At 36.9% G+C, this 60,863-nt stretch overlaps 4 protein-coding genes, 1 long non-coding RNA gene and 1 other non-coding gene across 16 annotated transcripts; 3 read left to right on the plus strand and 3 right to left on the minus strand.

Moving 5' to 3' along the window:
- Positions 1-5,592: 5,592 nt before the first annotated feature.
- Positions 5,593-6,122, plus strand: LOC103976791 (uncharacterized). Its single transcript, XM_009392116.3, has one exon. It carries the CDS (start codon positions 5,771-5,773, stop codon positions 5,981-5,983), a length of 213 nt encoding a protein of 70 aa, XP_009390391.2. The 5' UTR covers positions 5,593-5,770; the 3' UTR covers positions 5,984-6,122.
- Positions 6,123-10,915: 4,793 nt separating this feature from the next.
- Positions 10,916-20,204, minus strand: LOC103976790 (uncharacterized). The gene is made up of 14 exons (XM_009392114.3): positions 19,983-20,204; positions 18,717-18,790; positions 18,486-18,566; positions 18,254-18,329; positions 16,423-16,493; positions 15,525-15,626; positions 13,187-13,276; positions 13,022-13,096; positions 12,881-12,913; positions 12,717-12,797; positions 12,216-12,278; positions 12,050-12,133; positions 11,916-11,957; positions 10,916-11,338 (listed from the first exon to the last, which is right to left on the minus strand). The coding sequence occupies exons 1-14, from the start codon at positions 20,017-20,019 to the stop codon at positions 11,096-11,098; spliced, it is 1,152 nt and encodes a 383-aa protein (XP_009390389.2). The 5' UTR covers positions 20,020-20,204; the 3' UTR covers positions 10,916-11,095.
- A 5,703-nt stretch (positions 20,205-25,907) lies between these two features.
- Positions 25,908-25,980, minus strand: TRNAA-AGC (transfer RNA alanine (anticodon AGC)). The gene has a single exon. It is a non-coding gene; the product is annotated as a tRNA-Ala (tRNA).
- A 1,252-nt stretch (positions 25,981-27,232) lies between these two features.
- Positions 27,233-49,438, plus strand: LOC135584719 (beta-galactosidase 15-like). 10 transcript variants are annotated; one of them, XM_009392110.3, is made up of 19 exons: positions 27,236-27,522; positions 28,514-28,609; positions 28,705-28,817; positions 33,075-33,141; positions 34,117-34,209; positions 35,631-35,774; positions 35,970-36,058; positions 36,775-36,880; positions 37,599-37,686; positions 37,853-37,977; positions 39,155-39,352; positions 41,622-41,854; positions 42,622-42,737; positions 42,932-43,029; positions 45,652-45,762; positions 47,494-47,604; positions 48,223-48,431; positions 48,743-49,091; positions 49,182-49,438. In XM_009392110.3, exons 1-19 carry the CDS (start codon positions 27,337-27,339, stop codon positions 49,314-49,316), a joined length of 2,667 nt encoding a protein of 888 aa, XP_009390385.2. In that variant the 5' UTR covers positions 27,236-27,336; the 3' UTR covers positions 49,317-49,438. The 10 variants fall into 10 exon arrangements, 9 of the variants coding, with proteins under 9 accessions (XP_064994598.1, XP_009390385.2, XP_009390386.2 ...); XM_009392111.3 differs by having other exon boundaries at positions 27,236-27,466; XM_065138520.1 differs by having other exon boundaries at positions 27,474-27,522; positions 28,514-28,604.
- Positions 49,439-50,395: 957 nt separating this feature from the next.
- LOC135631476 (uncharacterized) lies at positions 50,396-53,216 on the minus strand. 2 transcript variants are annotated; one of them, XM_065139187.1, is made up of 5 exons: positions 52,956-53,216; positions 51,426-51,584; positions 51,141-51,215; positions 50,869-51,042; positions 50,396-50,675 (listed from the first exon to the last, which is right to left on the minus strand). In XM_065139187.1, the coding sequence occupies exons 1-5, from the start codon at positions 52,959-52,961 to the stop codon at positions 50,628-50,630; spliced, it is 462 nt and encodes a 153-aa protein (XP_064995259.1). In that variant the 5' UTR covers positions 52,962-53,216; the 3' UTR covers positions 50,396-50,627. The 2 variants fall into 2 exon arrangements, with proteins under 2 accessions (XP_064995259.1, XP_064995258.1); XM_065139186.1 differs by having other exon boundaries at positions 51,141-51,584; positions 52,956-53,213.
- A 1,317-nt stretch (positions 53,217-54,533) lies between these two features.
- Positions 54,534-59,873, plus strand: LOC108952132 (uncharacterized). The gene is made up of 5 exons (XR_010494445.1): positions 54,534-56,075; positions 56,772-57,876; positions 58,020-58,460; positions 58,551-58,627; positions 58,819-59,873. It is a non-coding gene; the product is annotated as an uncharacterized LOC108952132 (long non-coding RNA).
- The last annotated feature ends 990 nt before the right edge of the window (positions 59,874-60,863 follow it).

The following is a 60,863-nucleotide window of genomic DNA, read 5'->3' on the forward strand; positions in this document are numbered from 1 at the left end:
TAGAATGATGGGTGACCCATTTGCTGTTTGGATTAGTTAGGAATATAGGCCTGTTGGCTTGGAGGCCTTTTGTTTCCTCTCACCTCCTCATGGTGTTACTGACTTGGAGACTACACAAAAGGCCACTCATGGTACTGTTCTTAAAGCTTAAGCAACATTATTTTTCCATTTTCAAAAATATATTTTTTTTTACAGATTTGATACCATAATTCTGGTTCAGCTTTTTGGCTGGTAGGGTAGGCATGATATGATGGTCATGCCAAGTCCCACTTGCTGCTGAAGAAGGAAAAAGAGTCTCATCTTCTTTCTGCCAGCAGCACTCAGCAGTCAGCATTTGCTTGTTACCATTTGCTTTTTCTGCTCATTCATTTTTCTTGAGAAATGGAGATGAAGAGAACAAATCTTTTTGCAGCATGAGTCTGCATTTTCTTCAACCCAACTCACTTCCTGAAGAAAAAGAAAAAACCAATGTGAGCACAAACCAAACCTACAAGGTTCAATATTAAATATTTTATTTTTATGATTCAAACCTTGATTGAATGTTCATGTTGCAAAAGAACACCTTTGCCATAATACCAAGATTGAACCCCTAGCACAACAGATTGCTGATGACTTGACACAAGTTTTACAACACAGTTGACTACTAAGAGAATGCATTACAATCTCTGATCTGTCTGGTGCTAAATTAAGTGCCAGACACTGACAACTATGGTTTGATCCTTTGCTGCTTATACTGCTCTAATTGCTTGTGGATCCCAGAAGTCCTGATTCAGCAACCGGTCCAACTTCAAGAGGATGACACAACGATTTAGAGATTAGTAGGAGGAAGGCTTGTAGCTGGAAACTCTAGCATCTGATTCAGAGGTGTCACCACTGAAGGCTTTAATATTGAAGAGGTTGATTCAAATACTTGTGGAGGTACTGCCCGAGTATTTGAAATTGGACATTCTTCAGATGGTTTTAACATCCCCTCCATTACTCCAGCAAAAACAGACTTGAGCTCACTTAGGAAACTAGCAGACCAATAAGTTGAGACTTGAAACCTAATGACATCATGAAGACAGCAACAGTTCAAAATAAATTCAAGCCTAAAGCCATCAGTTCAATTATTTTTCACCACTGAAAAAAAAAATGCACTCTTCCAACATCAATTTTAGATTTACTTCACCATAGTCATGATATTTTCTGTTGATTTCCAGTCTCGGGAAATTATGCTTTTAATCTTTGGTAGAAGCAGGTACGGTTGTAAATTGCCATCTTTCCTTCAGCATGAAATTACTGCACCAGTGACCTACTTTCATTCTAAAACCAGGATCCACTCAACAAATAAAGCAAAAGGATGAATACTTTGAATTCAGAATGATCGTGGAAACTTTCACTGAGTGTCATAAATGCTAATAAATCAGCCATTGATCATGTAAAAGATCAATCAACCTATAAGAAAATCACAGAAGTTAAGAGTTTAAGCTTGTGCAATAAAAAATACTTTGAATTTTATCTCCCTTGTTACTGTAAATAATAGAAAAAAAGACTCAACGTGGATAATTATTAATCTCAAGACGACAAAAATCTGATGATGCATGTATCTAGTTATATACAATCATATCTATCTATGACTTGGTTTCCTGTAACGGCATAATAAGTTTTAGAAGAGGACTTAGTGGTCAATCAAATAAAAAATGTTAGATTTGGTTCAGTGGTTCAATAAATGTTTTAGACTAATTACAGATTACCCCCCCCTATAGTTAGACCTCTTTAGTATCCCGATCCCTGGATTTCAAAAATTTACATTGAAATCCTTATAATTAAGAAAGTAAAATATTTAACCCAATTTGCTCTCACGCAATCGGTTTTACTTATTGAAAATATAGTACGTGCATGAATGACACAAAAACGATAGACAACAAAATAATTTCAACAGTGGTAGCGGACTAATTACAGATTACCCCTATAGTTAAACCTCCTTAGTATCTTGATCCCTAGACTTGAAAAATTCATATTGAAATCCTTATAATTATGAGAGTAAAACATTTAACCTCATTTACCCTAACGTCGTCGACTTTATCAATAGAAGATACAGCACGTGATAACACGTATATAAATGACGCTGCACCACTCTGCCTCACCTACCACCTCTTCCTCCTCTAACGTCGACACAGATGCAGAGCAGCACCGAAGGAGAAAGAGGAGATAGAACGATGGGACACCGATGCAGATGTCTCACCTCCCTCCTCTTCCTCCTCCAACGTCGATGCAGATGCCTCACCGCTCTGCCTCCTCTTCCTCCTCCTCGTTGATGTTTGGATCGACATCGGCAAGGCCAACCATCACATCGTTGTCACTGGCCACCACCACAATAGCCACCCACGATGCCACTATCCGCTACCACCATTGAAATTAGCTTTTTTGCTATCATTTTCATGTCATTCATGATCTTCCGTTAGTAAAATCGACGATGTTAAGGTAAATAGGGTTAAATGTTTCACTTTCATAACTATAAAGATTTCAATATAATTTTTTAAAGTCTACGGATCGAGATGCTAAAGAGGTCTAACTATAGGGGATAATCTATAATTATCTCGCCACCACCGATGAAATTACTTTTTAATACATCGATTTTGTGCCATTGATGCACATGCTATTACGTGTTGTATCTACCGACGACATTAGGATAAATAGGGTTAAATGTTTCACTTTCATAACTATATGGATTTTAATATAAATTTTTTAAGTCTAAAGACCGGAATGCTAAAGAGGTCTAACTACATAGAGTAATATATAATTCGCCCGTAGGTTTCTTTTGGGGTAAGGCATTTTCTGGATTAACAATTGTGGTTTATTTTTCAATTAATAAAATGTTTAAACTAATGTATTTTTCTTGTACAAGAGCCTCATCACAAATATATTTTGTGAACAACAAGACAAACTTCACCATTCATCTTTGTAGTTGTCTCACAAGATCAAACTCTATTTTTCGTAAAGGCATCAACAAATTCTGAAAAAAAAAAGTTTTCAACATATTTTGAAAAGAAGGTTTTGCTTTTATTGTTTCAATTCTGAGCACAAGAGTTATTTGCTCATTGCTTTTATTCATAGCTTCTACTGCTCGGCATTATTACTTTCTAATATGATTTTCTAAAGAGCAAATCAGCATCTTGGATGTTTTTATAGAATCACAAATTTAGAAACTGGAATACTAAACCAAGGCAACAAAAAAATTGCCAAAACAATATCTGAATGATAATCGAAAGACCTTAAGATGGTAGTCATTTCCATATCAATGACTAGAAATCAAAAAATATGGGAGCATATATCCTGTAGTTACGATCTTTCATCACTTAAAGTCCCCTTTTAGTAGGCAAAGAATTTAGACTTAAGATATCAAAATTTCAATTCTTTATCAGTACAGGCTTTCTTCAGTCAATTTAATGAGAGAAGTAGGAAATAGTATCAGACATACTAACAATAAAGCCATCTCCTTCCTCTTACAAATATGGAATGAGCAGTCTAACACCTGCAGTTTCGAAGTTACATTCTTGCTTCTTATAATTCTGAAGACCACAAAGGGAAAAAAAAAATCTTCCTTCATACTTACTAGGTCTTTCTTAATTATTGACATAACTAGCATAAGAATGACAGATATGTTCCAAGAAATCACCTCAGATTTCTGTACCCTCTTTGAGATGACATGAAAAATTTCATTGCCAAGAAATTGACTAACTCAAGATTTTTGTAATGAAGTTAGACATACAACTTAAGCCTTAAGCAGGAATATCATTCATTTAAGTAGATGGTATATAGTTCCTCGAAGTTTTGATTGATTCACTGAGAGTGTAACCATCATACAAAAGGCCCAAAGCCCTTGCTCAAGAAATGCTATTCAATTAACCTGGTGTGACGAATAACATCAATGTGCTTATACAGAGATCAATCTGATTCAAAATCTGGAACATGCCAACCCAATTCTTCTCTTATCCTGTTATTTCGTCCAATTTGTCCTAAGTCATAAATGAGTAAAATATGTGACTTTTGATGCCATTAATCCATAAGCAATGACATTTCCTTTACCAGTAACTCCATAATATCAAGCCCAAATTTTCCATCAATCTCTGCTTGTAAAAATTGAACTGATATACTCAAACAAGAATGTCAACCTGCTTCTGTTGTATACCATAAATTAGTGCAAATGGTGGGCTAAAGGAGGTATTACTTGATAATGGTGTACAATATGTGGAGATTATGGAATCAGCTAAACAATATAGTCATTTTGTTAGCAATCTTAATATCATAATTGCAAGTAGGTTCTGCATTAAAAAGAAAAGATCCGCTAATAAGTCTGTCGGAACCCCTTTTGAGAAAAATTTTTTTGAATTGTCTGGGTATTACATGAAAGAAACAAGTGATACATGCTAGCGAGTGTTCACAATATGTGAAAAGTCATGGGCTTAGTTGAATAATCTAGTTTGTGGACCAGCAAACTCAATCTTTCTGCTGCAAATAAATTTGCATCAAAAGAATGATATGAAACTACATGTCAGGCTTCTTAATGAGAAAGATACGAAAGAAAAATGAGTACTCCTTAACAAGGTCTGCCGTACCGAAACGTACCGCCCGTACCGGGTGGTACGTACTGTTCCGACAGGTTATCGGTACGCGGATCGTCCGGTACCACTACAGTGCTATAATAGTATACTGTAGCACTTCTACCGTGCAAAAATAAAAATATATTCGGTACGCCAGGGCGTACCGCTCGGTATACCGGTACCATACCGTACCGAGTCCGGGTCGAAACGCTAGTATGGTACGGTACAACGAACTTTGCTCCTTAATAAGTAATGTGTGTCGATAATTATAAAAATAGATATATGATGTTACATAAATAAAACTTACATGTGCAGAAGGATTATGAGATGAAGCAGTGGATGTTACTAGCAAGACTAAAACAGGTGGTACTCGAATGATTCAAGACAGAGGATACCTGGCCAATTTTGGAGAGAACGTCTCCTTCCACCTCCTTGAGCTTGACTTTGTGCTACCCTTCCTGCAAAAGCCTGATGGAGATGGGAAGCCCCATATCGAACGAGACCTATGAAATCAATTTTAACAATGGTTTCACCAAATTAAAGGCTTAAAATTAAGCTGAATACTGCTTGTCTTCATCTATGTTTTCTCAAGGTTTCAAACATCCATTCGTACATGCAGATTCTAATAGTAACTCATATCATTCTTCTTTTGTCGAATGAAGTCAATTACTGACATTATAATGAAGTAAAGATTCAAAAATTCAAATGAGTGTTATTAAATACTTCGGTGTTGCTTGAAAGAACATGAAACGTAGATTGATAAATGACTGCCGACATCCTTCGATTAGATTGATCGGATGCTCATCACGAAAGCCGAAGAGGATGAGCTCCACCACAGGATGTGGACAAGCAAACATCATTGTCACATGGCTCCGTCCTCGCCTTGTCCTCTCAGCGTCGATAAGTCGAAAATCAAACGGAAAGGACAGAGGAAAGAAGGATACGTTACAGTGCTACAGCCACTGACGCACGCTTCTGCCGCCACCTGTAGCGGAAGCCAGTAGAGCACGTTGTTCTCGACAACCGCCCAACCACTACCTGGCGTAGTGCCCCTCTCCATCTCCCTTACTTTCTCCTCCCCTTTCGCTTGCTCCTTCCTCTCCTCCGAGGCCTTCTTCCCTACAGACACAGTGGTGTGAGATAGATTAATAAGGAGAGAGAGAGAGAGAGACAGAGAGAGAGAGAGGATGGCGGATTGGGGGCCGGTGGTGATAGCCGTGGTGCTGTTCGTGCTGCTGTCGCCGGGGCTGCTGTTCCAGATACCAGGGAAGAGCGGGAGGGTGGTGGAGTTCGGCAACTTCCACACCAGCGGCATCTCCATACTCGTCCACGCCATCATCTATTTCGGCCTCATCACCATCTTCCTCATCGCCATCGGCGTCCACATCTACACCGGCTAAAGCAACGATTTTTAACCTATATATGTGTAATATGTTGGATCAGACCAGTGAGTTTATTTATGCTTCCATGTTTAATCTGACATCGTCTCAGAAGTTTATTTCTCAGCTATTGTGAGATATTATTTGGCTTTGGTGTGTATATATTAGCCTGCTTATCTCTTACCACCATATCCAGTAGAGATTCTTATCTCTGCCATGCTATGGTCTTTCTACGTCGAGGCATTTCTTACCAAAAAAGATGCAAATAACACAGATCTATCATTCCAACGAGAAGGAATAAAAGTGTTAAGGACATTTCTCAAAGATTTTTTCTTTTTTTCTAAAAAGAAATAGGAAAATAGAACTTAGTATCCGATGCTAGCAATGTCAAGCAATGTCAGAAGAACAAAATTTGAGCTATTAATTACGTCAGTTTAGCAAATACTTGGAATAAAGAGCTCTACCTCAAGGAAAAGAGAAGTAGACTCGTCGATTCCTCTCGTCATCGTAGCAGCTCGCGTGCGTTCTGAAACAAGAAAAGAGACGGATGATAAGCCAGCAAACGAGCTGCAATTAGAAGCAGCCTCCCCCGGTAGCCAAGACGACAACAGTGCGGTATCATATGATCCCTCAAAGATCACTTTGTTGTCATCAAGTGTTGGAAAGATTGACTAGCCATTGTAAAAACTCGAAGAAATCAAAGAGTTGTGACTTGGTTTCATCTACATCAACAAAGCATATTTGGATGGATCGATCGGACAAAGGGATAAGAATGAGTTCGGTACCTCAGTTGATAGTCATTGTGATCGGGCCATGGCGTGGAAGTCTTGCAGCACTCTTGGCATGACTATGCTGGAGGTTGCATCCACATGGCGGTAGTGTCGGTTCATGTCACAAATAATCTTATATTTCCGACAAGCTGAGCTTGAGACATCGTTCATGTCTCAGTCCTAAAGGTTGGATTCCGTTGACCATGGCTATCAATCCACTAGCTGAAGTGGGATTGGAAGTCGATGCTTTGGGACAAAGAAAAATGACTTGACCCACTTCCATTAAGAAAACTAGATAATGTCTCCAAGGAACAATAAGGAAGAACAAGATTTATATTGGCGCTTGCCTGCAATAACCAAGTGGCATGGTGATCGGTAGGAACAGCCTCGTTTTTCTGATTCCTGCAAAATATCTGAGAAGTATTAGAATTAGTTCGAAATAATCCAAACATTTGGGAGGCGAAGTGGAAGGCCTTATCATCGTAAAAAAGATTCAACCTTTACACATCAAAAGCAAATTCAATGGACATATTTCTCTCGGTCATCAAGATTAAAAAGTGTAGCAAATAGCTCGTAGTTATCTTATCGGACTACAATAAATGGTGGAAACTTTTTCATGACAAAGAAACATGATACTAGAAGTATCAAGACAACCTCCTGCGATATATCAAGCAATAAAGCAAATAAAAAGCAAGAGTGGATAAAGTTTTGGAATGATTCTCAGGTTATTCACTTGTCTTGGGGCAAAAGGATCATTGGTCTGTCCAAAATTAAAAAGATGTGGTCCTTCTCTTTACTGAATTATTCTACAGGAAACGGACATCAATCTTATCAGTTGGGGATCCTCACTTAAATCTTTGGGACCCAGGATAAATAAGATTCACCAATAATGAAGCAAAGTAGATGAATGATTAGCAGAAGATATCCTCGTTAAAGCAATAATACTCAAAACTAAAGCAAATTAGATGACTGATTAGCAGAAGATATCCTCGTTAAAGCAGTTATAATCAAAACTACCAAACATATGGATACAGATGGTCACAATAATATCAGTATAGGTAGCACAACACATAAAAGTGAGACAAGCAAGTTGTAGTGCCTTCCAATCGCTTTCCAAGAACATAGAGCACTTGCTGTCACTCAGCAACCAATTCAACAAAGTTTGCAACATTATCGTGCAACAAAATCATGTACACTTCAGCTAAAATATGACTCCTCCATCTGCTATAGGAACTGCATATTCTTCTTCGGTAGTAGATATTTTACCCTTCCTCTTCTTTTGCATAATATATTTTAATCAGGAAAGATATGGTGTATCTGACTGTCCACCTTATCAGGAACTTCTTACAACACAGATGCTATTATAAATAGTGCTACAGAAGATACAAGCAACCAAGCGAAGAGCTTAGTTAGAATACCTTCAAAAAGAAAGAAAAATTAGTGCTTAATCAGGAAATGGAGTCTGGCCGCAAGCGTAGAGTGTCCAAAGGTAAGTTCATATCCTTCTATAGAGCACCAAGGCCCTCAGTGCAATATGCTAATAAGATCATCCCTACTCCAACTACCCCAACTGCCTCGCTGGGTTACCTCGTGCAAGATCAGTCTGTCATGCCATCAACCAAGCCAAAGGCTTCTTCCTTGGTCAAAAAGGAAGGAATAGGCAACTCGGGCAGCTATAATGATGCAGCCAACAATATAGATACCATCAGTGAGGTAGATAGGAAAGCTGCAAACTTCATTGCCTATGTTCAAGAACGATTCAAGCTCGAGCGAATTGATGAGGACTGGGGGAACTATTAGTAGGTGCAACAAAGAAGGTTCACTGCAACTGGATGTAATTATCAGGTAGCTCATTCGACTTGTTTTACTACTGATGGTCCTACTAGAAGTAATAAGATGATGCTGCAAGCAGTAGCTGTGAGGGAAAACAATAGGCTCTGTTTACATTTGTTACAGCTGAGTTGCCTGAAACAGAGTGAAATTTCATGTAACCTTATTGCATAATAACATCTTGTATATTTTGAGTAATCATTCTCTCCCACTGTGAATGATCATCATAGAAGGTAGGACTCAGATCTGGCTTGTGTCAGACTCTACTAGTATGTAAAATATCCTTCCTTCCGTTTCTTTAAGCCGCACAATAGTTGATAGATGGAAGGCAAAGGACATGTTCAATATACAGGCTGATTCTTGACAGACCATATACAGTGGTTATCAAAAGACAACTACACAAGATTGGACAGAGTCTAGAGATAAGTATCCATTTTGTTCTGGTGGACCAAACAAAGAATTCCAACTTTTCCTAAGCATGCTTTGGCTACAGAATTGTGTTAACTGTTTCTTGTCAAGATGGGTTGAGATGGATGACAAAAAGGAGCTCCAGGTTTTCCAAAATTTCATAATTTATACCATAAAAATAAAATTTTGACAGTGGATGAGCAAATGTTGATTAAAAGAAAGCAATTGAACATAAACTTATATGTGTACATGTATCTTCACCTGAACATTATATATGCACACACAAAAAAGAAAAGAAGTAACATTTTTAACATGAGCAGTATTTTTAAACTTGAATATTTTTCTCTGCAATCGTGGAGACTAAAGTGTAAAAGAAAAACATAAGAGGCCCTCTCTTCCCTTAATTTTACTTGGCTAGGATCTTATCACCATCTTTAGGGGGTGGTATCAGGATGACAGCCTTGAATCTTCCATGAAAACTAATGATGAATACTTCCTATCTTGAAAGTCAATGCAGTGTTCGGCCTTCTCTTGTTTTACATATCGATTATATAATTCACATATAATAGCTAGGGCTCAGAAGCATTGGGGTCAAGAACTTCCTAGATTTCACAAAAAACAGGAGGTTAAAAAGAATCCTCTCTGCATCTACATACTCTAATTAAGAAAATTTTACGATAGTTCACAACCTTCTAAGAATCGAAACTGTAATATTATGTTACCACGAAGAAGGAAATGTCGCAAATGTTAAACCTCCCCTAGAATTCCTTTAATCCATAATTAGGAAGCAATTAGCAACTGAGAACCTAATTTACCTCTGCCGAAAGAGAACAGCATCCTTGAAACCAGCAAGCTCTTCTAATTTTCTATCAAACCCTAAAAACAGAAGGATCTAACAAGTTATAATATAATACTACTCCAAGAGGTAACGAAACTTATCCATAATCAAAACATCATAGGATGTTCTCGAACGCTATACAAGGCAAACAAGAAGAAATGAAGCAATTTAACAGAAAACATGGAGTGTTCAAGGTGCTAAGAAGGGTTTCGGAGCACTGACGTTGACATCGGGGTTCTCGGATTGGCCGAGGAGGGAGACGTCGACGATGCGGAGGAGCGGCGGTGGACTCGATGAACTCGATGAACTCGAGCTGTCACTGCAGGGGCATGAGGAGCCCGTATATGCCGTCCTCCTCGCCTTCGGAGAGGGACGGATGAAGGAGGTAAGGGCTTTGCGTCCTCGGCCATGGCCGCCATAGCCGAAGCTTCGGCAGAGGCTACGAGTGTAAATAGAAGTAAATAAAAGGATTTCCCGCGTACGGGGAGCGGGGGAGATCAGCGAAGCGGACCCGGGTTGGCTCACCGAGTTAGCGACTCAGCTAGCTCGCTGAGCGGCCTCTGGTCGACAGATCGGCTGGCCCTCGTGCTTTCATTCGGTTGAGCACATGGAGGGCACGTGAGTCGTCTTCTATCGGTTTGCTTCTCCACTTCGAACTTGCATTGCAATATCGAAATTGGAAAAAAAAAACCGAAAAAAAGGAGGAAAAACAAAAAACCAGAAAGCATCAAGCCATAAAATCCCAATATTCTCAATTTGTTTATTATCATGTAGTAAATTGATTTTTGTGTATTTATAATACTGCTTGTAGCTCGATTACTTTGGTTGTAGTTTTATGATAGCCAGGTTCAGTGAATTACCTGCTTATACAATCCATGTTCATATATTTCAAATAATAAATAAAACTAGCTTCATGTGTGACAAATAATATATCAAAACCTTTGGATTCACCTCTTAAGTAACACATCATGCCAAAAAAAAAAAATTACGATAACTACTCACACAATAATTAAACAAAAGAGACAACAAAGTCATAGATATCTGATTTGGTATGGAGCCACTCAAAGCCTTTGTGAACATAATTTTCTCTTTTAATATAAAATCCACTTAAAGAGAAGAGTTTCTTAACCAATTACTTGCAAAAAATCTATACACTACAAAAATTTTGGTGCCCGGTTTGGATTATGATATTTAAAGCACTACAATTTTTTAACATGTGTAGTAAATATCATCATCATCCCGAAACATGCGGGAGTTATTTGGGGAACCAAGATACATGGCCAATCATCAGGTCATACCACTGCGGGTTCTTGAAAGAATACCAATGCTTGGCAGCTTCCACAAAGACCGAGTAGAACTTGGTGCAGTACTGTTTGGTTCATCCGTAGACTTCCACATGGACCAACTGGAATTCGGAGCGGTGCTGTTTGGTTCTTCGGTAGTACTGTTTGAAACTTTAGAGGTACTTCCTGATGTCATATTTGATTTGAAGCTTCCCAGTCTAGTTGCATTTGAAATCTCCTGCAGCTCCTGAAAAAATAAACGTCAGAGGATAAGGTACGTAGATCACTTATCCACATAATGTTAACATGAGCACAGTCAACTTGGACTAATTATATGACCATTTCTCTTGATAGAAAAAACAAATCAATATGCAGGAAATGGGATTGATAATACAGTTACAGATATCAACTTAGGACACAAAGGCGGAGTCTTTAGTTCTGCCTGATGAAATAAAATGATTGACCAGGATCAGTGCCTGCTAGTTCCAATTAGAAATCAAGTTCAAAACACTGAAATGGCTGATCACAACCCGGAATTTTTTTTGCATTTTGCTAAAGAAACCAGAAATAACTTGTACCTTTTAGTTAGTGCCATTCTGGACCATAAAGGCTGCATCTAGTTATTGGGCTTATATCACAAATTACCAATACCACTACACTATATGCTTTATTAAAGAATTAAGTACAAGGCCATTCTATACAAAACAAACAGTGCAAAACCACCTGAATATATAACCAGATCTAAATCACAGCGATCTTCCCTCTTTAAGAATTTTACGAAAAGGAAAGATAGGCGAATCAAGAACAACACAGAATTCGCAAACCTTTAGGCCTGAAGCCGATACAGCAGTTGATGATCGCAGAACCTGAGAGCCACAAGTTTAATAAAATATAGACACCATATTGTCATATGTTCGAGAATTCACAAAAGTCAAAGGTTAATTCCCAAAATGCTCACCCTGGGACTCTCAATAGCAATGGATGGTGATGCTGATGCAGATGATGAAGGTGATTCTACTGGTAAAGGTGGTAACGAACTTGTCTGTCTTGAGATAACTGTGCATTAGTAAATACGAATAGGCAAAAAATAAAACACAATCCAAAAAACACAGTAAGAAGCCCACCCTTGTCACCACCAGAGAAGTTTGTGGAGGTTCAAGTAATCGCTGAGAACTGGATGGTGAGTCCTGCAAATTGAAGGGTTTGTCCAAAATCATTACTGAAATTAATACTTCAACTAAAAGCAACTTGGGAGGGGAGCATGCACATGATACACTAGCATCCTGGCATGTGGTCAGGAGATATGAGGAGAAGCCAAGCTGACACGAGTCACCAATGAAAAAACTACTGACAGATTATGATAATCATATAAAGTGGTCATTCAAGAATTAAAAGAAAGTTCAACTTCTGAATCATTGTATCTTCCTTTTCTTGCCAATCTTTCTTTAAGAAGCCAATTGGCACTTATGTATGAATTACTAATCAATATGGTAAAAAAGAAAATCAACCAGGTAAAAAAAAATGCCATTGCCAAACTCAATTATAGTTAATTCCTGAAGATGCCAGGCTAAAGAGTGACAAATAACAATAATGAAAGCAAATAAGAGTAACCAAATTTGGCTTGCCTGAATAAGTTCCCTACTTTTGGCCCCTTCCAATTTCTCAACAAACTGACAAAGGTGATAGACTCCCCTGGTTGCAAAGTCCTAACATGGAGTTTACTAACAGTGACAATCAAAATTACAAATGAAAAACAAACAGATGAAACAGAGAAAAAAAATTATATTACCTGACTTCCTTCTATTCGACCAATCTTTGTCTCCTGATGCACAATAAAGATTGGAATCAGCATATACTCTTATAGAAGCCTTATTTTCTTCAAGTGTCAGATAGTTATAGAGTTGATAAATGCAAATTCAACACAAATCACCAGAGTCTGGACAGCACGGTGAACGGATTCAACTTCAGCATGGAACAAACTTAAATCCCCATGTAGCTGTGAGACCTACATGTGCATTTAGAAACAAAATCATGCAGTTTGGTCAATGCATTTCAAAGGATAACAAAAAACAATTACAGAAATGTAGAGCCTCACCTCAAATTTGGTAGCAGCAGCAATCTCCTTACATTCCTCCACATTACTATCTACGAGGTCAATCCTTGAAGATAGTTGTTTCTTGGCTGTCTGAAAATCAGCAGACCATGAAATTAAGACAAGAGAAGAAGAAAAATTAAAAAGGATGAGAAGCTTTCTGTTTTTTTTTAATATTTTTTTGGTGATTGCTGTGGTTCAGGTATGAAAGAACAACAATAGTAATAGCAATAAAAAAATAGAGTAAATTCAAATTACAACTCAAAGACTTGGTAAAAGGGAAAAAAAAGATAATATGACGATCATTTGATAATAAAAAAACCACAAATGGCAAGAAAGAAACAGTATAGAGAACTCAAAAATATTTGGGCTGGTGGCGAATTGTTGTAGCTTCATTATGCTTGAGTCAAAGATTATCATCAAAGAAAATGACTTGAAATAAAATATGCAGTTTAATAAAAATAGTTGAAGCAAAGTTGGGTTTTAAGAGCTCAACTTTTAAAAGTTATCTCAATATTGGATTGCAAAAGTGATTAAAAAAAAGACAACAATGCTCTAGGCCTCTAACTACTATCAATAACCAAAACAGAATGAATTTATGATAAATTCAACTGAAAAATATGACTATAAACTCTATTTAAGATAACAAAGATAGCAACCAACAATGCAGACAAGGTGTTTGTCGCTTGTCCATGACGGTTTTAGGCTTTTATTTTCTGCTGTTTTCTTTGTGTTTTCAGTGTTTTCTTTATGGCAAATTGTACGGGAGAGAAAACACTATAGTCGACCCCATTTTTGTTTGTTGTCAGTGTTTTTATGTTTTTGTTTTCTAATTTCATCATGTAAAAATCAGAAGCGTTTCTAGCTGTGCGGCTCCACAAGAAGGAAAAAATGGCTCAAAACTACACTGTTCTCACGTGCCATGAGCTGATTTCTAGCTGACAGCCTAGTGGTGTGAAACGTCTAACATCTCAGCACCTTGGAATCCCCCAAGTGGCACCAGGGCGGATGGGGTTTTGGGTAGGTGTTTGAGGGGTGATGCAACGTCTTTTGTGTGCTCATTTTCTGTTCAACGAAAGTGCTAGGTGAATATTTGGCCTGCATCTACCTTCGAAACCCCTTTTGTGTGCGCTAATTCAAACCGTTTTCTCCTTTCGGGCCTAATAAATGTTGATTGCTGTGTTACTTTGGATCCCACTTATCTTCCCATTTTCATGTGCAACGACGACAAATTACCTACACGTTCACCTTTCTAACCTTTTCTTCATTGTGCAGGTCATTTATGGACTGCACAAGGTCTAGGCTGACCCTTGCAGACGCATATCACTTGTGTGTCACATACCTTAGGCAATTCCAGCTAAAGATGTGACAATGTGTTGGTACACCGGTAGATTGGTAAGTACCAACTCAACAAATCCCAAAGACGCATCCGGTACTCGAAATGGCAAACCTTGACTCTAACTACTATCAATAACCAAAACAGAATGAATTTATGAAAAATGCAACTAAAAAATATGACTACAAACTCTATTTAAGATAGCAACCAACAATATGGACAAAGTTATATCAGAAATTTTAAAAAAGAAAAAGAACATGTGACTAGGACAAGCCAACTAAAAACCCACACAAGGATTGCTCTCGGGTTCAACCTCTTTGTGCCATGGTGATTGTGGCAAGGATCAACAATGTCAAAATGATCTCAATGATCGAAAGTTGTCCACCCAGGGGATTGGAGAGAAGTACTTTGAAGGAAAAATATCACCTATTTTATGCACTTAGTATAGAGACTAAAGAACCTTCAAGATCATGATTCTAGAACTTTTCATTACCTTGGTTATACTTAGCTATACTTCCAATCCAATCCCACAGTTGAAAGGTAATTTGAACTGAAACAACTTGGCTCAAAAAAAAAAAAAAAGAAAACACACCAAGTTATTTCTCGCTTTATAGTGCAAACCAACCTTGCTACACTAAAGTTCCATTTAGTTTCTGATGACTGGAACCTAAATTGACTTTGAGTCTCAAGATCACTCACCCAAGTGCAACTTATTTTTGTGTTTTAACAGGTTCCAGGCGAAAATTTGTCACCTTTAGATAAAGTATATGTTATATATTCTGCACATGCCATGAGGGCTCAAATTTGTCCCTGAATATGTTGGACAACAGAAGGGAATTTCATTTTGTTGCACTGAATTATTTGATTAAGGAGAAAGACCAATCCTCTTCACAACTTTCTTAACTTAAAGCAAGTAGGAATGAGAAAGCAGTGATTAAGAAATATTATATCGACTTTCAAGAATCATGTCAAGAATAAACTTTAATAACGAAAAAGATAACATACTGTAATAGACGATGAAACTAGCTCCAGTTGCTTGCCTACTCGAGTGCAAGCATCAGAAAAGCCACGTCGTGTCACAAACATCATATCCGAAAGTTTCCATCCCTATGAGATGCAAATATTAGCATTTAGTTTTGCAAGGTTAGATAAGTTTCCGGCACTACAAGGAAATTTTTAAAAAATTTACAAAATTCTTTTGTAACACATATAATAACCATTCTGACAACTGACAGGATTACACTATTAATACAACAGATAACTCTGATAGAAAGCATAATCGTCCTGCGCAACATTCAACTTGCTCACTATGTGGTACTTCAATATGTTACTTTTCATGCTTCAAGAAACATGAATGCACAAGTATCATATGGTTTTTCAGGTGAAACGTAGCAATAATCTAAAATCTCTGAATTGTTTAACAAATGTATTCACAAAAGGCTTTAACTGAATGCAAATCAGTGTCTCACAGCAACCATATAATCTCATATGCAACAATCAAAACCTAGAGTTAGTATTTCGATTATTTGACTTTGGCATTATGAATCTGCAATATAACTGCTCTATGAAGCATCACCATTTTCAGATTCTATAGACAATTTCAGATACATTTTATTTTCTATTAGGGCTACTAATGATCCTCCTTCCATTGCCTTTTGATTCTAATTTATCAATATAAACCACGACCTCATTTGTTTGATCAAACTACACACAATCATGCTCTTCTATGCTTGCTTTTATTTCTTAACCCTTACAACACATGGATTATAGAAATGTCTTCAAAATCAAGTTACAATGGACGCCCTTCGAAAAAGCATCACTGCTACTCCAATAAACACAGTTGTTTAATTCTTTTCTTTAGCTAAAACTTCTAATTTCTTAGGTAGTGCACATGATCGAGTACCTTCCACCATATAAAAACATATCCAAGAGCTCCAATGACAATAACAGCTGATACACCATATCTTCCAGAACCTGCAGTTGATATTTGAAAGATTAATAGGATTGTCAAAATTCCATGAGCAAAAGGGAAGCTTAATAGCTTGACCATATTATACAGCAGAAAATCATGTAACAGCAAGGCGTTTAAGATTAACGGCCAGCTTTCAGTAATAGAACCCATCAGAATCTTAGTTAACAAAATAAAACATGTCAATTTCACAAAGGATGAAAATGATCATCCCCATTTTTTTCTTAAGTAGAGGTATCAGACAACTGGATCCAGTCAGCCAGGAAATCATTAATTTAACTGGCCTCAGTATGTTGATACACAACTTGTACAGATGGACTAGATCAAAAAACTATTCCATCATCCTAGATCTTTAGTTCATTAGATATAATGACAATGTTATCAGGTTTTCTATGTCAAATAAATTTTGTAAAAATTTCTAACTACGATCAACCTAATAAATCATTCAATTACCACTACATCTTTTTATTGGGGTGGATAGGCAGTTGGGTGTGATTGTGGAGTCAGGTGGGATGGCATTGAAAATCTATCCTTCAATTGGCTTTTGATTGTTGCCTAGACCACTCCATATGGAACTAACTACTTTCCCTAGAGGATCCATTATTTGCAACTATGAAAACACATGGGCTGAAGTGTATATTTATTATTTTCAAATACTTGAGGCTATTGATGGCAATCTTGTGGTATGCTGCCCTGTTTGGGCATTTAATACTGGTCTAACCAAGGTCCGGGTGTTGGACCACGCCAGAGGGGATGGTAATACTACTGAATTTAGTTTGAATGGCGAGATCTAATAGTTCTGGAGTAATTGGATCTGGCAGACTGATACAAACCTAATCAAAGGTTTGTGAATGGATGTTGTCACAGAAGATGAGACACGTTGCAAATTCTCCTTTTGAGACATTAGCAGGAAGCATCTCTCAGTTACCTATTTTGAAAACACTAGTATGCGGCCCTGAAAGCCAGAGATGAGGAGGAAAGGAGGATTGCTTCAGCAATGGAAGATAAGGAAGAGAGGAAAAAGAATAGAAAGAGGAGAAAGCCAAGAGGCATGCCTCCCTTCTTCTTCTTTTTTGTATTTCATACAGTTTTGTCCAATTTTGTTACCTTTTATTCTTTCTTTTCTTTTCACTGGTTTAGTCCCAGCCAGTATAACACCAGATACTCTGGTATGCAAACCAATTAGAAAACAATATCGGTCTGGTAATTGCAATCCAAGCTCAAGGCCATACAACAACAGGATAGAAAGCTATCATTTTTAATGATTAAACAATTAAAAAAAGTCTTCATAGAATTCCACTCAAAAGAAATATTGAAAGACTTGTAGCAGCCTTGTTCCATTTAAGACTAGATGAGGTTCCAAGCAAACTTGGTGCCTCTAGTTTCCCAAATTTGAAGTGGAAGGTAACCTTTTAAAAATTCAAGAAGGCATGTAACTGAGGATTACACTAGGAACTTGAAGATTTTTCAATCTTAAAGGTGTTTGTGTCTGGAAAAATTGAATTCCAAGCTTATATGATGCCAAATTGGTGACTTTTGCTAAATACTAGAAGCAAAAAATGAACAATATGTCAGAATTTAACACTGTTCTCTCACAAAAGTCAAAACCACATGATACATAAAGCATTCATACAGTGCAGTCTACCTTATACTAATTTTAAAGGAATGATCAACATGAAACTACATATCCATGTTAAAATCCTCTTACTAATATCACACTCGAACAAGCAACAGTTTATGATGGACAGGGAAGAATATCTCGAACCTGATTTTCCACCAGTCACGATTGTAACTGATCTTGATGATGCCAACAGTTGCAGCTCATGCCGAAGAGTATTAACCTGCAAATATTAAAATACCATCAACATGACTGTATCCTCATAAAGGACTGAAAACAGTAGTTACAAAAAAGAAACAAGCGGTCGTGGTCATTTGGACAACATCCTTTAAAATTAGTAACCTGAGCTAACAGAGAATTACAAGAGTGACACACTAACCTGAGCTAACAGAGAATCAGTTTGAGGTTTGCTAGAGGACTGAGAGTTGTCTTTTTCTTGTTGTAGGTGCTTTGTGACAATCTGCACAATTAGTATTTTGATCATTAGGAAAGGAATAGCTAATTGGTTCCCATTAATCGCTTAACAAAACATAAAAATAAATCATGATAGACAATGGCAAATATTGATTTGTCAATAATAAGCAAATACAATGACTTTTAGGAAAGATACCCTGAAAGCACCAGAAAAAAGGTGTGTAATATCAGGTAGACCACCATCCATAGTGAGCACAGACCCAATTATACCTGCAAGACAATCAGTTCAAATTAGTTCATAATAATAGAACAAACCAAAGAAAATTGGACAATTTCCTAAAAACTTTCTTATGTCTTCTTTTCAGTGTAGTAAAAAAATCTCTGCTCCAAGAATTAAATTAATAACACCTACATATCATGTGCAATGGAAGCAAAGAGGTAAAATAGAGTGATGATTTATACAATGGAATTAGAAGTAATGACTGTACACTTTTGAACATTGATGTGAGTCAAGGTAGCTTGATAGGTGAGTAAATGTTGCCCTAGTCTACGTTAGGCCCCAAATATGCTGGAAAATTTGCAATACAGAAAAAAGTAGTTGACAGGATTTTGCAAAAGATAGAAAATTGAAGATAAGAGATTGGAAGAAAGCTACGGAGAAAACATCAGAAGCAGGAAAAAAACATAAGAGAAGAAAAAGAAAGTATTTTCTATCCACACATGCAAAGCACACAAACCAATGGTAGTTTATCTTGAGATCATCTTTTAGAAAGCAAAATCTAGGTATTTAAACCACAAAGCTAAGCTATTAGCACAAGTAGGACTGAAATTAATAAGAAAAGAATTTCTAGCAATATTAACTTGCAAACAAACCTTCCTTCCAAGAAAAAAGAACAGAAAATTAACAGAGTGGTTCCGATTGCTAATCTATCTGGTAAATTATATTGATTTACAGAATACATGGTAAGTTTTAAGTCCTATAGACTATGGCTTGTATTAATTAATTAGTTATTTCCTTTTTCCATCTCTCTTATTCTTCTTTTGGAGATTTTCTTTCTTACTCGAACTGCAGAGAAACAGAAAATACTTTGATAGAAGATCTCTAAGAGTTTATGCCGCCCTTATCATCCATCAATGCAATTTCAAGTGCTCTATTGCCAATTTTTAAGTTAGAAAGGACCTAATAATGCACTTTTAAACGCACTATTGCCAAGTGTTCGATCAATAGCTCTACAACGCAATTGCAAAGGCTATCACATATTACAGAGAACCAAAATCAACTTGCCAATGTAAAATTCCTCACGATAACGATAACAGCACTGTGAAACTCTTCGACAAAACAAAGAAGGTGAAGATAAAAGTATATCAATATCCCATTCGATCCCATAACCAAAACCCTAGGATTAATCCCTTGGAAATAACATCAAACCCTATATTCCGCGGGTGAGAGAGAGTACCATACCCGCTCCGATAACGATAGTGAGCTTCCCGAGCACCATGGCGAATCGAAATCCTCACAGAACTACAGAGGACTCCTCCAACATCTCTTGCTCCACTCGAATGGTCGAAAGCGATTCGTACAGATCGAGGGTTAGGGTTTTACACTCGAATCGCTCGTGATCCCCTTCGCCGCCCTCACCAACGCCTACCTCGTGCGACGAGCGTAGAGAAGCCCTCCGCCGTGAGCGAGACCAATTAACGCTCGGGTTAAAGTAAATACTCATCCTTCCAAATCAGAATCACCAAAATGCCACAATGGTTACACGAAATTTGATGTCTCATGAACTAATACAAACCGTTAGATCACGGGGGGTAGAAATGATAAGAAGAGGGAGAGCGTTGGTGAGCGGAGAGTAGTCGAATCTGCCCGTTGAGCGAATCCTGGGCGTCCATCGAGGTCAGCAACAAAGGCCACACGAGATTTGATGTCTCATGGGCTAATATAAACCGTTAGATCATGGAGGCGTAGAGATGAGCATGTAGTGTCCGGAAGGTAGTCCGAATTCGACTAGATCGGCCTTCCTGTGCCGTAGCGGATCCCACGTGGGATCCAGCAGTATGTCCACTGAAGTGACCGGTAGACAATTCGGGTAAACATACGGCCAGGTATCTTGGTTTATTGTTTTAACTATTAACAAAGAAGAATCAATATGATTAATGGATTTCGAAGGGATAGGGATTTCGTGGGGAGACTGTAAGATTCGTGCACTATTGTAGGCTTTAAGAAATTGCTTGGATAATATTCTCCGTGGGATGGCGAGAGCCATGAACGATGACTGGCTTATACGTTACCCACGTTCGCCACCCATCTTGCTTATCAGAGAGACGTGGGACCACCGCAACTCTTATGGTAAAGAGGTGTTAGAAAATATACTTCAAAATACATGTCATAAAAATTTACATTAAATAAAAGATTGTATTGACGAGCAAAAAGATGCATCAATCACTCACACCTAACTCTTCTCCATAAATTCCTATAAAGAAATAAGATAAATTGGCAAGAGCAATGTTTAATGGCCTGTGATCATCCAAAGATAAGATTCTAAGGTGTCATCGCAAAGTTTTAGGTTCAAATCCAGTCTTTATTATTTACTTTAAAAAAAACTTAGAATGAAATTATGAGATATTTTTATTAAAAAAGGCCTGAATTTCTACAAAATGAATTGTTAAAAAAGAGCAATCATTGTGTTAAATGATTAAAAAAAGAAAATGTATTATTAAAAAGGACTATTATTGTAGGGTATTTTATAAAAGAAATATGTATGAATTTGTGCGAAATGATAAAATTACAAATAAATTAAAAATGTGATTAAATATTTTTCTGCATTAAGAAAAACTAAAGATTGAGTGCTTCTACGATCATTTTCTTTTGTTTCTTCTAAACTATTTTTTAAAATAAAAAAAGGTGAATTCTTATAAAAAAATTAAATTAAATTTGTTATCTTATACCTTCTATTTAAAAATTATCATAAATATTTATAATATGACTATCACGACATAGTGAAATTATTATTGGGAAATCTCGAGTACCACAACAAGGCGAGAGATAAAAACAAAAACTAGTTCCTAAAATAATTTTATTGGTTCGTTGTCAGATGATCGGGAGCGTAAAACTCGTGAAACCAAAAACTGCATAAAGGGTGTGAGATATTTTTACCTAGGAGAACTCCTATATCCCCTAATATCACATATCATAGTTTGTGAACGAATGAGTTCTTACTAACTCCTCTCTAGCAATGATTCACATAATAAACACAACAACAATGCACCTCCTCGCGTATACTATTTTTTTCTCGCGATCGCGCACCACCACACAGCATCACATAAGGAGGGATCAATCTCTCTTGCTGTCTTCTCACACCAAAGAGGGGGTAGTCAGCTATAGGAAGAAATAGGAGTCTGAGATACGAGGTTGTCGGCTATAGGGTCTAGCCTTTAACCTGTTTAGTCTAAACTCATATTTATAGAGAGCCTTCTTTAACTAACCTTAATGGATCCTTCTTATTGATTATTGGATCTTCATTCAATTACTTATGGCTTAATGGATATTGGATTTTCATTCAATAATCATTCTAAGCTCTATTGAGTCTCTCCCAAGGATCCAATAAAATAAGAGCTTATCGGATATCCCATATTCGATCCTTTATTCGTCGCGTTGTCTACTATGTGTGACCCTCTAGGCTAAATACCGAGTTGATCGTGAGTTGCATCTGTTAGAACTCCTTTTGACTCATAACTTCTTCTAATTCAATAAAATATTATCTTCATAATAATTTACTCAACTTATCAACTATAGACATACTATGCCACTATGTTATAGTCCTCATACGATACATGGGGATATAATACATTTGACTTGTTTACCGTCAATTATCATATATCTATAGTTTCTCATCTATCTAATATTTTAAATATCATATACTAAGCATGGTGCTGTCAAGCCCATAAGTAATTCATTTATGTCTCATTCTAATTGGATTTCTTTAGAAAACTCATCTCTCAATCTGAATCTCACGCTTATCGGATTCATCATGATCCGATTAACCCTAACTAGGGATTTACCTAAGTAAGAACACATGAGAGATTTCCAAGAATAGATGATAGATAATCTACTGATACTTAATTATCTTTATAAAGTTAATTATCATTCTCAATAACTATATGTACTAGATTCGGAACTTTCAGACATATAAGTCTGGTATCAAATAATGGAGTACTTAAACAAGATATTGTTGGTGTTTTAAGTATAAGAACCTAATATATAACTAGGAATATTGAATCACTATCTAACGATGAGGTATATTTAACTATTGAGCATTCCGTAAATAGATCATTTAATAAAGTCATTCTCCAATAAGTACTTGTACTGTATTCCTAATGCCCATACACAAGCAACTATAAAACCAACTACCTCCATTGTATGGATGAGTATATAGCACATCGGTCTGTTTGGTTATCTCGGTGTCCTTCTCGAATAACTTATAATAAAAAATATTTAGGATCTGTGTTTAAAGATGAATTGGTTTAATTATCATGATCTTATCATGATTCAATTCTCATTGCATATATCCAACGACATCACAATATATATTCATCATCTAATATAAAGTGAGAAAATATCATAATAATAATTAAAAAAATTTAAAAATTATATAGCATATCATATGTACTATCAATAATGTAATTAACTTACAATGCACCTATAATTAATAATTATGTTATCAGTTAACAACAAGAATGGATTGTGAGTCACTTGGAAGCGATAATGCATTAGAATGTAAAAACGATATAGAAAGCCTTAAAGCACTAAAGACCTTGGACTCACAACATTTTGATCTGATGGAAAACTCTTGAATTTATTAATTTTGCAAGGATCTCTAGTTCTCCTCCTCCACATCTTAATTTATGTTATTATAAACATCTTAGATCAGGCTTATTGTAGTAATTTTATAATATTTACTTATATCTCAAGAGATGATAACAGAGCTGCACATTGGTTATCTAATTTTATCATGTGTTAAAAGTGACATTCTTAATATGAGGAATACCTTAAGATTATTTCAAATTATTATTCTTAAGAAGTCATTAGGCGCTTGTCTAGGCACCTAAATGATGTAAGAATAGGCTAAGTAAGCGGGTCATGTGATCAACTTCAATCAGACATTGCCCAAACATTGGTCGATTGAAGTATCTCATCATTATAACCCTTCTTCTCCGATGATTATGATGTTTTCTTTAGTAAACAATGACAATATTTTTTCTGACTTACAACATAGCCTGCTCTTTGTTAATTCCTCTGTTTCTTTGTTAATTCCTCTGTTTCCTCGTGCTATTGCTTCCAAATTCTAAACTACTTATCTCTTTTTTTTTTTTCTCATCTCTCCTCCATATTATATTCTTAAAAGGGTCGAGATTCATTTTAATTCATATGATTTTGATTCGATCACTTAAGTTCTTATAGTTTATTCTTGTCTAAAATAACCCCTGTATTTTTTAAAATATAACATATAAGGCTCTTCTGTCAAATCTAAGTTAACAGATGTTATAGTTTAAAAAATTACTAATATAATGATATATATAATTTAAATTTAAAAAAATTGATGCCACTATCAATGACAAGATGAGACATTATCATTGAAGTAACCACCAATAACAGCACCGAGTTGCTACTATCTAGCAATGCGTCATACGTACGCAGCCTCTCCCATGCTAACGACAAGCTCAAGAGCTTCCGGGCCTCCCTCAGGTGAATGTGCGTTAACTAGTTTGATGCTAGGCATGTAATGATCTCCTAGTCCCTCTTTCTCCTCTTTGGCATCTTCATCCCCATCGCTTCCCACTTCATCCTCTCTTGCCTTCTCACTTGTCGTGCCTATGACATGATAGTTCAGCTCTCTCTCACCTCTTCCTCTAGTCTCTCCTATCTCTGTCTCTCTGCCTTCGTTCATTGCTATAGCTTCCGTCGCTTTCTCGATGAATCTTAACATTTTTTTTAAAACTTAAATTACACGTATTATTATATTAACAGTTTATTATGAGTTAGCATATCACGTAAGTAGACTATAACGTTTGTTAACTCGAACTTGATAGGAGAGACTTATATTGTATGTTTTTTTTTAATATATGAGTTATTTTAAATATGAGTAAACTATAAGACTTTAAGTGGTCAATGACCAAAACAACATCGCTAAAATGAATCTTAACCTTTGTTAGAATTCTAAATTATTATTATTTGTTATAAATTTAAATAATATTAATTTTGATATTATTTTGTTTTATTATTTTATTATTAGACTATGATAAATTAACACTTTAATATTATGTAGATAATTAAATGAATGTAATTTTATAAAATAAGTGATGATAATTTGAATGTGAAATCATATGCAACTGAAAATTTATTTTAATATTTGATTTTTTTTGCTCAATTATATTTTTTTATTTTGATGAGGGCCTCACTACACTAAGATGAGTGCCTAAACCAACTTGAATCTAGATATCTTGGTATTTTTGATAATATTATTTTTAATATATAAAATATAATAAAAATAAATTTTATTTTGCTTAAAAGAAAATATGCATGAACCCTTGAGTGGGTATATGATTCTTGGAAAGTGTCCATCTATTCCTATAAATAAATAAGGGTTGTTTATGATGTTGAAAGTGAGGAGCTGATTGTCTTGGACAAACACTGATTTTGTAAAAGGCTTTTTTTTTTAAATGAAGAAATAGAGAGCTTTGGTCGACTCCTCCATCAAAATCCTATCAATCCCTTGCTATCTTTATTTTTTTTTTCTTTTATCAATTTGGTAAGTTGATATTTTTTTTTTTTACTTTTGTGTTGTTGAGAAAACAAGAAAAAAAAAAGTAGAATCAGAACAAAATAGTGGGGTAATTTCAAAAGTAAATAGACATTGAATTTGCACCAAATGACAAGAAGGTAAATATTTAAAATATGATTAAAAAATATTTGCTATAAAAAAAGTTGATTACTTCTACAATGATTTTATTTTCTTGGTAGACTTGTCTCTTGGAACAAAATTGTGGGGTATTTAATAAGAAATAGACTTTAATTTCGTCCTAAATGATAGAAGGAAAAAATATATTATTAGAAAAAAATCAATTTTTGTACAAAATGATAAAAGAGGCATAATATATTATTCAAAAGGCCAACTTTGAGGGGTTTTCAAAAAGAAATATACATGGATTTTTGAGATGATTAATAAAATTATTATGGAGATGCGAGGTATCGATCCCCGTACCTCTCGCATGCTAAGCGAGCGTTTTATCATCTAAGCTACATCCCCATCAATAAAAAAAATATAATATATTATTTAAAAGGCTAATTTTGAGGGGTTTTTAAAAAGAAATATACAAGAATTTTTTATGGAGATGCGGGGTATTGATCCCCGTACCTCTCGCATGCTAAGCGAGCGCTCTACCATCTGAGCTACATCCCCATTGATATGTTGAATGTAATTTTATTCATATATATAAATATTTTTATTCATTAATTCAATTCCTAATTTTGGTTCTCATGGATTTGTGTTTGATAAGTTATTGATGTCACTGTTGTTGATATTTACAATCTCATAGAAGAGGAAAAAGAAAAATATCTGATGAGGATGTCATGATAATAAAACTATCACAGTGGATACTCATGAATTAATTAGAGATAATATGATAATTATTAGATATGTACTATATGTTGACCCATGATTGGTGAACTTAATGTTGTGGATTGTCATGCATCCGTGTCTAATTAGTACGTTGATGAACATTGACTCAATTTTTTATAATAATATATTATCTATAAACTAAAGATCGATTATTCTTAATACAAATAATGTAACGACACGATCCTCGTAAAACAAACACGCCCTAAAGAAATATTATATTGAAAAAAAAAATGCTATAAAGTCTCGATCTTGGCTTTGTTTGGTAATAAGATTCTATGCTACTAACGTTTTTCCTTCCTAATACAATTTATTATTAATCATTTAATGGCGTATATCCATTAATATGCGCCACTAAAACTGTGAAATTGATGTGTTCACTGCATCGGATGGGGGGAACGAATCCTGTTCGAGCATTAACAACGATCACTTGGGTTGGGCCTTCACCCGCACCCTGCCACGATCTAATTGATTCCTCGCATCACGCCACGAGATAACGATCTATCACCGGGAGGGTGACCTGGCGCACTTCGGGTCAACCCCTATGGTCTTCGTATCTCAAGTCGAGATCGGACATGAGAAACTGGTGTTGCATCGAAGGGTTTTCCAAATCTACTTCGTTCAGTTAACCTAACGCCCAAAGTATAAGCTTTATTTACTGAATCACCACCACGATTCTTACCGTGACACGCGACGTGGTATCTTTATTTACCGAATTGCCACCTTCAGTCATAGAGTGGTTACACGCTTACAGCTCTCGACAATGATTCGCGGCACAACAGTCAGACACAAGTCATGAGGAAGACGTGGCGCACATAGAGCACGGTGCGGTTCTTGATGTGGGCCAGCCCCTATTGTCCTTCGTGTCCGAGCTCGTAAATTTTCTGGGACAAGTTTCGACTTGGGAAAGTTGCGTCCTCTGGCAGCTTTATCCACATCTGCCTCGTCACTTACTATAATACCCAATTTGTCGTCTTTATTTACTGAATTATCGTCACCATGCTAACTTCGGGACGCAACGTGACATCTTTATTCACCTAATTGCCACCACAAATCATACCGCCAGTGGTTAAAGCGCTCCTCCGCCCCACCCATTCTCAATAAACATCTCCCGCTTCCGATCGTTTCCGCGACGGAGAGATGTTAGGGTTAGCGACCATTCATGGGGTCATCGTCGCTCTTGCGGTGGCAGTGCTTTGGGCGGGGGCGTCGGCCGCCTTCTTCGAGCCCTTCAACGTCAGCTATGACCACCGGGCGATCATCATCGGCGGTAAGCGCCGGATGCTCATATCGGCTGGGATCCATTACCCCCGAGCGACGCCCGATGTATGACCCGTGACTCTTGGTTGGAATTGTTCTCAGTTTAATATGGGTATTCCCTTTTAGGAGGATCTCGGGTCAGTGACTCGATGAATGTCTTTCATTGTGTCCTGTGCGCGACGGCTATGGAACCCGATCATGCTGTAGCTCATGGGGTAGATGTTGGAAGATAATTGTTAAGAAGATAAAATTTGCCTTGGATAATTTGATTATATGCAATCTTGTATGTAATTTAGGTTATACGTCCAATTATATTTATTTTATCATTTTTATTTAGAATAAAAATACATATACAAGTAATATATTGGACTTGCACCAGGACAACTTACCGTTTGTACTTCAATGCCAGAGAAGTTATTTTAGGTTTAGAAGTGGTAGATCATGATGTATTAGGTGACATAGATCACCTACCATACCTGATTGGAGAGCTCCATCAAGATCTAGGTCGAATCTTAAATCCAAAACAACTCATTGGAAGCATGTTTCTTGATGGTGACATCATGTGGTTCTTTCATTTTCTCTTTTAGTACTTTCATCAAACTAACTCCTTAGACAAACCACATTTTATTTTGCCCCCTCTTATTGAGACATTGAGATGGTAAGGAAAAAAAAATCTCTAAAATATTATCTAAGGAAATGATCTATCTTGCTTCTTAACCAGTAAGATTCTTTCAAGTGACCATACACTATTTGGGGTTGGTTGATTGTAGTGTTGACAAAGCAGATCAGAACAGGGGCTTAATTGTTGGATTTATTTAAACTTAAGTCTTCTTGTTATGCTATCTCCATTTTCATTGAGAAGGAGAGACGCCTGTACTGTCATCAAACCAAATTTATTGGTAGGCAATATGTGCATTCAACTTAGTTCCTTTCCTGTACTATAATATTTCCTTTCTTGGTTTCTCTTAGCGCAATTTCCAGGTGCAGGTTGGTGAACCTTTGAGTTGTTCAGTTTCCCATATTTTATATCGGAATCTTATAGATTATATACTGTCAGATGTGGCCTGGTCTGATAGCCAAAAGCAAGGAAGGCGGTGCCGATGTGATACAAACGTATGTATTTTGGAATGGGCATGAACCAATCAGAGGTCAGGTATTGTGCACAAATATTTTGCCATTGCAGGTTTAATTGCCTTTATTGCATAATGACCTCAGCTGTTCATCTTACTTCTGATGTTTCCTTTCCAGTATAATTTTGAAGGAAGATATGATATAGTGAAGTTTGCAAAGTTGATTGGTTCTCAAGGACTTTATCTTCATCTTCGTATTGGCCCTTACGTTTGTGCCGAGTGGAATTTTGGGTCTCTCGTTTCTCTTTCACACTGCTTCATTCTTTTAGGAACTGTATACTTTTATGATCAATGCTTATTCTATTAAAATTTTCATCTTGAGGTTCAAATTCTTTTTATGAATATTAATGTTCACTTTTTAAGTAAAGGAGTTACTTCACTACTTGCCTCACCTAGTTGTTTATTGCAACTATGAACTATGCATTTATATATTTTTTTTTTCAGTCATTGGTGGCTTAATATTGGAGTGGATCACGAAGGTTAAAATGAGTTCACTTTCAAATTAGCTACTACCACAGAAGCACCAACAAACCTGAAAAATTGAAAATCAACTGTTTTCAAATTCAAACTAAAACCATATATCAGATAGGCTAAATGAGACAATGCTTATATCACAATCGACAAGTGTGGTCAGATTGGGATTTCCATTACAGCATGTTTAACCTGCTAGTGACACTATTTTTTCTGTTAGTTTGACATCTTTAACTTCTAAGCTAACATCTGACGCAAAGGTTAGCCTTGTTTTATTGTTACACTAGTTTGATGAATTTAAATCTTGTATTATTTTTCTTAACAGGTAGGTCATAACCTATTAACTAGCTTAGATGGACAGCTGTTAAATTACTTGTGAAATATCCTTATCTGTTGGATTTTTCCTTGATCATTTAATTCATCATTTTTGATCAGCAAGATGCTGAAGTTGCATGCTTCCATTTATAAATCTGTTTTGGTGGCTGACCACTTACAGGGGCTTGCATGTGTACATACTAAATATATCAAAGTTGGGCCAGATTTTGGTGATTGCATTTCATCTGTAGGTGGCATTTTTAACTTTTTTCTTTACTGAGTATTTAGGATCTGCCTTATGGCAGTGTTTATTTTGAAAGACAGTTCAAATGTAGGGTGACCAATTTATTCTTGACTTAGTAGTTTGGATCTGCCTTCTTGAAGAACAGTTCAAAAGTAGAGTGAAGTAGTGAACCACCTGTCGTAAAATTAGGATTTTAGCAGAAAAGCCTGCTGAAGACAAGCTTTCACTTGTCTCAAGAATTGGTACAAATTGAATTATGGTGTTTGATATTGTGTGTCAGCTTCACAAAGTGGCAGTAATACCATGTTTTAGGTTTCAAACACCTTTAAACACAGACAAATAACAATATAAGTAATGAGATACCAAAACAATTGTTACAGTTTTTAAGCATATTGTCCACACATATTCTGGGAAAAAAGTGCAGTAAGGTGGACAATAGGACTTAAGTTTATGAGGATAGTGTTTTTCCTTGAACTTTGTGTTGAATCTCGGATTTTGATGATGAAGTCAATTGTCATTTGTTGTCTAATCTATGTGTTGAGATAAGTGTGCAGGATTAACTACGATGAAAGATAGACAAGCAGCAGGAGTTGCGCCGGAGTCAAATTCATGATCACGTTGGGAGTTCGAGAGTTCGACGGAAGTACGGACGGTCGTCGGAGGTTCTGCGAGAACAGATCCGAGAAGTCCAGAAGCTTGCCAAGCGAAGCTCGTCGGAACTCGCCAAGTGGATCGTCGCAAAGTCCAGGAGTTTGCCGGAAGTCCGCAGAAGCATCACCGAGGGTTCATCGGATGATCGACGGAAGTTCGCCGGAAACTTGCCGGAAGAAGCGATTGACGCACCGAAGCAAAGCTGCAGAAATTGTCTTAGATTTAATCGTAGTTAGCACGGTGATTAAGTTAGAAATGGGAGGTGATCCCATTAGCTTAATCCTGGGGCAATTGGGCCCCTGAAGAACTCAAGTTGGGTCGAATGGTTCAACCCATTCGAACCCAAGAAGCTGTGGGAGGTGCAACCGCCCAGGCAGGGAGGTGCCACCGCCCAGGCTAAGTCTCCCAGCGAGACTGGGAGGTGCAACCGCTCCAGCCAGGCGGTGCAACCGCCCAGGGCTCAGTCTCCAAGCGAGACTGGGCGGTGCAACCTCCTCTGTCAAGCGGTAGCACCGCCTGAGCTCAAGTTTCGAGCTCTGCCTGGTGATGCAATCACCGAGCTCAGTCTTCGAGCTCTGGAAGAGATGTACGACCTCTCTGGCCAGGAGATGCACAGCCTAAGCTCAGTCTTCGAGCTCTGGCAGAGAGGTGCAACCACCTCTGGCAGAGAGGTGCAACCACCTCTGGCAGAAAGGGGCGATCACCTCTGGCAGAGAAGAGAAACTTCTCTGGTCAGGAGATGCACCGCCTGAGCTCGGTCTTCGAGCTCTGGCAGGAAGGTGCAACCACCCCTGACAGAGAAGGTGGAACCGTCCGAGCTCAGTCTTCGAGCTCTGCCAGGCGGTGCCACCTCTCCAGTCGAGAGGTGCAACCGCCTGAGCTCAGACTTCGAGCTCTGCCAGGCGGTGCCACCTCTCCAGTCAAGAGGTGCAACCGCCTGATCCCGGAATTCCGGGATTTGATCGTTTTGAGCTCGAAATTTGAATTGGGTTGGGGCCTATAAATACCCCACCCATTCAGCACTGAAAAGATACAGACCCACACCGAAATCTTGATCTTTTCTGTGATTCTAAGAGCTCAAAAGTGTTGTAAAGCCTTTAAGTCTCCTCCTTCTGTTCTTCAAGTTTTCAGTTGTAAAGTGAGGAGAGAAAGGTCTGTAAAGGTTGTCTCCTGAGCCTGTTAAAAGGAGAGAAACTGTAAAAGGGCAGTTTGGCCTTCGCCCATTGAAGGAAGGCCTCTAGTTGACGTCGGCAACCTCGTCGGTGGAGGAAGCCAAAAGTGGAGTAGGTCAAGGCTGACCGAACCACTCTAAATCTCTGGTTTGCGTTTATTTTTGAGCACTTTATCATTACTGCAAACCTCCTCCATTACTACTGCTCTCTGCGCTTTCACGAACAAGTTCTAAGTGCTGTTCTTCCGAATCTGCATTCAGACGTAAATTCGTATTTTCGTACATTACAGTTTACGTTTACGTTTGATTCTGCAGAACTGTCTTCCGTGCTTTTACGAAAGAGTTTCCTTGCAGTTTACACTTACATTTTGATCCTATTGATAACTGCAAACTGTCCTCTACAATTTTACGAACGAGTTTCAACATTTAGACGTAAAACTGCATTTAGACGTAAATCGGCTTTCCTCTCACAATCATCAGTTCTCAGTTCACGTTTACGTCTTGATTTCAACTGCATACTGCCTTCTGCGAGTATACAAACGAGTTTCAGAGTTTAGACGTAAATCTGCGTTTAGACGTAAAACTGCGTTTAGACGTAAATCTGCGTTTAGACGTAAAACTGCGTTTAGACGTAAAACTGCGTTTAGACGTAAATCTGAGCTTAGACGCAATCTGCGCTTAGACGCAAACTGCACTTAGATACAAACTGAGAATTAGCCTTTGCATCATAATAGTTTTTTTTTTATTGAACGAACGCAGCTTTTGGTTTTTAATCGCTGTAAGATTTCCGCTGCACTAATTCACCCCCCCCTCTTAGTGCTCTCGATCCTAACACTTTGAACATGAAAAGTCAGCAAAGATTGAAGCAAACTATGCAGCCGATTCAGTTGAAATTGAAGGATCACTTCATGAAGCTGAACATATGGGGAAGTGATGTAATCATAAGGGCCCAAAAAGCACCATATCTGCTAGTTGAAGTTTTTTTTTTTTTGTGTGTTTTTATTCATCCCTATTTCTTGGCTATTTTTGTCTTCTCTAAAGGTTTTCATTTGATATGTCATATCAGGATGTTGCTCATGAAGCCATCATCTTGCAACTAAATGTATCTTTACAAAATTTGATACGGTTTAGTATGGATTTGGTGGTTAAATATGGAAGACTAAAATTCAGCCTGTCTTGTGGCTCATACAACAAGTACTGATATATGAAGTGATGAGAACTATGACTATGATTGAGAGATGGGGATGGTAGCAACTGAAGACTTTGCTAAAATATGCTCATCTTTTTCAGTGCCCATATATAGTTATAGCAGGAGAGAGCACAAATTATATTGTTGAATTATCTTTTGTTAATGTAAGGCAGGTACTTTTAACTTGATGCAATTCTGGGACGTTATCTGAGTTATAATTTTTGCTTTTTACATGTTTGCACATTTTATAGTATCAGTCTGGTCCTTCATTCTTTTCGATGCTCAAGTCCCACAACAATTGTAACTCTGGCAGGGATAATCACAGCTTGAATATTGTTATCTGGTTAATTCTTAATTCCCACTGTGTATGAATCAACATATGTGTTGTTATCATGAATATCCTTATGATGTTGTTGCTAACTCATTTGTACTTATTCTTTCTTCCAGAGGTTTCCCTGTTTGGTTACGTGACATTCCTGGCATTGTATTTCGAACAAAAAATAAACCATTTGAGGTATCATGATTTTTACCATAATGTGGCATGTCATGCATCCCTATCATGCTTTACTGTTACACATTTAATGATTTCTCATTGTAATTATCTATTGCATGTTGCACCATACGATAAATTGGTAATGTGCAGTGTCATGACCGGTAATAATTTACACAAATGGGAGAAAGTCACAGCTGATCTTTGTTCCTGAAGAAAAAATGATGCCTAGACAAATAACAGTCTTGATAGTTTTTAGCCAATAGGAATTCTTGACTATCTCGTGGTATTATACTTTTCAATTACTGGTTTTACTTTACACTCTTCTGGTGCTTTTGGTGATCCTCATGATCTTTTTGGTTCTAATGTTTTAAGTTATGTGTTGAAGTATCTGGAATTGACAACAGCTTTGTTCTGTCAAATCATTATGAAATTTGACTAAACTGCAAATTTTCTCTTCGTTTTCATATTTGTAGATTTTCTCATGTATACTCTTGATTTCTTCAACATTACTTTTGTCAAAGTGATGCTGAACTAGAACTCTGGATTGACCACATCCAAAATACCATGTTTTTTCAACTTATGAAGAAGCAGAATTGAAGCCTGTCATGCTTTGCTTGAACAATAAACCAGATTTAAATGTCAATCCATATTGATTATACTGACTGATGTCTTAGTGCAACGTTGTAATGGCATGCATTATACTGATCACTCAGACACTTCAAATATTTTATATAATATTTTTCCAAGTGTTGGATCATGGTAATAGTCTGATGGTAATATTTTATACAATTTTACTACATGTCATGGATTATACCATGTAGTAATAGTCCGATGCGAAAACATAACGTCCGTGTCTCAATTCCAAAGGAAAGAAGAGATAAAATTGGCTCAAGTTATCTTTTATATTTGATAAACATGATATGATTCTTGGCACATTGGGACTTCTACTTGCCTGTTCTGTAGTACATATATTGATAAGGTTCTCAACTTGTGCAGGATGAGATGCAGAAATTTGTCAAGAAGATTGTTGATATGATGAAACAGGAAAATCTTTTCTCATGGCAAGGTGGTCCAATCATCTTATTGCAGGTTGTATGAGAATGTGTGAACTCCATCCTTGATATTCAGTCTTTTGTTTAGAAGATTTGAAATAACACTCTTGTTATTCCTTTTACATACAACGAGCCTTGAGCTACTAGTTCCACTGGTTGGCTCTCATTTATGCCAATACTACTGTATGATAAAGCAAAACATCAAGATTTCAAAGAAACAATAGACTTTATATTTCCATAATTGGCTTGTAACAAGGTTGAACTAGTTTATAACTCGCGATCTTTGCTTTCTAAACTAAAAGATAGATATATAGAACTCACATAATTATCATTTAACAAAGTCTGCAGAATGGGATGATATAATGGTTATAATCTTTAATTTGCTTACCTTGTGCTCTTATGTCTAAAATTATTCCAAATACCTACTTTTTTTCTGAAAATTTGAATGGGCAATTTCTTTTTCATTGGGAGTGAGAGGAGTACAAATGATTCTACTTCCTACATATAAAAACTACTGACCTCTGAACGGATGCAATACCAAACAAGGACTACAGTACCACCCGAAACGGTATGGTATGAGTGGTATGTACCGGTTTGAGCATGGACCGATACACGGACCATCCTCATTTCGGATAGTCTGATTAAAATAATAAAAAAGTAGAATAGTGGTGGGGCCCTATCTGACTCAGTGTTAAAAGAAGAAAAAAAAATAGTGAGCCCTCTTCTCGTAGACGATGCTGCTGCCCTTACTACTGCTGCTTCGCCATTGCTTCCCAAGTACACTGTTGCTGTTGCTTCTCCTCCTTCTCTCCTTACTTCGTCTTCCTTCTTCCTCCTCCACTTCCTCTTCTTCCTTCCTCCTTCTCTTGTGTTCCTCTTCTCCCTCATTTTCTTTCTCTCCAAAACATCGGTATACATCGACGTACCATGTGTCGGTACATCGGTACTGACCAGTATGTACCAATTCGATAGATCTCTGAAACGGGTCCGGTACCGAAAATGACAAACCTTGATACTATCATCTTAGTTCTTGAACTTTTCCAATTACAACAACGACAACAACAAAATTTTAAGTCCAACTTTTCCCATTATTACTTTAAAAAGATAAAGCTGCGAACCTAACTAGCAGCAAAACAATGCCTTGTAGCTAATGTATGTGGGCTATATGGCTTCATCACCTTGGAAGTCATCCTGATTCTAGTGTTTCTATTGTTTATTTTGATGTAAGAATAATCGCAGTCTCGATTTTCGCATTATAAGTCTGCCTGAAGATACTTATGAAAAATCGATAATGCATGCTTATCTCTAGCGTGTGTTCTTGTAAGGAATTAATTCCTATTGTTAAATTGATTGCTAGGTTTGTAGACTTCGTGCTACAGGAGCTTGCTAACATCTTGTTGGTTGCAAATATATTTGAATTTTGAAATACTTCAATTGACATACAATAAAATTCAACAGATTGAGAATGAATATGGAAATATTGAAGGGCAGTATGGTCAAGGTGGCAAAGAGTATGTTAAATGGGCTGCTGACATGGCACTTACCCTTGATGCTGGCGTACCATGGGTTATGTGCAGGCAAAGTGATGCTCCTGAAACTATTGTAAGAATATTCACTAAAACCATTAACTTCTATCCTTTTTGCTACTTTGTAATCTAGTTGGTAGCATTTAATGAACTGAGCCAACTAACATTTACAATTCTTTGTAAAATTCCATACATTGAGTTCCATAACTTGTCAAGAAATGATTCTTGATTAGATTCTTCATCTTCGCTTAATTTTGATTTTATATGGCAGATCGATTCCTGCAATGCATTTTATTGCGATGGTTTTAGGCCAAACTCTTACAGGAAGCCAGCTCTTTGGACTGAGGACTGGAATGGATGGTATGATGGTGCTTACCATTGTCATTCTATTTTCAGCTAATTGTAGTGCTTATTGTTGTCATTCTTTTGCGAACTAATTGTGGTGGTTATCTTGTCATTCTTTTGGGGGCTATCATTGTCATTCTTTTGCGAAATAATTGTAGCGGTTATCCTTGTCATTCTTTCGTGAACTAATCAAGGTGCTTATTGCTGTCACTCTGTTGCAACTAATCACTGCTTTTGTATTTTTTGATTGTGATGTTATAAGTTATTTGACTGGCATACTTTTCCAGTAACTTGCCTGTCTTGCTTCCTAATATCAAATGGCTTTATGCTTAACCAAAGTATAAGAGGTTCTGGAATATATTCATTGCCATTACTGATATTCATTAGCTTATCCTGCTTCTTGTTAATTAGTTTATCTAATGCATATAATATAACATATTTGTGCCAGTTTATTGGTCATTATAAGCTTGTATTATTTGACATATACTAGTAATGTGAATTCTCTCTTGGAACATACTTCTACTGAATTCTAAATTGATTTCTACATTCTTGTATAAATCAATCCTACCCTTGTTTTTCTGCAGTGAGTAGTCCCAGGCAAAACTTTTAGGCTGCTATTCTGTTGGATGCATGAAAATAAATACATGTATTTTTGCCCTTTTTTTTATATATACCTGGTTCCAAACATATGATGGTTCATTGGAGCAAACTCAAAATTATGCATACTTCAGGTATGCTTCTTGGGGTGGAAGGGTGCCTCATAGACCTGTTGAAGACAATGCTTTTGCTGTTGCTCGTTTTTTCCAAAGGGGGGGAAGCTTTCACAACTACTACATGGTAGTATGAATATCCAAACTTAAAATCTTTACTTTTGCTGTCTTATCTTTATAAAATCTATGCTTTAGAAGCAGATAAGCATCATATTTGATCGAATGCATGGTTTGCAATACTGTACCATACTGCTTGGTTCGGTTGGTACGTATCAATCCGATAGAGGACCGGTACGGGTGGTATATCGGTACACCTTAGTGTATCGTGTGTTGGTACGTTCAGTATAGCTTGGTACAGCTTGGTACATACTGTACCAACAGCTGATCGGTATACTGGTATGGTACGGTATTTAGAATTAATCTATTCATATATGATGGCTGAATCATTGCTTATGAGCTGGTTCTTATGTATTCTTAATATGATGCTTATCTGCTTTATAACAGCTAAAGCAGTTAACACTTTGAAAACGGCGGATAGAGTGAGCTGCTAAATCATTACTTTTGCTGTCTTATCATTATTGGAAACAGTCAACACTTTCATTTATCAAATGCTATGACGTTTCCTTTAACACAGGTGGACCGTATCAGTAGATGTGTTTCACATGTCACAACATTTATTTTTATTATCCAAGTTGCGTTGAAGTTCTTAATTCTTATTGAGACAAATTTTAGCAGTATAAGTGATAACAAATTTTTTAAATGAATATTGACTAGCATCTATTCTGTACACATTTTAGTAATCCACTTCATGCTAATATGCCATTAGATGTTGCAAATGATTTCAGTTTTTTGGTGGAACAAATTTTGGTCGGACAGCTGGTGGTCCCTTACAAACAACTAGTTATGATTATGATGCTCCGGTTGACGAATATGGTATGTGAAACTTGTGGCTTTAACACAGCTTGTATGTTAGTTGCTTAGTGGGCAAGCTTTAGTTATCACCATGTTGAATTCAAATATTACTTGTATCTTCTGAGATGAACAACACAAACTATTTTGGGAACAATTATCGTTGCCTGACAGCTGCCATCTTCATCAGGCCTTTTGGCTCAGCCTAAGTGGGGACATCTGAAGGATTTGCATGCAGCTATTAAGCTTTGTGAACCAGCTCTTGTTGCCGTTGATGATGCACCACAATATGTAAAATTGGGTTCAATGCAAGAAGTATGCTTCAAATGCTGCTACTCGCCACAGACTGCTTTATTGTTAAAGAGTTTTGCTTAATTGACTATTGTTTCCTTTTGAAAATAATGGAGTGAAACTCCCATATAAAGAATCGTGTCAAATACTTGGACACCACATCCACTAGGATTAGAACCTATTACTGCATCAAGATGAAGAGGGGAACCAAGCAACCAATTACTAGGCAAAGGCCCAATTGACATATAGAGATTATGGTTTTATTTCAATTCATGTTTACGTGAAACTATCCTTAGATGTTGACTTCCATCTGAGGAAAAAAAAAAGGTTTTTGATGTTTACTCTTTTCATTTGGTGACATATAATCACTTGACACTTCATCGAAGTTGTATCAGGTAAACATCCTTAGAAACCATGTTGACTTCCATCTCGGGAAAAAAAAAGGTTTTTGATGTTTACTCTTTTCATTTGGGGACATATAATCACTTGACACTTCATCAAAGTTGTTCCTCTTGATATGAGTATCAAGTATTGTTAATTGTTAAATAGTAGTAAAACACAAAATTTGATGATTAATTTCCACAACATCATAGTTTATATTACTTATGATGTTACTTTTTAAAAGTTTGGATATATGGATGTATGCCTGCAAATCCACAGAGCCATTTTCGCACTTGAATGTTGATCAATACCATCATGACCACAAAATCATACCATGTTTGGTATCTTTTGTAGCAAATTGCCATATGACGTGGGAGTGTTTGGTATCTTTTGTACCATCAATACCATCAGGATGTCTCTTGCAAGTTTCATAAGTTGCCACATGACATCGTCTACTACAATCTTAAATAGGTTTTCAAGACTGCTCAAAGAAGAAGAGCAAAGGAACCTAAAGAAAAAGGAGACAATCTTTGAACTGCTAGTATATACTTTAAAGTTAAAATAAATATTTCTAGTTCTTCCAGTTTTACATAACCATAGGATTCATCACATGTTAGTGACATTGAGGCAATGAGTTGATTAGTCTTTGAATTGTTTCAATGTGGGCAATGCATAATTACTTTCGTTAGCGAGTTCTTAAAATTGTATAAGTTGTATACATATGCAGTCTAGGTGCTGAGTTTTAATGTTGGTGTAGGTAACATGATATCATGCTCTAATTAGTTGATCTTTTTGCTTAAGTTCTATTTTATGACTGCAGGCACATATATATTCCAGTGGTTTTGTAGACACAAGAAAAAGTCTTCCACAGAATGTGAGCATTTGCTCAGCGTTTCTTGCAAATATCGATGAAAGAAAAACAGTTACTGTGCAAATTTTTGGTGGATCTTATTCTCTGCCACCCTGGTCTGTAAGCATTTTGCCAGATTGCAAACATGTGGTTTTTAACACTGCAAAGGTTAGATTTCCATATCCAGGTTCTAAGATGTTTGTTTGAGATTTGATTAAACGATAAACCTTTGCTTTAGTAGAGTTCTATCATTTTTATCTTTTACATCAAGAGAGAAAAACACAGTAATTTCAGGAACAAGACATTTTGATGGTGGCATTTCAACAAATATTTGATACTAAGTTCATCATGATTGATACATTTGTTCTTTTAATAGTGAATAAAATATATATTATTTTGATTCTCGAGGTCCAACCCAAAAGTTGATATGGTATTTCTAGGGCAACCGTGTGATCCTTAGTTGGTGGCAAGTTTACTTGTATGTGGAAGCACATAGTTGCAAAGTGATGCACAAGGAACAAATGGATGTGGCAGTGGTTTCCATCAGGCATTGCCATTCATGCTCCTTTCGATTATTTGCATGGCATTATGGGCTTATAGGGTGCATATAATTGCTATAATGATCCCTTTTGAGGCATGGATTAAAAACACATGTTTTGATATGCTAAACGTTACTTTGATAACCAGCAGTAGAGATATTCTATTCATGGAATCTTCCAAAGTTAGCATTGTGCTCTGAAGTTGCCAAAATATTATGAAAAAGTATTGATGAATTAGTGCAGAAACAATGTACAAAAATTGTTTCTACTGTCTATCATGCTTTGTAACCATGTAACTTTTGATAGTTTCAGAATTTATTCAAATGGTGGTTAACCCTAGGCATGAGCTAGTAACTTTCAGGTATTTAGGATGGAGTTTTACTAAACTTTAATAAAAATTTTGGTGTTGGGCCGGTAACGACCTTGAGTCAGAAGGTCCAGTCAGCTGGGCCACACTATTCTTATGGTCCTTTAGGCTTACATTGGCATTGCAGAAACAACCTCAACTCATATCCCTGAAGTTCCAGCTAAAGTCTAAGCTTTATGTGATCTTATTCATTCACGATGTCATTGGAATTGGAGGATGCCCAAAGGTGTACGTAGGAGAGCTATTCTTATACTAAGAATTTTGGCCTAGTACATATAAGAGTAAGTGGACTGGGTCAGGTTATCATAATGTAGCATGCCAAGCTTGGACTTCTAAAAGTGGAACCTTGGCCCATTCCATTATCAAGCCTTTTAGGAGCCTTCTTTGATAATGAACTTGGAGATTATAAATTGAAGAATAAAGAGTATAATACATTAAATATACTTGGAATATTGTTGGAAATGTAATATGAAATTCTCACTTAGGTAACACAGTTTGTTGCATCGGAAATAGTATGTTTGTGAAATCCATAAATTTTTGGCTTATCAAAGTGATTCCTTGTGTATGGAGTTAATTTTCTAGCAATACTCCACAAACCTAATTAATACTAAAAGCAAATTGTAACACTTGGGATTTCATAGAACTCTTTTCTAACTTTCACCGTGATTTTTAAGAAAGAGATTTAGCATGCTTGTTTTTATAAATCTCATGTAATGGGGTAATGCTAAACTCAAGGTTTCAAATCTCAATCATACCAGTTAGTACAAACCAGATTGTACTGATTCAACCTAGAGTCAGTATCAAAACATATAGCTTGATACCGGTACATTATCTTTCATGTTTTTTTATTACTTTATTCAACGAGAATAGGTCATACAGGTTAGCATACTGACTAGTATATTGGTTCCATATCAATCTGATAGATTACTGAAATTGGGATTGGACCAAGATTGAACTTCTTGGCTAAATTAAGCCATTCCATAATTAGCTCACCTTGGGTGAACAAGGATTGCATGTTCCACTATGCCACGTCATACCTATGATGACTAGGATATGCCATCACACCAATTGCATGTGCTTGGCTTGTGCCATCTTGTGTTAGTTCCTATTTCAAATTGTATGTGGCAGCGATGATGGCAATTACATGTAAGCTATAAAAGATGTTACTAAGGGTGGAGATCAGGCCCAAATTTCTTTTATAAAAATTCATCATGAAATTAGTTTTCTTATTAGAATATGGTGATATATCAGATAATGCTGATGGGCTCTCTTCAATCTGTTTACCTTTGTAAAAGAGGGATGTGGATCACACTTGTACTCTTTTACCTAAATGACTGGCTCATTGATATGTAACTTAATGACCAGATATTGTAAATGAAAATTGATACAGATATATGTACATAAGTGATAAGACTACTAAAATTTGCTGCTTTCTGATCCAAAAGCTGCATAATAGGTGCGAAGGAAGAATATTGCCATTTTTTTTTTCTTTGTACTTTTGACTTTATCTAAATTGAATTATATTTATCAGGTAGCTACTCAAACTTCAATCAAAACAGTTGAATCTGCTTCTCCTAGCTTTTCAAACACAACTGGAACCGGAGATATAATTCTTTATGACAAAGATACTTATATTTCGAAGACATGGATGACTTTTCATGAGCCAATTGGTGCATGGGGCGATAACAGCTTCAACTATCAAGGCATATTAGAGCATTTAAATGTTACAAAGGACATCTCCGATTATTTGTGGTACTCTACAAGGTAGATCATGATCAGAAGCTTTTGGACTACTATATGTGAGCTTGCTTATAAAGAACTATTGAAAAAGAAATTCCATGAATGTATGTACATACAAGTATACAACTCATTTGATGGGTGACAAGATATTAAAATCTCGTGTGAGACAATCTGTCAGCACCTTCTAGTTTCTGGTCTTATACTTTTTGGCGTTCTAGTTTGAGTTTGAGCCGACAATGATCGGTGTAGGTAAACTTCTGTATCTTGTTATAATTTTTTCCTTTTCTGGTGATGGAATATTCGGCAGGTTGACTGTGGAAATAAAGTTAAAAGTTTGTGTTTCCTGAAATCTTAAGTGGAAAATGAATCTGGAGTCTTCTTAATGGTATAATTTAGTGATGCTTGAAACTAATACATATGTTGAAGAGGAGCATGATATTGACGTGCTTTGACATTGTTAGGGTGAAATATCTCCTTCATGATGTTTTCTGCAACATAGGTTTTTGAGTCTCCCTTATGTCTCTAAAACAAAAATTTATTTGGTAGTTGGTGCGGCTTCTTGATAGCCTAACTGTGCCTCGAGAATTGTAAGGATTTTTTACCTTAGTTATATTCATGTTTGATTTAAAATTTAAATAAAATATATATCAAAGTTGGAACTACTAGCCTTGTCATGTTTTGCAGTTCACAGAAGATTTTATTAGAAATGAAAATTTAATAAGTGGTACATTTTGTTCATTATATGTGATTATAATCTCTGTTACTCTTAACATGACTATCATTTGTTTCAGAATAAATATAACTGATGAAGATATTACATTTTGGGGGGAAAAGGGCATTTATCCGTTGCTTACGATTGACAAAGCACGTGACGTGGTTCGAATTTTTGTGAATGGTCATCTTTCAGGTATCTATTAATCTCTATAGGTTAGTGACCATGCACTTCTATACCAATTGGTTACCAGTGTATGTTAATATTTTGTCAGCAGGCTCTCAATAAGACTGTAGATGCATATGATGTTATCTAGTTTTGCTTCACATTTCACAAATTTATTTTTTAAGCTTCCTCTTTATTCGTCTAACATCTTTCTGAAATTTAAGCCAGTCAAGTTGGTAAATGGGTTCCAGTGAAAGAGCCAATTCATCTGGTTCAGGGATCCAATGATTTAGTTTTGTTGTCAGAGACCGTTGGCTTGCAGGTACTGTTTATATGTGGTAGACTTTTCTTTTAATTTACTTAGTGCCATTTTTCTCAAGAACTCCTATTATTTTCATATGCATCTTGCAGTATTCGAAATTGAAAATCTGCTTCTCTAATGTATATATTATTTTCAAGGCAACTGCTTTTTTAAAATGTTTATGTTACATTTAAATATTATGTTTTCTACAGAATCGTGCAAATTAGGACATTAAAGCTTGTTGATGTAAAAAAATTTGCAGATTGATATTTACAATTATCATGGGGAATAACTAAAACAGGACTTAGGATTTCTAAGTTTATAGTTGAAGATTCTAGAGAAATTTCATGCTTTTGTTGTTTGGATAGTTTTGTGCCGATGATTTGTGGGTAATACTGACAAGAAGTGAAACCTTGGCAAGTTGGAATCCAATTTGGATACATCATCTTTGTCAATGTATACTCAGCTTGACACCTCTAAAACAGCCTTGATTAGTTAAATTGGTTACCAGGCTGGCCTCCCTGAGGAGTTCCTTGTTGGATATCTACTTTCATGTTGATGAACCATGACAACTCATTCCATTTCCTGGGAGCCTAGTATATCACGAACAAACTGTATTTCTATCCTCGATGACTAGAGGAACCTTGTGAATCACTGGAGGCTTCATTAGAAAGATTTCTGGAGAAGTCTTCCTCTTCCACAACTCGATTTGGTGTCCACGATGTGAGAGATGAGAGTCAGGACTCAGGGAGGGTTTTAGTGGCCCAACTAAACCTCAGTCGTTGATTGAACTTGAAGGATAGCCAGAGATGTTATGTCCTGAGACACTTGAACATGACCCAAATTCCTTACCAAGCACTACTTTGACATGATCGTGATCCTTGGAGACCCAACTTACATGATAACGCCCGACTAGATACATAAGGTGTATATAAATAGTCACGACTCGTGATACCCCATCACAGGCACAACATACATGTACTAAGTGCAAGAGCTAGAGTAACATTTTTACAACATTCACAAAATAAGCAGAAGCAAACTTGTAATCACTTATTACAGTAGTCAACAACTGTAAAATTCGACCACAATTTGCAACGTAAAGTGCTTCTATCTTGCTATAATATTCTCAATTTTAGAGCATAAAGCAATATCACTGCACCATGAATGGTTCCGGGGGGGAAGGTTGGGGAGGGAGGGAAGGGGTCGCGCGTAGGGCGCACACTTAGTCCATTTGTTTTCAACAGCCTCATCCTTGACCACATCGACATCATCTTTCTGGAGACTATTAATTGTACTTGAAATGTTCAGTAAGGGTATGCATATCAAGTAGCGCCTAGTACTAAATTTTGAATTAAACGTTATAATAATCATAATGTTCCATAAATTAATTCTTGATAGTTAAACATGGGCATAACATGGTATGAATATAAACGTAAACATGATATAACATAACATGGAATTTTATTCATCTCCTTAATATTACCATATATCACAGTTTTGTTCATTTTATACATGCCTTGCATGTATTATGTCACTTACATGCGAACATTTGCATCATTTCAATATATGAACGCTACACAATTTTGTATTTCTATACATTATATTACATAGTGCATTTGCAATAACATCTATCAGCTTAGCCTTCTAACCTAAAGTTAGATGACACGAACATTGACACGTAAGTAGCACTCACATCGACACATTAAACATAACGTCTATAAATCTTTATAAAATGTGTACTAGAAACATACATGGATGTACTAATATGCTGTCCTATAAGCAGTCATACCTAAAGGACTTCGTATGCACTCACTTGTGGGTGCATGGCTTAGCAAGGCATTTGTTCAGGAATGACCATATAGGCTTTAACTTGAAAAATCATGTGTGCTTATATATACATGTAATATGCTGTATGCTTATGCAATGGTCATGTACATGCTAAAAGCCATAAGTTTGCATTTTCAGATATCATGAAACATGAACACCTTATAAGCATCTTATTCATGGCATTTAATAAAACAAAGTATCAAATCATTATTTAATAACCTTAAATAGGCAAAAGTATCTAATTAAACTAAATAACTATAACTGACAATATGCAGAACATTATAACTGCTATAATTATGTAATAAATATCATTAATCAATGAAAATATACAATTATCATCAATTGATCATATAAAGTCAATCATTTGATCATATAATCAATAAGTTCAAGTATAGCATGAAAGATTGAAAGGCATTAATTTAGGCACGTGGTTATATATATATATATATATATATATATATATATATATATATATATATATATATATATATATATATATATATATATATATATATATAATTCAATATTATCTTATTCATTAATTCATCATCAATACTTTTTCAAGGATATACACAAATGCAAGTAACTGTCTTTGGTTGATGTGTTATTCTTTGATCATTTTGTATCTATGACATTTATGCTATTCTGCATATTTCCCTTGAACAAACTACTCAACTTCCTGTCAAAATTAACAATTCAAATCATATCCCAATCTCCTGTCAGATGTATATTGATATGAGTTTCACATCCTTGTTAATCACCCTCAGAACACACCTAACTCCAAACTGATTATGCATTTTTTTTATTGCACTGTAGAATTATGGTGCTTTCCTTGAGAAAGATGGGGCTGGGTTTAGAGGGCAAATAAAAGTGAGTGGCTTGAAAAATGGAGATATTGACCTTTCTGATGCCCTGTGGACATATCAGGTATGCTTTATTCCTTTAAGTTTAAAATGCTAGTTATAATATTTTCCTATGAAATTCTTTCTACCATCTCAATAACATATCCTATTTTGCAACAAGCCGCTTTTGTTATGTTCTTATGTAGCTTTGATATAACATATTGATGGGAATTTCCTGCATATTACTTGCTAGTTTTGTTGAGGAAGCTTTTACAAGAATATTCACTATCTCATGAAACTGTAATTTTAGTTGTTATTTATGGAAGAACAGTGCATAATTAGCAACCATATGGTGTCAAAATACTCAACAATATATGTTTTCTTGTGAGCATGAAATCAGGTGTATGTTTCTAGGACCCAAACCAATGGACACCAAATAAATCGATAGTACGCAACATGTTCCAGCTTTTATTGTTTAATCAAGATGTAGGGTTTTCCTTTTCTCGTTTCTGATTAGCATGCCTATGCTGACATGGCATTGTCACAGTGCTTACTAATTGCATGTACTATGCCACTCATTGGTTGACAATATTATGCCATAGAAATACCTCTTGCTGCTGAGACAGGTTGAGTTTTTATATGGATAACAATCAATTGGAACAACTTGAAACTTGAAAATGTTTTACTTTCTAATATGCATTTGTAAATTATAGGCCAAAGAGCAAACAATTGATTGGATATTTTAATTATTTTTTGAGTTAGTTTTGGGTTTATATTTTAACAAACCATTTTTTGAGTTGGTAGTTTGCTTCACAAATATGCCATACGGTCCCAGCTATTCGAGATTGGCAAAGTAGATCTTTCCCTATCATGGGGCTCTATTGAGGCCTACATTAGTCAAATGAAGAGGATTAAATCTTTTTTATTGTCTCTAATAAAGTGTTTTTAGGTCTTTTTTCTACCTTACCTTACACCACTAGTTGTAGTTGACTCTCATCTTCTAACAGGTGCATCTATGTGTCTTCTTTGAATATTTCTATACAAATGGTTTTTCCTTGTGTTATCCTTAAGTCTTATGTTCTTAACTGTCCCTAATTCTGTATAAATGTAAATGTTTTGTTTTTTCTTTTCTACCAATAAACAGTAATCCATCCCTATCTCAGTGATATTAACTTCTGTATGAGTTATTTTCTTAGTTGATCATTCTGATTTATAAAGCATAGCTAGCCTTGCAATCATAATGCTTAGCAGGTTTAACAAAGTATTTTTTGGGAATTTTAAATGCCAGATTTTGGCCAGAAGGGCATGGTAGGAAAGGTTGGGTGAACATCAAAGTGTTAGGTGAATGTTTGCTTTCTAGTACTTGTTTCGAAATCTAATGGACTACACAAAAAATCATGACTAGGGAACCTGAAAAGACTACTGCAATGAGTTTCCCACTTGCAAGTCATGGACAAAAAGGGCAGGCATAAAATTGTTGAAAATGATGACTATGGAGGAAATAATGTTTTCCATCTTTTCTTGTAAAGTTTACAATCTGATGATATGTACGTGTGTGTGTGTGTGTATATATATATATGTATATGTATGTATATACATATACACATATATACAGACATATACATACATATATATACATATATACATACATATATATATATATATATATATACATATATATATACATATATATATATATGAAAATCATTGGTCACTTAGTTCAGTTTCTTATGCTTTGCAGCTTCTTGTCTTCAGAATTACCTGATTTCTTGATGCTAGGAGTGATTTTACATGTTCTCTTTGCTGAAAAATATAGGTAGGACTGAAGGGAGAGCTTGCAAAACTATATACTCCTGAGAATCAAGAGAGTGCAGATTGGATTGGCGTGCAGCCAGATTCAATTCCATCATCCTTTACATGGTACAAGGTAAGCAATTTTAAAAAAAATAGCTGAAAAACAATTCAACTTCTAAGTAACCTCGTTTATATGGTTTACAACCAGCATTTTAATCTTTTCTGTTGACCAAATACTGGCAGTTTGAAGTTATAACTCCATATTGCAATACTTACCAGTATATTATGTTTTTGTTGTATTTTAACATAACTCATCATTAGAAGTAATATCTCCCTATTGCAATATTTGTTGGTAGAATATATCTGTGTTGTATACTCATATTTTGTTGTAATAGTTTTCTTAATTGTCCTTTGTATACTTCATTATATCATTGATTCTATGCCTTTGTATACTTGGTTGTATCATTGATTCTATACCAACTCTGAAGCTCATTATATCTCTGATCTGGAACATACTTGAAGACTGGCAAAGTTCAAATTCGTAAGCTGCATGACACTTGATTGCAGAATAAGGACCTAGACAGTAAACACATGCAGAAGGCTAGCAGGTCATTTTAATATTGTTTGTATGAATGTATTTCACAAGATACATTGACACGACAATGATGTTATAGTCTCTTTATTCTAGTCTTAGCATGAAATGTTAACAGTAAAAGTTAAATGAGTTAGCTCCTTTGGTTTCTTGATGCAGACAACATTTGATGCCCCTGAGGGTGACGATCCCATTGCCCTCGACTTAGGGAGCATGGGAAAAGGCGAAGCTTGGGTCAATGGTCATGGAATTGGACGATATTGGACACTAGTAGCTCCAAAAAATGGATGTCGAGATTATTGTGACTATCGTGGAGCATACCATGAAAACAAGTGCACAACCAACTGCGGCCTGCCCACTCAAAGTTGGTATGTTGACATGCTACTTAAAAACGATAAATTTAAATTACTGTTTAAGTTTTCCTTACTGCACATTTGACATAATTAACAAATTTATATTCCCTTGTAATCATTATATATATTCTTGTGTGGGACTTGCTTTAGAGGAATATATAGCCATTTAGAAGGAGAAAGAAAACAGCCAGCTTCTGTTTGCAAATCAAGAAATTGATCTTGTTACCAGTGTGGGAGTAGGCTGTCTTAAATTAATGTCATTGCTGAAGATTTTATGTCGTTGTTAACAAGGTCTACTACATTAAGAACCATAATAATATTTTCAGGTACCATGTTCCAAGAGAATGGTTACAGGCTTCAAACAATCTACTAGTGATATTTGAGGAAACAGGTGGAAACCCCTGGAAGATCTCTCTCAGAGTGCACTCCACCTTAACAATCTGCGCAAGAGTGTGGGAAACCGACTATCCACCTCTTTCAACCTGGTCACATCCAGATTTTGTGAACCGCAAGAATTTGATCGATGAGGTCGCACCAGAGATGCACTTACGCTGCGACGAAGGGCACGTCATCTCCGCCATCACATTTGCGAGCTATGGAACACCAAGTGGTAGCTGCCGGAAGTTTTCCCGAGGAAAATGTCATGCAGCAAGTTCCCTCTCTGTGGTGACAGAGGTTTTTGTTCACATTATCTCGTTTTCTTTTGTTTTTTGTTTGTTCTTTTGAGTACTAATAATTTCCTGTATTTTTCTATTTTTGGTGCAGGCATGTCAGGGTAGAAATAATTGTACAATCACTGTTTCAAATAGGACTTTTGGTGATCCATGTCGACGCACTACCAAGGCTTTAGCAGTTGAAGCAACATGCACATCCATCACTGCGTACCAAAACGTGTCATAGATCTCAAGAATTAAACTACTCTTATTGTTGAAGATCTTCATGTTCTGGTCATTGTTATATCTAAAGTGTAAGCATGAAAATATGTCTACTAGAAATCATGGAAATAAATATTTTATTGTATATTTGTGATTGTTCCTGTGTTCTTGATGCTCTTGTTTATTTGATAGACTGTTAAGGATATTATTATACCAGTACAAGATCAATTACTTCCAGCCAAGCAGAAGAATGATACTGTGTCATCGATGCTGATTTCGGCTAAAATAAACTGCATCGTGGCCCATAAAATTAGCTATCTTTAAGTGAGGAAAGGACACGATCAAATTTCTCCAATATCAACAACAATGAGAACAGTTTATTATTCACTAAATTAATATGTCTCAAGCTCAAGTTTGTGTAAACATGTTCTGCACACGATTTAATGTAATACTTATGGAAAAAAAATATATATGCTGATAATAAAAATGACAATGATCATCATGTACAATCCAGAAAATCCAACAAGCTAGTCTTGTAGTGTTACGTACTTTAATTCCTTTTTTCATACTGTATCGTCCTTTTCCAATTTAAGAAGAAAAATGCAAGATTTGGGTTGTGATAGATATATCAGCTCTACAATTTGTGTCTCTTGATGCTTTTTAAATATATGTTTTATTTTCTTTCCTAAAGCTTGTTGGTTTTGTCACAAGATTTTAGCCAAATCCAGATCCATTTGGGTATAGGTTTCTAATTTACAACTTGAAAATGAAAATTATTGGTTTGATTGACTTCTATCCTCTAAAAAGGAAAAGAAAAAAAAGAATATTCACAGCAGGGTCTGCAGTATCGAACTGTACCGCCCGGTACGGGCGATACGTACCGATCCGATTAGTTGCCGGTACGCGGACCGCCTATTACCGATCCAAGTGCACTATAGCACTGTAGCAGTGCTACAGTACTCGACACACCTGAGTGTACCGCTTGGTACACCTGGATGTACCGCTCGGTATACCGTACCATATCGATATCGATCCCAGGTCGAAATACCGGTACGGTATGATATTGCGAACCTTGATTCACATGAATAGACTAAATAAATGAACTCGAACCAAAATAGTTCTTTTTGCTTCTTCATAGGCACTTAAGGCTCCTAGCAAGAGCAGATAAGAAACAGAGTCTGTTCGATTGCATGTAAATAACTTACAAAGGTAGCAAAATGCATGGACACTCAAAAGAGAAGAAAAAAACAAGAGAGAAAAGTATCTACACCGGAAACATCCCTCTATTTAATTGCTTTATTTGTTGATATTTACATGTGTGCCCTCCACAAGTTCTTCACCAGCAAGACTTGCACTTGAAAATCCAGCTCAGGCACCTACACCCCTGGAACAAGAAAAGGTCACTTTTAGATTGATTGTTAATAGCACACACCTCTTAAAAATCACTGCTTTCAAATGACTACAATGTTTGCCTGTCAGCTGAAACAAGAGAAAAACAACCGTGGTAAGTGCTTGAGAAGAAGACAGTTCTTGATGCAAGTCGCTACTACATGAATGACCCGAGGTAGCCGACCCACCTTGCATTCGTTGGGATCTTTCTTGTGTGTGTCTGACTCGATAGACAATTTTATGGGAGTACCAGGAGACTTCCGACTATCACCTATGACTTGGAAAACATCAGTATACTTCTCGGCAGATTCTGGATTCATCTCCCAATCCTCAAATGGTGGCACTATAACATCCCCCTCGGGCTATTATCCAGAAAGAAGCATTAGTCAATTAATACTTTGCAAGTAAAGGAAAAGCTTATATAGGCATGCAAAACCAGGGAAATGAGATAAGAACATACATAATTTCCATAGCCTTGTTTTCGACGCTTCTTTCTAATTTTTCTTGTCGTGCCATCCGATGAAAACCCTTTTTCCTGTGAAGAAGTATTTACATCTTTTACGGCAAGTTTTGTTTCATTCTCATGTTGCGGATTAGCTGCATCTTTGGTGTGTCTATGTGCCGCATCCTGATTATGGACAGGAGGTGTGGCAATTTGACGAATACCATCATTTTTCCTTGCTGGTTTCATTTCCTGAAAACCGGGGACCTCTGAAGGTTTAGAGGCCTCAATGTTGAGACTTACCTTAACTGGTGCTTGTCCATCATGAGCATAAGCTTCTGAGTTTTTTGCAGAAACTTTCGGAACTCTATTCTTTACAGCTAGTCGGGAACGTCGTGTGTAAAGGACATCCTCTGAAGCATCATCCTGGTTGCTGAATACAGGTACATGAACTTGCCGTTGCTTGCAAATCATACGACAATGTCAATTTTACCACAGATAGATATAAGAACCTTTAGAAAGAGAAACAATATGATTAATCTTAATCAGATCAAAACAAATGGGAGATCAACCATCATGGTTACCCGAGTAATTAACACACTGAGAAACCATCCTACCTTGCAATAATAAAAATAACAGCCCTGTTTTGAAGATCCAGCATCTTTAATTTGGAAAGATCATTCAATCCTTCTTTATATAGCACATATATCACCGCAGCTAGATTGTCTAGCTACAGCTCACTTCATTGAAAATGATAACTAATCAAAAAGAGTTTAAATAAGGCCCTCACCAAAGGTTTTAATTATCAAAATCTTTTGCTTCCTCTCTAAGTTGCTAATCATGCTACACATGTTCTCCATATTTATATCATACCTGAAGTCTATATGATCTCTATCTGACTCTTATCTTAGCTTCATTTGCTTGATTCAGTTTGATATTTGGTCAAAGAACAAATAAAAGTTTATGACTCTGTTCATTTGTCCATCTTCACCTGAATATTTGCAAAGGCTGTATGTAGCAAATAAATCTCATGCAGTTTATATCACTCAGAATCAACCCTTGAGATTAAATATTACTCATAATGTTTCTGGTCCAAATATGAGCAGGTAATGATTAGTGAAAATATAAACTAATATGCATAAGCTAACTTTGTGATTATTGTCCAAATATTGCTACATATATTTCACCTCTTTTGCTCTAAATTTGTCAAAACAGAAGAATCCTTGCCCATATCCCTTCTCAATTTTCAGAAACAACCATATATGGACCATAAAGAAATAGTATCTGCTTCAAATTTCAGAGCACTCATTTGCTCAAATCTCATGTCTACAGTTCGATGTCAAGGTGCCAAATTTTCCTCCTAAAATAAACTCATGCACCTTGAAACCACCAGACATACCCAAAATTCACCTCAACTCTCTTCACGGCCATTCATTCATCCAGGAAGCAAACAGCAGGTGAGAGGAAGAATAGGAGAGAAGAAAATGTTTAAACATGCTTCCGAGTTCGAATCCTATCAGTCCATTCAAGCTCAAGGCAGACACATTTAACCACTCCAAGTATCATTTTCGTATATGATGAGAGCTAAACCGGCAATTAGATTCGCTATAACTTATACCGGAAACAAAAAAGGGGAAAACGAAGAAAATAAACCTAATTCCGATTCATAGAATTTCTCAAAATCTGATACCACAGGCGATGAATCGTCAGAAGATCACCCAAAAGAAGTAAAAGAACTCCGTTTTTATAGCACCGAGCATGCCCAAGATTCCTACTTTCTCGATAATAATCATATCTGACATCCAAAGACACCCGGGAAGTCGATTGACTCACCGCCATTCGAAGCTTCGATTCCTCCAACCACAGAGCGAATCCTGGAAAGCGTCAAAGGCGCCGCCTTTCCACCTTGCACGCGCTCTTCGCTTCCTCCCTCCCTCACCCGATACAGGCGAAGAGAGATTCGGAATCGAGTGAGAAGGTGGCGTCGGGAAGGAGGTGAAGACGGACGTATAAAATACCATTGACGGGCGCCAGTTTGCGATTTGAAGTCTTCCCACCGAGTAGGGGCCCCCGGGGAAACGCGAAGGACATGTGAAATGCGATTCCCGGAACTAGGGTGTTGGCCGGCCGAGAGGAGCTCTGCTTGTTGCAGAAAACAAAAACAAGTTTGCTGGTTATTTCTCTCAAAGAATGGAAATAATTTCTCGACATAACTGATGAGAAGATACAAAATTGCAGTTCTGCGTCCGCGAAATCAATAATAATAATATTATTATTATTATCATCATTTATGATGCAAATTTAGCTTCGTTCGAGCATCCAACATCGACAACAAAAATGAATTCATTTCCTACGCACTCGGTTTTTGTTTCGCAACAAAGATCAGAAACGGAATAAAGAGAAATGAACACGATAAAAACGCTTCGGTCGGTCAACTCCCGATTCAACACACTTTCACGATAACATTTCAGATAACATTTCGATGGTTCTTATTATATTCTCCCGAATCATAGTGTTATTATTTAGTTACATCATCAAGAAATGACTATTCCAATGAAAAGTCAATCCACATGTTTGACTCTTTCAATACCTCTCTCTCCACTGTGATGCTTAAATCCAAACGAGTGAGGTGATCACATTTGTCTTCCCAACAATTCCATATGTTGTATACCTCATGGATTAGTTGAACACCTTTTGGTGCCTTTAATTTAGTGATGTTGCTAATAAGGTGATTAGTCAGTCAGCACAAGTTTGTTTGTTGCCACTTACCACTTGTGTTTTTTATGTTAATGACTAAAACAAAGCCATCTATGATGAAGATAGATTTGCTTGTCACAGACCAAAAGTCTTCGATGTGCATTAGTTATTTGTCTTTGCAAAAGAAAAGGGTAGAATGGATTTCTTCCACAATTTTTCTTCTCTCTTCACCTATTTTCTTTTTTTTTGGGGGGGTTGAATTTGGAAGACTTCTCTCTCTCATTTAGATTTTTCATTCATGAAAAAAAAAAAATTATTTATTATAGATGATAAAAATTTTAAATATTTTTCTTATAATAAAAGAAAAAAAAAATAAAGTGGAGAATTTTTTGTAACATTTATCTTATTTTATTGACTATTTATTGTATCCAATTTGACTCAGCAGGTCAGTCTACCACCTGGGACCCGGAGACTGGGGCCCAAAGTGGGCTCTATGGCTATCTCCAATCGCGAGGCAGGTTGGTGAGTGGGCAAACGGGGCCCGAAACAAGATTCATTTTAAATCATTCCTCCAATCACATCTTGACACGATAGCATGGAATAGTCGTCTAACCGGTACCGGCGGCACAACAAACAGGCTTCCTCCGCCCGCGCTTGTGAGCCTCCCCCCGAAAGCCCCTTCGTCGGTCGTTATCGGTTCGATCTTGTCGGACGCTCTTTGGCGTCTCGTCTCCGATTCCCCGCCCCATCCGGCATCTGCTTTCGAGTAGCAATGACTACGACGGCCGCGGTTTCGGTGGCTCTGCCCGAAGTGAAGCTCTTCGATCGATGGGGCTTTGATGGTCTTGAGGTAGGCTTCAGCTTCTTCTTATCGAGGGTTGATGCTTCCTTTTGCGGTGATGTAGAAAGATGATGAAAGGTCTTACCTTTCGTTTAAAATAGGAACGAGGGAGGAACAAATTGTCATTTTGCAACACTGTCTGTATCTTGTAATCCGGGGATGGGTTCCCAAGATCGGATTTGGGGTAGCTGCAACCGCGTCTCTGAGTTTTTATTTGGCATCAATTGGGGATTTTTTTTGGTTAGGATAATGTTTGAGACGGCTGAGGGAGATTAGGTCGATTCTTATAAGAACATTTTAGGCAACATTCGATGTGTAAGAGTTTGTTAGTAGCCGTCTGATGCTTTGTCAGATTGTGAGATTGGCTAATCAACAAGAAAATATCCTATATAACAAAATGAGTGCATAAGATAATCGATCTCAAAAACTCATCTGTTTTCAGCATTGCAAAATCACAATCCTGTGCTTGTATCTACAAAGCCAAGTAGTGTAAGTGATGCCAAGGATACCACCTGTTTGTTTGTTTGTTTGTTTGTTTGTTTACTCAGTGGATCAAGTGAAGATGCCAGCAGAATTGGTTCTGCTGGTGTTGTAAGACGCCAAGCAGTTGATATATCTTCATTGAGGGGGAGTTAATCAAGCATTATACCTTCTCATGGCAGGTGCTAGAGAGAGTGCCTTTAGGAACATCAAGACAATTGCTGAATCAATGTCTGGTTGATGAACTTATCAATTGCTGAATCACTTCACGCCTTGGTCTCTAGTTGTAGCATCGAGTCATTGCATGTTACATGTTATGATTTGACACAAGTACATCGGTCAAACTACCTCTAAAAGTTTCTGGTCTCTTGACAGTTATGCAATAAAAAAGAAGGATGAGATTGAATGTGTCGCCAAGGCAAATCGCTAAGGGAAGAGAGAGATTTTAGTCATGCTGTTACCATATAATGTTGAAGCTCGGCTTTACTTGTGCCGTTATGGTCCCAAGTTCTTATGATACAAAGAGTAGTACCTCTATAGTAGGTTCTTCTGGTGTTTAGTTCTCTTCACACATTTTCTTTTCATTCTGAGAATCTGCTATTACATAACACTTAAATTGTTGCTTGAAACGCCTTGCTCACTGTTGCTTGATATGCAACAGTGAGTGAAAAACAGCAGAACTTCTGATTTTGCAGGATAATCCTCTTGCCCCCATTTCTTCATGTGGAGTGAACCTCAGATAGCTAATCTTTCTTATGGATTATGGTACTGGTTTTGACTAAAATAACTTCACTATTGGTGCTCCTTTCTTATGGATATGTGCCCTCCGTACCTGCTGTAGGGACCCAAGAGCCTCTGCTTGCCTTCTACATGCTGCTATTTTATCAATTGCAACATCCCCATAAGGTCCTTTGGTTCTTCGTATTCATCCCCAGGTATGCAATTGCTTTGGGTGCCATTATTGAACACTTCTTTGCCCTTTTCTCTGAAGTTTGCACAGGGAGTCACTGGTTACTGTGTGCTGGGAGTGCCAAATGAGAAGAATGTTTTACTTTTCCTTTTATTCTAGTTTATTCTTTCACTGATATTAATTTCTTTTGTGTGTTGCATTTACAGAGGTGAACTGCTAGAATGTTATATAAAGCGGTGCTTCTAATAGTGTTACGTTAATTGTATTATATTAGTCAGCTCATCCAGTGAAAGAATTGGATGGGCTCGTTTAATGTTCTGATTTCTTCATGGTTTTTAACAGTTAAAATTAAGTTGAATTTTAAGTGGTGAATTGGTGGCAGAAGAGTTTTTGAGTTAAGGGTGATGATTGCACTTGTCAATGAGCTAGCCATCCAGGAGTATTAGATGCGGATGGGAGTTGGACAGGCTCATTATATTCCCGTAGTTGTGTAGGAGTGCTGGTGATGTGGTTCTTGTGAGTGTCAGCCACTTGGGTAATTAATTATAGTGAAAAGAATAAAATCCCACTTGCTTCCAAATGATCTTAAATGAAGCAGCAGCAGCTAGATATGCATCTACTGACTGTTCATTTACATTTTTATGGTCCATATGCATATAATTTGAGAAGCTTCTTTTACTGTCTGTCTACTGTCTAACATTACCATATTCTTTCATTGCAGAGTATAAGCAGTGATCATACAGGTCTTTTACATAAAGAAGATTCCTCCAAAAACCTCAGCAAAAAGGAACACCTCGCTGTCCAGAAAGGCACAACACATCAGCCATGGAAACAACACAACCAAACCAATCCCTAATACTGAAGGAGGTTCTGCACTAATAATTAGCTGATGGATTCATAGTTTGTACTGATCCCATAGCTATACTTCCCTCATGAAACAACTACACCTGAACCACTATAGAAGATTGAGAGCCTGATATGGATGCTGCATGATTCTGTCTCCTTGTTTGTGCAGGCTGCAAAGTAAATGGAAGTCATCATCAGGAAATGCGTTGACAGAATGAAATGAACGGAGGAAGAAGGGAACAAGTTCAACCATGTTGGCAGATGTGTTCTCGAATGCTCTCTCGATCTCTCCTACAAGATCATTAATTGTAGGGCGTCCTTTGCTCGAACTGGCGACACAGAGAACGGCAATATTTAAGATGGACTTGAAAACGTCCAAATTAAGCTCTCCTTCAAGGCGCGGATCTACAAAATCTTCGAGTGGGCGTTTGCCTGCCGAGACATCCTTGGCCTGCATCATGCACCACAATAGAATTCAAACATGAAGATCTTGCTGAGACTTCTGGGGTATTACTATCGATTTGGTGGCTACCTTTCTTGTCAGAGTTTCTCGTGCTTTTGTGTCCAGTTCAATCACCTTACGCCCTGATAGAAGCTGCAATATGACTACACCGAAGCTGTAGATGTCACTGGCACAGGAGAGGTTTCCATGGGACATGTACTCCGGATCCATGTAGCCGATGGTTCCCCTAACCTCTGTGAAGCATTTTGTTTCCTTCATTCCCACCATCCTCGCCAACCCAAAGTCCGAAAGTTTTGGCTCCATGTTGTCCATCAACAGGATGTTTGCGAGCTGAAAACCATGTATCATCAATGAAAGACGATGAACTGATACAAAGTTATGGGTCAACTTCTCACCTTGATGTCTCTGTGAACGATACAGCCATCTGGGTGAGTGTGGAGAAACCTTAACGCAAGGGAACAGTCTCTTAGGATCTTCACCCTCTTCCCCCATGGAAGAAGAGCATCACTTCCTACAGGTATGCAAAATTTAGGTTTCTTCCATGCCTTAACATGATTGCTGAAAGAGAAGATAGCAAGTCAATTACTTAAGAGATTGTGTGCCAGGTTTCCATTAGAGCAGTACTCATAAACCAGATACTTATCCCCGTTCTCATCGCAGTAACCAAGGAGGGAGACCAGATTGGGATGACGAACTTTGGAGAGGCCTTCGACTTCTCTCGTGAAGGAGCCATTCATAGCAGTCTTGTAGAGGTGCTTGATTGCAATGAGCTGCCCGCTGGGAAGAATGCCTTGGTAGACTTGGCCTGCGCTTCCAGTGCCGAGGCGTATTCTGCTGCTGCTGTAGTTTATGGCTTTCTCGATCTCTGCTTTGGAGAATCTGTAAAGACCAGTCCATTTGCTTGCTACTTTCCCTGGTGCAGTAGTAGTGCCTTGAAAACATGTGTTAGTGTGATTGCTTCTGTAAGCATTGAGCTCAAATGCACAGGGAGAATACCTTTGTTGTGTTCATGAGTCCTTTTCCTAGCCTTGAACAAAGTAATGAGAAGAAACAATCCGATCAAAACCAGTAGTGTTCCGAGTATCACTTCCACGACATCTGGTAAGTATAACCATTTGAATCAGAAGATGCTGTTTAAATTACTAGTAGGGGATCCACAGCAAATAACACTTACAGTTGCTATGTTTGCAGCTACCTGAGAAGACAAGAAGAAAGTTCATCAATTAGAAGAACTTGAAAGAATTGCAAGAAGTAAAATGACAACATGAGTAAGTCTATGAACACCATGCACAACGTTCTTTCCAGTGCTTCCATCATATCCATGTTTTTGTTCACGAGAATTGTAGTTTTTAGTACAAGGATTTACAGAAATTATGGAGTCCTCAACGTTGTTCTAGAGGATCTTAAATGTTGATATGAATTCAATAACTCATCAGCTAACCTTTTCCATTTCTTTCAGGTTGAGAACGATCTGCACTTTACCTGAATCCATTGCTGCCAAGCACCGGTAGTAGCCATCAGTCCAAGTATCATCTCTGGGCCTATTTGAAGCGATTGCTGCTACGGTGACAACGCTACAAATTGCTTTCTGCGTGTCATTATCCTTAACTTCGAGATGTTCAACAATCTTCTCTATCATGTTTGAGATCTCATAGGTGCAGTTACCACACTGGTTGATGAAACTTGGCACATCAAACCGTGAACAATTCGTGATGACGGAATCAAATTGCTGGCCATAATTACTCCTAATGGAAGCGAGACTGAGGTTTGAGCAACTGCCATTATCTTGATGTAACAAATCAAATTTACATGAATCTATAGAGAGATTATATTGCATGTTAAAGCGAGATGTGCAGTTATCCCATTGCTGTTTGTCGAGAAGGATCGCTTGGGCTTGTGAGGCCGAACGAGCTAGAGCTTTTGAGAAGAAGTATAGGACACTGCGACAGCATTGGGTGGTTCTCACATTGTCCCAAACCGTCACTTCATGATCATTAGGGTGAACGCATTCCCCGACCGGTTGATAAGGGAATGCATCAAAGTTCAGAGTGCAAGCTGATGTCAAGAAGAACAAGTCAGTAAGGAGAACTACAGAAGCACTTGAATTGGGCAAACAAAAGCAGATCATCCCAATAGAAGATTAAAACTACACTGTACTGCCAAAGACCTGTTGAATTTGTTGAGTTGAGGAAGAGGGAGAGGATTGTGAGAAGCACTGCAACAACCTTCATCCTTGTTTAGGAAGTTGTTTCTGGAGATGGAATTAAAAGAGGGAATGACGTGCATGCTTTGATTTAGCTGTGTCATCGAGGGGATCGCTAATCCTCATTGTTTAATGCACAAGATCTGTTGATTTCTTCCCTGAAGCTTTGATGTAAACGACTTGATTTGGATGTGTTTGGACTGATACAAGAAAGTTGAAAGAGACACATTTGGCTTCAACCTGCTAATACTAAAGTTCTAAGGTGTGCAAACTTAATTTTTATTTGGTGCTTCTTCCAGACGAGCAGCACACCCAGTCAATGATGTAATGGGCTAATGATTTTTTTCCTGATAATTCTAGTAGTTTAATGCATTGCAGTATGTCATGCAATGCGTCGCATAAATGCTCGAGTGTGAATTTTTTTTTCATTATTTATTTATTATCATTTTTTTCATTATTAACATAAAACACTTGATGAGATTTTAAACCATCGGCCTACCATAATAAGATCAGAATTAAGTGTCTCCAAAATAATATCTTAAATTATCATTAGAATCTTAAAAAAAATTTTACTACTAATTATAAACTTCGATGAAATGAACTCTAATGCATGAGTCTACAATCAATATATAACACGATAAAACATATAAATAAGAAAATAAATCCTTTATATATATATATTTCCTTGCAAGCTGACATATGTGTACTACACTCAATAATGTCACCATCACCATCATAAAATAGCAAAGCTTTCCATTGCTTTTACTTGGAGGATTTGTTAGCCTTGAGATATGTGCCCATATAATAAATGTTTCCAAGGAATGTCTCTTGATTTAATGATTTAGGTCATAAAATCATGCAATATTATCAGACTATATTTGACATTAACATTATGACGAAGTAACCAATACAACATCTCCGAGAACAATAAAAGAAAAAACATGCATGCATGTGTTGTGCTCAAACTTTTCACAGTGTTCGAACCATGCTATCTGGTAATGGAAGCCAGGATGTGTGTTCTTGTCAGACTTCCACTTCCCTGCTCTGGTCATTGCTATCACTTCTCGGGCCAATCCTGAATGCCTTTGACAGGAGACGGAGTGTCTGTGTCTTCAATATCATCTTCCCTGCAGAAAACAATACGAGAGAGAGAGAGAGAGAGAGAACGCATGTTGCAGCAGCATCTCGAGAAATATAGACCGACTCACTGCCTAATCATTAAAACCTCAGCCACCATGATTCTTTCTGCCATCATTGTTCTCGATGGCACCCTCTGATTCAGAACAGGGAACTGTGGGGGG

This window comes from Musa acuminata, chromosome BXJ3-2 (assembly GCF_036884655.1).
Source record: "Musa acuminata AAA Group cultivar baxijiao chromosome BXJ3-2, Cavendish_Baxijiao_AAA, whole genome shotgun sequence".
NCBI classification, from domain to species: domain Eukaryota; kingdom Viridiplantae; phylum Streptophyta; class Magnoliopsida; order Zingiberales; family Musaceae; genus Musa; species Musa acuminata.

Bases quoted from the DNA above. Each gene is read 5' to 3' on its own strand.
- LOC103976791 (XM_009392116.3), top strand. From the start codon at position 5,771: ATGGCGGATTGGGGGCCGGTGGTGATAGCCGTGGTGCTGTTCGTGCTG.
- LOC103976790 (XM_009392114.3), bottom strand. From the start codon at position 20,019: ATGGTGCTCGGGAAGCTCACTATCGTTATCGGAGCGG. The intron at 18,330-18,485 runs GTTAGTGTGTCA...TAATATTTGCAG, and splicing joins CTGATTCTCTGTTAGCTCAG to GTTAATACTCTTCGGCATGA. The intron at 11,958-12,049 runs GTGAGCATTTTG...TGTGGCTCTCAG, and splicing joins TTGCTATTGAGAGTCCCAGG to GTTCTGCGATCATCAACTGC.
- LOC135584719 (XM_009392110.3), top strand. From the start codon at position 27,337: ATGTTAGGGTTAGCGACCATTCATGGGGTCATCGTCGCTCTTGCGGTG. The intron at 37,978-39,154 runs GTATGCTTCAAA...TTATGACTGCAG, and splicing joins AATTGGGTTCAATGCAAGAA to GCACATATATATTCCAGTGG. The intron at 41,855-42,621 runs GTAGATCATGAT...CATTTGTTTCAG, and splicing joins TATTTGTGGTACTCTACAAG to AATAAATATAACTGATGAAG.
- LOC135631476 (XM_065139186.1), bottom strand. The intron at 51,043-51,140 runs GTATGTTCTTAT...TCTGGATAATAG, and splicing joins AACAAGGCTATGGAAATTAT to CCCGAGGGGGATGTTATAGT. The intron at 50,676-50,868 runs GTGGGTCGGCTA...TTCTTGTTCCAG, and splicing joins AAGATCCCAACGAATGCAAG to GGGTGTAGGTGCCTGAGCTG.